Source organism: Arvicanthis niloticus, chromosome 2, assembly GCF_011762505.2.
Source record: "Arvicanthis niloticus isolate mArvNil1 chromosome 2, mArvNil1.pat.X, whole genome shotgun sequence".
Lineage (NCBI taxonomy): Eukaryota > Metazoa > Chordata > Mammalia > Rodentia > Muridae > Arvicanthis > Arvicanthis niloticus.
The window spans coordinates 28984606-29056694 of NC_047659.1; the positions used below are offsets into that span (position 1 = coordinate 28984606).

A 72089-nucleotide genomic window follows, 5' to 3' on the forward strand; every position below is an offset into this window, starting at 1 on the left:
CCCTTGCACAATGGCAGGCTTTGCCTGTGTTCCCTAGAGATTTGTTCTCTCTTCTGGCTACCAGCCTAAACTTTCCCAGCCCCACACTAGAAGATGATATACTATGTCCTGAATGTGTGAGATGGAATAAAAGATCATTAAATATTAATTATAATATAAAAGATTTTTTAAAGCACACATTTTTATGACACTCAAATATATTCTGAAATGTGCTACTTTAAATTATATCTGAGTAATACTTTGATCTGATAGGACTGAAATAAAGGCAAAATAAAAGCTATCTGTCTGTCCTCTAGTGGTAAAAGCAATAGGACATACATTTAGGGAGGTCTCTCCTTCCAACTCTACCAGCAAAAACACTGGAGGGTCCACAACTAGATCAACTTGAATCCTGATCACCACGGTCATGTGTCCCAACTCTCCGCAGTGTTCTCTGATGCCTCAAGTTGAACTTACTGTTTAGCTGACTTGCACGTAATGCTTTTTAAGAATGTATTGGTTCCGTAGTCCATTTGAAGTTTATTTCTATTGCAGGTGTATGAGTACTTTATCTGCATGTATATGTGCACACCCTGTGTGTGCAGTGCCTGAGAAGGACTAAAGAGGGCATTGACTTACCTGGAAGTATAATTGCAGATAGTTGTAAGCTACTGAATAGGTGCCGGACACAAAATCCTAGTCCCCTGCAAGAGCATCACGTGTGCCTCATTGCTGAGCCATCTCTCCAGCCCCATTTAGTAGGTTTTGTAAAGTGATTTGAGGCTTCGGGAAAACCAAGCTCTCTCATATTCTCCTATCCTCAAGTTCCCCCTGTTATGAAAATCTTATATCACTGTGGTCCATTTTTTCAAATAAATTTTCAAATTAATTCTGCTAATGAAGATTCAGAAGGAAGTGGGAAGTATGGCAGAAGAAAAAACATATTCTCAAATAATATCTAAATTGTCACCAAAAGAACATTGCTGAAAAGACAGACGTTAAAGGCACTGCCCTTTGGGCTCACACAGAAGTTAGAAATGTGTTATTGAGAATTGTGGATAAAAAAAGATCCTTTTATATAGTTTCAGAAAGCCTCAGTGGCCCATGCCCTATAGTTGTATGGAGAGAAAACGTAAGCAATAAACTTGGATACGAACTTGAGATTCCCAAGTGTTTCAGGTGTAACCTCTGTCTTGCTCCTTATAGAAAAATGCAAGAGAAAAGGGTGGACTGCCAAAATTGTTGAATGGAAGAGAAGCCAGCCAGTGATGATTCGGGGCTTCAACCTATTCTGATCTTTAAAAAAAACACACACACACACACACACAAAAATTAGGAGACTCTAATAATAAAGAAGCTAAGGATGTGAATAAATTTCTTTCGCTGATGCTTCAGAAAGATCAATGAGACAGAAAGAACGCTGGGTTACAGGAGGATTCTTTGAAGACATTACTCCTGTGACTCATGGGTCCCATCAACATCTCAGTGGAAGTTAGGAAGTGCTACAAAGAAGCCTTTTGGTCTAATGGAGTAAACCCTCACGACAAACATGGGAGGCTCACAGGGTTCACATGAAGCTGCAGAAACAGCCAGCTTGGAATCAGGGGACAGCTACCATTGTATCTGAAATGGTGCCCAGGGCCTATCTATTATAGGCTGATCTCTTGTGGCACTATTGGGAGGTGAGGGGGCTTTCAACAAATGGAGATAGTAACTGGTGGGAAGTCTTGGGTCACGGGAACCCCTCCCCTTGAAGAGGACTGTGGGGCATTGGTCTTCTCTCTTTTTGCTTCCTGGCCTCTACCAACTGAGCAGCTTGTTCCCACACAGACTCTCCACCACAATTGATGCCGTACCACAGATCTGAAAGCATCGGAACCAACCTGGAAGTTATGCCCAAGTGTCAACACTGCAGGCCAAAGTAAAACTTGTTTCGTTTTCATTTCTATCGGTTCATCCTCCTGGGCACTTGTTACAGACAACCAACACTGGGACCAAATGGAAGAAGTGGAGGGGAAGTGGGGTTAAGACTTCTAAAGTTCTCCAAGCAGGAAGCCGACTTACAAAAGTGTTCATCTGCAAACACAGGCTATTATTCATGAAGAATATTATGTAGAGAAAGGCTCAAGAACAGAGCATGGAACTACAGAACAAGGGGCACTTTTCCCAGGCTGGAAAATCCGAGGCTATCATCCCAGCAGGGTTTTGACCTTAGTGCAAGGCTGTGGTATCTTTACTCCTCCCAGGACTCCCTGAAATGCATCTTATCCTATCCTATGCCAGCCCTGCCACGGTGGAGGAGTAGCAGACAAAGCATTTCTTGAGATGCTTACGTTCCCTGACTGTAATGACTCTTGCCTCAGAATGGCCTGTGTTGGCCTCACCCGTGCCTGTTGAGATCTAAGACTTTGATATGATGACATTTTATATTTTGGGTTGAGACTTCCAGAGATAAGTTAGGGTGGGGTGGATATATCCTGCGTAAGGAAGGGAAATAAATCTTTGGTGGTCAGAAGTACACTGTGGTAGGTTGAATAATGGTTCAGGAAGAATCCAGGCCTAGTCTTGAAAGGCTGTAAATACGCTACCTTATAAGGCAAAATGACTTTGCAGGTTGTGAACATGCTGTGGCCTCTGTGATAGAGGACTTATCTGGATTATCTGAGGGCACCCAATGTAATCACAAGATTTATAGCATTAAAAGGAAACTTTCACAGCCCACCCCCCATGCACTCTCTAAGACATCCTGACTTGAAAGGTTTCTGTTAAGAAACGGTATAATAACCATTGATTTCGAAAAACGCAGCTTTTTTTTCCCCACTGAACTTACTTTAAAAGCATTAAAATGCAGCCAAGCGCTCTGAGCGCCTATGATTAATTAAAAGATTGCATCTGGATACAGAGCTTGTGTGAGAGAGAGTATGGGATTTCTCACACTGAGCCGCTTCTTCGGTACCTTCTCAACACCATCCTGCATGTAGAAGAAAACTAATTCCAAAGCTGGACATCTCTTTCCAGAGAGGCTGGAACCTGACGTTCAGGATCAGAAAGGAGTCAGCAGCAGTTTAGCCTGGAATTTCTGTCAAGATATCTCAGAGAAACAGAACAGCCATTCGCCATTTTCTCTCTCCTGACCAAACTGCCCTGGCCATCAAGGCAGGAAGACCTGGGGAACGGAGTGCAGGAGAAGGGGCATAGCACAGTTAAGGTTTTCTTTCTATCCTGAGCAGAGGTCTTGACAATAAACATCTGGAAGCTTGTCCACTATAAAGTGTTTGAGTTTCTCTTCCTCTTTTTCCTGAGGCCTCAGTGACATGATACTGTAAGAATCCCCCTTTTCATCTGTTTCCTTTCCACTGACAGCTCATAAAGGATGGGCTACACTGGGAATGAAAGCTTCCCAGTTATTAAAATACCAGGGGACTTTCAGCTCCACAGACCTTGGATGCCAGAGAGAATGTTTTTCCTAAGTTGTGGCAGCTTCAGTGCCTGGGGCTCCACCTGGATTCCCACATGGGCCCTTTAAGGCCTGAGCTAATAGCTTAATAAGTCTTAGGAGAAAGATCCAGTAACCAGGTGGAAAAATTAGATAAGAGGCTTCTCCTGCTTGTTGTCTTTTTGTTAATAATATTTTTTAAATGCTTGCTGTGCATGAGTTTTATACAAAGGGTCAATTTCCCTTTGTGTATCTGTTATACATATTCTTGCTTAAGCAAAACTTGCATTGACTCTGCTTTATAAATACTAACATGTTGTATTAAAAAAAAAACTTAAATGTATACCTGATACCCCCTTAAAAATAGGCATAGGATCAAGATCAGAACACAGGTCTGTTCAAGCCTAGACCCCACATTCCTTACTACCTTTTGTGTGTACGGTGCTTGGGATGGAACCCAGGCCTGTGTGCATGGTAGGCATGCACTGTACCACTGGCTAATACCCTTTACTAGCCTTTTACCCTTTTGGTGTCATTTGTTAATGCTTTCCTAGTTTCTTTCTATGTAAAAGGAAACGTTACGTTTTTAGTTACAATAATTCAATGCAATCATACATTATTATTGCATTTAGTGACGAAGTGTTCTTCACAATCCCTGTGAGCTCATGACCTTCCTGTGCAGCCAGAGCTCTGAAGGACTGGAGCTTATTTTTGTTGTTAGGCTATAGAGGGTGGCATGTTCTATCTACCCACCAGATGAGCAACCTCGTGCCTCCTAGAGAGATAGATAGTAGACTTCTCAATATCCCCTTAAGGCAGCCTGTGTGTGCCCCTTTCTCTCTCTTGGGAACTGAATCCAAAAGCCTAGATGTGTCACAGGATTTGAAAGCCAGAAGTAATTATTCTCCTATCGGATCTGTGGAAGCAGCAAGTATCCTAGGGTCCTCAAGGCTGCCATACCATATCTGCTCATCAGAAATGACTGAGCTAAGGAGCTAAGAAGACTGGAAGGGAAACTTCCAGTATTACTTCTGTTTCAAAACAGGCTTGGGAGGCCAGTTGAGAGGCAAACCTGGGAGCCTTTGCAGATTTTCATCAGACAATGTGGCTGTTGTTTACAAGGATGCAAGAGAAGACCAAGATGGTCTTATGAGATTTTTGACCCCAGATGACACACTAGATCCACCAGCAAACTCCCACCACCCCCTGCATGCCCTAACTCCCACTCTGTAATTCTTCTGTGGAAGAAAAGGAGATATCCCAGACTCTCTTGGGTTAAGTTTCTGATAGTGAAATACTAGGCAAGTCTGACATAAAAGATGTTTGTTTCCGACATCTAGAACAGAGGCTCATTGCTAGAAATTGAAAGTATTGAAGTCTGGAGGGGGAAAGTACTAATTTTTTTTTTTTGCACATCTGACTTCATAACCTAAGAAATACAGATCTGTATATGACAGCAAATTAAAGTATAAATTTATATTGAAAGAACGTAGTACATTTTCATCTTTGCTCTCTGGTGCCTGTGTGTGTTTGTCTGAGAAGTGGGTTCTTCCCTTCTGCCCTGTGGGTTCCAGGAATCAACCTCAGATTGTCAACTTGCCCCAGAAGCTGAACTGCCTCTCTAGGCCTCATCTTTACTTTTTATAGAATTTTTCAGAAACTCACAAAAGTACAACAGATGCTACAATGAACTTCTGTTCCAACAACTATCAAGATATTATCCATATTATGTCTTCTATTATCTACTACTCAGAGAGAGAGAGAGAGAGAGAGAGAGAGAGAGAGAGAGAGAGAGAGAGAGACTATCACTTTGTTGTAGATGCTAGGCAACTCTCCACAACCAAGCTACATCCCACCCTTGTTGTAGAATGTTTTATAATGAGTTTTGGCATCAAGTAATTTCATGCAAACATTTAATAGTTAAGGAATTTTTAGCATTGCCAAGATACCATTACCACACCTAATAAAACAAATAATAATTCTGTAATATAACTTTTATTCCTGATCAAATTTCCCTGGTTGTCTCACAAACATCACTTTTAAAATGATGTTTGCACTATGACTCAAGTAAGGTCCATAAGATTGTCTTAGGTAATAGGTCTCTCAAGTCCATTTTAATGTGCAGTCATAACTTTACTCTCTAAAGTCCGTGATTGTTACATTTCTGGTGCATGTGTAATTGTGCCTATGGACACAGGCTGATCCCTGAATTCACAGGTCAACAGGCTGCTGTAAAGGTGCTGTGCTCTGCAGGACAAAGAAGAATTCCTCACAAAGGGGTCTGGCGCCCTCTAGTGCTTTCACAGATTGTAACTGCTTCTGCATCCGAACCCAATTTTGAAACAAAAAACCAATTGTGATGGAACTAGTTCCCACTCACGCTGTTACTTATAAGACACTCCTTAGCAGTGAGTCTCTTTAATATTGAGAGATAACACTGAAATCCAAGTTCAGAGTCGGGAGCTAACAGTTTATCTATTGCTTTGAGTCTTCAGAATACTAAGGAGGATGTCACAGTCCCTCACTCAGAGTGACATCACCATTGTTTATGCTGGAGTGTCTGGCCACTGTTCCCTAGCGCTTCCATTGTGTTAACATCTCATGCTTCAAACTGCTGCTTCTTGGTGACATTCATAGCTACTTTCAAGTTGTCCTAGAGAAGGTAAAGAAGGTAATGAATGGTCCCTGGCTTTTGTCATGGCACACTAAAATGATGGAGGAGAGGCAATATAAAAGAATATCATAAATATGCATTATAAAAATTCTTAAAGCCAGGCCATATGACCAGAAGACAAAACAAAAGAATTATAAACTGTCCTAGAAATTATGTATTTTAAATGAGATGTTGAAATTAACATATTTTAGAGCAATAATTGATTATACAGAATGTCAAACTAATGTAAAAATAAAAGGAACATCAAACCAAGAAACATTAGTTTACCTTGGATAATTCCAAATCTTCGAATATATTGAAAGTGTGCAGTTTCTGCTACAACTACATGAAAGCATACTTTTCTATCTGTGTGTTTAAAAATAATCATTACTGTTATAGTTTACTTCTTGTGGCTGCAATAAACATTGACCAAAACCAATTCAGAGAGGAAAGGGGTTATTTGGCTTGTACTTCCACTGCCCATCAATGAAGGAAGTCAGGGCAGGAACTTAAGCAGGACTGGGAAGGCAGGAACTGAAGCAGAGGTCAAGAAGAAATGCTGCTTCCTGGCTTGCTGTCTTTGGCTTGCTCAACCTGAGTTTTTATACAACCCAGGACCGCCTTCTGAGAGATGACAGCACCCACGGTGGCTTGGGTCCTCCCTCATCAATCATTAATCTGGAAAAGTGCCCTACTGACATGCCTATGAGCCAATCTGATGGAGGATGTCCCTTAATTGAAATTCTCTCTTTCCAGGTTGTGCTACTTTGTTTCAAGTTAACATTTGCCAACCAGCACAATGCGGTGAGCTACTTTGAAATAACACATTTTGAGGGGGTTAGGTAAAATTGAGGAGGTATTACAGTGAACACCTATAATTCCAACACTTGAACGGCTAAGGCAAGAAACTCCTGAGTTTCAGGCCAGCTTGAGGTATATAGCAAAACTCTGTAAGAAAAGGAGGAGAGGAAACAGAAGGATGGGAAAAGAGAAGGAAGGAAGGAAAGAAGGAAGGAAGGAGAGAAGGAAGGGGAGGAGGAGGAGGAGGAGGAAGAGGAGGAGGAGAAAGGGGAGGAGGAGGAGGAAGGGAGGAGGAGGAGAAAGAGGAGGAGGAGGAGAAAGAGGAAGAGGAGGAGGAGAAAGGGGAGGAGGAGGAGGAGAAAGAGGAAGAGGAGGAGGAGAAAGACAAAGAGAAGGAGGAGGAGGAGGAAGAGGAGGAGGAGGAGAAAGGGGAGGAGGAGGAGGAGGAGGAGGAGGAGGAGGAGACAATGTAGTAAGAAGAGCAGCAAAGTATAAACACAGCTCCGTCCCTGGACACCAGATGAGCACACACAAGAGCCCAGTGGTAACAACTTTTCAAGACTTAATGAATATAGAAGAAAAAGTCAGATTCGCAACATTGTCACCTTTAAATTAATCATCAAAAGTTAAGTTTCAGGGCTGGAGGGATGGTTCAGAGGTTAGGATCATTGGCTGCTCTTCCAGAGGTCTTGAGTTCAATTCCCAACAACCACATGGTGGCTCTCAACCATCTATAATGAGATTTGGTTCCCTCTTCTGGGCTACAGGCATCTATGCAGGCGGAACACTGTGTACATAATAAATAAATAAATCTTAAAAAAAAAAAAAAAAGTTACAATTCATCACATTCGTTACAGTTTCAGTTCAATGTGACTTCAATCCCTAGGCCAGTGCAAACCTGCCTTGACTGCTGCCAGGCTGAGTCACTTACAGTTTCCATCAGCTCTGGTGACTGTTTCAGTCTTCACATTGCTCTCCCTCAGCTCAGATCTTCAGAAACAGTTTAGTGTGTGAGTGTATGTTTTTTTCAATCATGTATCAAGAGCATAAAAAAAGGGGTGGGGGGACATTCTTGCTACAGATCATTCCAAAGCCAGAATGAGAAACGACCTTCCTCTGTATCTGGCCCAAAAGAAAAACCAGAGGTTGCAGGCTGCCAGAAGTCTGCTGAAATGACTGAGAGTGGGCTGTACTGTTGAGCTGAAGATTACCTTATCGTCTTTTGTCCTCTACTCAGAAAGCAGTGGACACAGGACACAAGGCTCCCTCGCAGAGAGAGTGCAGAGCCCACTGGAGAACAGCAAGAGGCTCTGTGGGGTCCCTTTGAGAACTAGGAGAGTCTGGCCCTTACCAAGCCCTTACACAAGGATGGTTTCTGACACAGGCTCCCTGACATTATAAACCCATTGTTGGTGTTTATGCTCTATGAAGTCCCCAAGAACACTGAATTAGCAAGCACTGAACTACCTAATAAAAGGAAATATCTGGAACCTGTGATATCTCAGCTCTTATCTTTGGATTCAGTCAGCCCAGTTGACTATGCCTTGCTTTTCTGTCAATGTTGTTCCATCCAGCAGGACCATGAAGGCTCAGCTATACAGGGAGTATCGTTAAGACTTCTAGACCAGCAAGATGAGTCAGTAATAGAGTGCTTGCTGTACAAACCTAAGGACCAGAGTTAGCTTCCCAGAATCCAGCAAAAAAAAAGAGAGAGAGAGAGAGAGAACTGACTCCCTGATTCCTGAGATTTGTCGTGTGTGTGTGTGTGTGTGTGAGAGAGAGAGAGAGAGAGAGAGAGAGAGAGAGAGAGAGAGACACAGAGACAGAGACAGAGACAGAGACAGAGACACAGAGAGAGAGACAGAGACAGAGAGACAGAGAGAAATGGAGAGGGAGAGAGCAGAGAGCAGTAGGGGTGAAGAAGAAAGACAGAGAGACAGAATGAGAGAATAATAAATAAAAAATTTGAAGAGACTTTTTTCCATACCTTGCCTACAGCAATGAAAGAATGCACTGTCTATTATGCTGCTGCCCTAGGGATGGCTTCCTTCCTCTACAAGGAAGTGATGGCTTGACCCTTGACTCTCTCCTCATCCTTCAGGATCAAGCACTAGCTGTCTCTAGTACCTGACCTCTCTGATGTTTGAGTTTTAATCTGCAGCTCTCTTGGCAGAAAGAATAGTAGTGGAGACAGCCTCTCACAGCTTCTTGTATTAGCCGACTTTCATGACTGTAACAAAATACCCAAATGAAACCAAGTTATGAAGAGGTCAGCTCAGGAACTTTGGAAATGTCATGGGACACTTGCTGGATGGGAAAGACTAATTAACATTACTCCTCATAGGAGGAAGGGAGGGACTGATTAACATTCCTCAAGTCATAGGGGAGGGAACCCATCTGCAGGTGGGGAAGGCCCAGAGCACTCTAATAGTCACATTCCACAGGACAGACCAACCCTTGCCACCTACAAATGAGCGAGGTCCTTGCCACCTCATTCCCTAAAGACCAATCAGTTTAAAAGTCACACTGTTCTGCCAATAATATTGTGCCTAGTCATTGTTTCTCTAGTCTACACCTTAAACTGTATAAAAACTGACCAAATGGCTGCCCGGGGTTGCCACCTCTCCTTTGGTGCAAGACGACACCAATGCATTTTATCATTAAAATTCCTCTTGCTTTTTGCATCGATTCATGTCTCTTCGTGGTTCACTCAGGGGGTCTCCAGTAAGCTAAGGCTCACAAGAGTCTTACAGTTAGAGGAAGAAATGTTTGTTTTGGTTCGTGGTTTCATATGTGTCCATACAGTTGTTCAGTTCCCATCACCTTCAGCTCATAGCAAAGCAAGTCATCATGACAGAGAGCTTTAGGGACAAAATTATGTGATTCTAAAAGTTAAAGTCTGTTGGGTGGAAAAGGTTAAGGCTAGGAAAGAACTTTGTCACCATAGGTGTAGTGGTTTGAATATGCTTGGCCCAGGGAGTCACACTACTTGGAGGTGTGGCCTTGTTGGAGTAGGTGTTGCCTTGTTGGAAGAAGTGTGTCACTGTGGGCATGGCTTTAAGACCTTCATCCTAGCTCCCTGGAAGCCAGTCTTCTAGCAACCTTTAGATGAAGATGTAGAACTCTCAGCTCTTCCTGCACCATGCCTGTCTGGAAACTGCCATGCTCAAGCCTTGATGATAATGGACTGAACCTCTGAACCTGTAAGCCAGCCCCAATTAAATGTTGTTCTTATGAGAGTTGCCCTGGTCATGGTGTCTGTTTAGAGTAGTAAAACCCTAACTAAGACACTAGGTTTAACTAAGACATTGTTCATCTGTTTGTCTCCACTGGCCTGTCATTCTCATTAACTATGTCTGGTGTTCATCACTGATATTGTAGGTTCTACAAGTGAAGAAAGCAGAGTCGAAGTAGTTATATTCAACAGTATTCATCACAATACCTAGGGAGCTGGCCCCCAGGGGCAGGCATCTTTATGAGCAGAGACTTCAACTCTTGGCTACAACTGTCTTCATTTATCACTGACTCTATGTTTGTGAGTGATCTTATGTGCTAAGGCTTACCTGTAACCCCATTTGCTGATGCCCACAAAGTGGCAAACGATTTTACTTACCTAATGCCTTTCTAGTTTTATAAGATTGAAAGGAACTGTTTCTGATGTTGCATGCTTTAAAATCCCATCAATAGGAAGGCTGAGACAAGATCATGAGTTCTAGGCCAGTCTGAACTCCATATGGCAGGATCTTGTCTTCAAGTTATAGTTAGTTAACTGAAAAAAGGCAGTCTTCAGTTTTGTATCATAGAAGATTTTTGCTATTGTTTATCTTAGTTTGGTTTGGTTGGTTGGTTGGTTGGGGGGGGCGTGTTTTTGCTTGTTTTCTTTTGTTTGAGACAAGATGTCTTCGTTTGGGTTTTACTGCTGTAAACAGACATCATGACCAAGGCAATGCTTATAAAAGACAGCATTTAATTGGGGATGGCTTATAGTTTCAGAGGTTCAGTCCATTATCACCAAGTCAGGAGCACGACAATGTCCGGGCAGGCGTGGTGCTGAAGAAGCTGAGAGTTCTACATCTCGTTTCAAAGACAAACAGAAGACTGTCCTCAGGCAGCTAGGAGGAGGGTCTTATTGGCATCCCCACAGTGACACACTTTTTCCAACAAGTCTACACTTACTCCAAGGTCACACCTCCTAATAGTGCCACTGCCAAGCATATTCAAATCACTACACAGGGGTCTCACTGTGTATCCCTGGATGCCCTAGAGCTAACTATGTAGACCAAGCTATCATCAGACTAACAGATATCTGCCTGCCTCTCCCTCCTAAATACTGAGACTAAAGGGATGCATGACCATGCTCAGCAGGAAAGGCTTCCTTATAATAGTAAATGTCTTAGCCACTGGTCTATTGTGGTGAAGAGACACTATGACTAAAGCAACTCTTACAAAAGGAAACATTAAATTGGGAGGTTGCTTACAGTTTCAAGGTTTAGTCCATTATCACCATGGCTCTGAAACAGTAGCTGAAAGTAGATACATCCTCTTCCGAAGACCAAGTTAAAGTAAGACTGGGCCTGGCATGGGCTTTTGAAACCCTAAAGTCCACCCCCAGTGACACACTTCTTCCAACAAGGCCAACACCTACTCCAACAAAGTCATATGAAGCTATGGGAACCAGTCTTACTCAAACCACTTTAAGGTTAATCAAGATTGGGCTCTGTCATTTAAATAATTGAAAATTGTGCTCTGGTGTGCTAAAATAGGATGGATCAATTCAGAGTAGAAGAGGGTTTAGAGCAACTTCCTATTGACCAGATTCAGTTGAATGCTCCACTGGGCCCACTAAAAAACATAAGGTGCACAAGGCATCCATGAAAGCTGAGGATCTGTTTCTGCTGGTGCAAAGCATCCTCAGGGAAGAACAGTATGTACCTTCAGAGCTCTGTTCCTTCAAGGAATTAAGAGGTAGACTCGTCTGTTATCTTCACACTGGAGATAAAAGAAAATTTTATGGGTCCCATGAATTATAGATTCTTTTTCCCTAGCCTGAGTAGCTAAAGTTGCCCCTCTGGTTTGCCAACCAGAGGCCAGTTAATCCGTAAACAAAGAATGCAGAGTTACAGGACAATGGGCTACCGAGGCATCCCAGGAATGAAGATCCTGATAAGGAACTGCTCCCCGCCCCCATGGACCGGTTTGGCCAGATGTTCAAAAATTGGAAAACAACCAATCATATGCACCCGCGCGAAAGTTTCTCCTTTTCCCCACCCCGAGCTTATATAAACCCTAAACCCTGGAGCCACGAGGTCGATGCCCCTGTCTCCCACATTGAGACACGTGTCGGCCCGGAACGTTCCACCATTAAACTACCTCGTGTTCTTGCAGCAAGTTGGTCTTCCGTGTGTCCTTTGGGTGCGCGCCATCCTGTGACTCGAGTGGGGTCCCCTTTGGGGGCTTCCCGAGCCTTACAGAGACAAGACCATCCCTCTTTCTCCAGACACAGAAAACTGCAAGACAGAATTCTGATTCTCATCATCAAAATTCTGTTGTAATACAATGATCCATAATTCAGTTATGGCTCTTGGCAAAGTGAAATACACTATGGCAGTACAGTTGCTCAGAACTGGTGAGATGTTCTTTGGAACCTTTCTGAGGTGGGGCCTTGCTATAGGAAGTTCACCACTGGGGGAGGACTGTTGAGAGTTCATAGCCCTGCCCCACTTCCAGTTCACTCTCTGCTTCATGTTTACAGTTGAAGATGTTATGCCTCAGCTTCCTGCTCAGGCTCCCTGCTGCTGTGCCCTGGCCGTTATAGACTCTTCCTCTATAACCTTATGCCCAGATCAACTCTTTCCTCCTTAACTCACTTTTGGTCATGATACTTTATCACAGCAACATTAAATTAACTAATACAGAAAACAGAGCCACCCATACTCTGCTCTGTAGAGAGCCTTTTGGGGATGCTTGCTTCTAGACACTTGGTGGAAATTGGACATTGGGCCAGGACAGGGAAGTAAGTTCAGGAAGGAATATGATTTTTAAGCTAGAATAAGTAGGCTTCAGGCATGAATATGACTTTGGGCTAGGACAGGGAAGTAGGCTCAGATATCTTGGTAAGGTATCCTGATATGCCCTTAGAAACAGTGATCACAGGACTTTGTTTATTGCCTTGCTTGTTCCTTGACTATTTGTGTTTATTGTATTGCTTGTTCCTCAACCTAGAACTGACCTTATTACTTACATGTAATTAAAATGGTACAAAAGCAGATTGGGAAAAAATAAACCTGCCTCAGCCTCAGAACTGGCTGGGGTCATGCAACAATGTTATCTAATTGTCTTTTTTTTTCTTTTTAATCCTTGCTCCTTCCCTGGAGAACCTGTTAACTGACTGAGCTAGCTTGGTCACTGCTCATTAGTAACCAGCTGCCTCTTCCAATTGAACACCATAAAAGGAAGACCCAAACAATAACCCACCCTATGTACCCTTACTCACGTGACCCACTGCAGATAGATAGATAGATAGATAAATAGATAGATAGATAGATAGATAGATAGATAGATAGATAGATAGATAGACAGACAGACAGATTTGCTGGATAGGTGTGGTAGTTGAATAGGTTTGGCCCCATAGACTCATGTGTTTGAATGCTTGGCCCATAGAGAGTGGCACTATTAGGAGGCGTGGCCTTGTTGGAGAAGTGTGTCACTGTGGAGGCAGGAGTTGAGGTCTCCTAGTGTTTAAACTCTGCCCAATGTGGAATTAGAGTGTTCTTCTGGCAGGTTTTGGGAGACAGTCTCCTTCTGGCTGCCTTTAGAACAAGATGTAGAACCCTTGGCTTCTCCAGCATCATGAATGTCTACACCCTGCCATACCTCCCACCATGACGAAACCTCTGAAACAGTAAACCAGCTCCAATCAACTGTTGTCCTCTATAAGAGTTGCCTTGGTCACGTGTCTCTTCACAGCAATAAAACCCTAAGACAATAGGTGATAGATGGGCAGGTAGGTAGACAGAAAGACAGACAGATAGACATTTTAAACTTATTCTTTAAAGATTTCATACAATGTATTTCAATCATATTCAACTTCCCTATTTTCCTGCTTCAGCTCCTCCCAGGTCTCATGTATATCTCCTGCTCAACTTCATGTTCTTCACGAATGTTCTTCATGCATGTTCTTCAACTAGCACACTGAATCCAGTCAGGGCTACCTGCATATGCACAAGTGTGGGTTCAGACATTGAAACATGGCCAACCTCCCAAGGACCAGAGCCTGAAAGAAACTTATTCTCCCTCCTCAAGCAGCCATCAACCACAGACCACCTCAGTCAGGCGTGGGAACTCACATGATCTCTGCCCATCAGGAATGCAGACTGGCTTGAGTTTGTGCAAGCAAGCATGGATGCCATGAGTGCATGACTCAACCAGTCCTGCTGTCAGGCCTAGAACACGCTGCTTTGCCCCAGTCTTGCCCACCTCTGGATCTTACTGTCTTTCCACCCACTGCCTCTCCCACAGTGCTCCCTTGGCCCTGGCAGCAAGAGAGAAGGCTGCGTGAGCAAAAAAAAACCGAGAACTCTTTCTCCTCCTGTGCTTTTCTTTCTTAAATCTAAGCTGATAGTAGAAGATGCTCCCATATCAGGTAAAGCAGTCTGGGCAAGCTTTCAGGTCAGCCTCCCTACTCAGGTGGTTTTTAATTTGTGGCAAGTTCCCACTGAAACCATCACCACATCTTAAGCAAGGAGATGATGGATAAAGGTGCACACAGACCTCAAAGTAAGGAAGCTTTATTCAAAGGTGAAGGGTAATGCATAGAGGATAAGGAAAGGGGATGATCTGGAGAAGAACTCCAAATGCGTGGCAATTTGCAGAACACAGGAAGGAATATGTGGGATTTTCACTCTAAAACCCAGCTCTCAGGTGAAAGGCAGAAAGGTGGGTATTTTCGATAATTACCCATCAGAAGCAAGCTGTTCCTCCCCATTCTCACACACAGCCCTGAAAATACTTATTGTTCAAAACAGGTGTCTAAGAACCCTTTGAAAGATGCATATAATAAATTATGTGACTTCACGCCTGCCCCAGACAGCTATGCTTTAAGTTAGCGTCTTGGTACTAGCTGGATCTGTGCAATACTAACTACCCTAAAACCTGCCCTTCCCCTTTGCCAGAATGACTGGAAATAAGCTAACTGTGGGACACTCTTATCATACTACATGGGGGCAAGCAACCATGGACTGAAACTGGGAGCCACAGTGTATCTTTCCTTGTGAGTTTGCTCTGGTATTTTGTCACAGCAACAGGAAGCTAACACAGATAGTATTTGGAGGTGGGGCCTTGAGAGGGGGTGACTGAGTCATGAAGGAAGGCCCTCATGATGGAATTAGTATTCTAAGAGACAGGGAACTGACTATCTTGCTTTCGAAAAGGAATAGGGCCCTTATCACAGCCCAGCCGTGGCTGCACCCTGATCTGCCTCCCCAGCCTTTAAACTGTGAGAAATGTTTATTGTTTAAGTCACCTCTCAAAACCTGTTACAGCAGCTCAAACAAGTGGAAGCATTCTTTTCGCCAGACTTATCACGTCCTCGGGGGCACAAATGTGGTTCAGACTGATGTAGTCCCATTTGTCAAGTTTTGGATTTGTTGTCTGTGGTTTTGGTGACAGAGATGTACCAAGGAAATAAAGTATTTAAACATTTTTGGATTTAGATGGCAAAGAAAAATAAAGACCCAACAGATATTTCTTAGGCTTCTCTACCGATACAATAATCATGAGTATGTTAGTTTACTCTAAGAGGGACTGATATAGTTCTATTATTTATTAACCAAGATGAGCTCTACAGAGCTCCATTATGTAAAATTGACTTACTCTAAGGCTAAAGTCAAGGGAGTCATAGACCTGGAAACAAATCCTTTTTCTTTATCATTGTACTGCTAAAGTGCATTTGAGGGAGAAGATCATGGCTGCTCCAAACACAGATGATCCTTGGCTCAATAATGAGGCAGCTCACAATTTAATTTTTCTGTAAGTTTTACTTTATTATGGTGCAAAAGCAATAAAGAGTCAGTAGAAATCGTACTTCAGACCCTGAATCTTTTCCAGGCTAGTGCTGATCCATGGTGCGATGCTCTCTAACAGTGCCCAGCAGCAGCAATGAACAATGAGCTGTCAGTCAGCACAGCAACTAGGGCAAGCAGCCCTGTCTTCACCGTGGGCAGGTTGGCAAGTCTAGGATGTTCTGCAAATTACTTGGATCCAAAAGCATTTCTGATTCACAATGTTTTCAACTTCCAATGCTCATCTGGACACCACGTTACCATAAAGCAAGAAACAACCCACAAAAGCCATCGCACAGGCTTCTTCCAAGATTCCCCCACAATTCTAACAGAACCACAACTTCCCAAGTAAGCTTGGCCAACATTCTAACGCTATGTGAGGTGAATACAAACCCTGAGAGCTTAGCAACGGCATAATAGTCATGCAAACCTATGCAGGGGAAGACTTCTTTTCCTAATAATTTTGGATTTGCAGGGAAAATGAGATTTCTTCAACATTTAGTCAGTTCTATTTTTCAAGGTTTGATTTAGATATTATTTTTTATTCAATGCCAGTCCTGTTTGTTGTCTGCTGAGTAACATTGGACAAGTAGTTTCATGTCCCTAAATCTTCTCCTACACCCTGGGGAGGGTGCGGGGGCAGGGGCCATGACCATAACTGTGGCTGAGACTTCAAGTGACCTTTTGCCCTGCAGATTTCATGAGCTGTGTCTTAAATAGATATGTGTCAGAAGGGGGTCCTATAAGATCAATATGTGTGCTGTGAACGTTCATCAAAACTCTAGGATATCTGCAACACAGTTGTTCAAAAGACTGCCTAATGTTTCTTTTCTCTCTATCTCCCATTCCTTCCAAAACCAGAAGCTCTTTTCTGAGCTCAAGGTGGAACTCCTGGACACACTCTTCAATGAACTCTTTCACATGTCTGACGCTGCCGGGACAAGACCCATCCGGGGCATCTTGTAGACGAATAGCAGTGACGTCACCATCCACCATCTCCTGACACAGGACATGGTATTTGCTCAGTGTTAGCTCATAAAACTCACACTTGTGTTTCAGGTAAAGAAAAATATCTGTATCAAGTACAAGTGTTTCTGGGTTGCTGGCAGGCTCACGTATAGAGGTCCCCAGTGTCGGCAGGCGGCCGGCAGGCTCCGGTACACAGGTACCGCGTATTGGCACAGAGTTCTCCCTTTTCTGCAGGACCCTTCTAGGGTTCTGTCCGTTCTGGTTTCTCCTTTCACCAGCATAGTTCCTGTTGTTTTCTAAAGGGGAAATGGCTTTTGATAGCAAAGCCTGTTTGAGCTTCATGATGGCCAGATATGAACCTTGCACGGAGATTTTCCCACTGGGTCCCAATGGGCTAAAGTTTAAAGTTGGGATTTTCTTTTTTAGGTCTACTACTAGATTTTCTAGCACAATTTGAGTCCGAAAAACAGACAAATCAAGAATGGCCATCACATAGTTGAAGACCTACAACAAGAAAGAGAAAAAAGTCAAGACAACACTGCCTAGGGGGAGAGAGAACCGACACATTGTCTCCTGCTACTTTTCCCAGAGGCTCAATGCTCACTCAAAGGCAAAGCCTAGGCTTCTGGCTTTTCTCTCTAAATCACCCTTCAGAAAGCCTACTCTGCTCCACACAGATCCACAGCCCACACCACACACCCCAGAAATGAAAGTAAAACAATATTTCGAGACAAAATGCTGTTTTGAAATGAAGTGCTTTTCAGAATCCATCAATATATATAAACTGTTGGCGTAAGCCAGACTCCAGACACCTCCCTGCAGTCAGGCTTGCCCTACCTCTCCCAGCTTAAATTTCAATAGTTGGCTACACCAGAAGCCTGGATTCCCTAAAGAATCTATGTGGGAACTGACAGGTTAGTTTTTAACTTTCATTCTTATACCCACTTTCCTCGCTCCTCCAAAGTTCCTTTTTAAATATTCATCTTAATTATTTCCCAGTATAAAGCCTTAAACCCTACTGTCATCCATGACAGCAAAAAACATTCATGGTCACTTTAAAGGCATCACAGGACACATACAATACTGAAATACAAAAACAACATTTCTAGAGGCTGCTTTTGCCTTTGGGAACTGAGAAGTTTCTACTTTCATTCCTAAAAGCCATGGGACAAGAACACTCTGTATATCCTTGTGTGTGAAAGACTTCCCAAAAGAAATGAGGTCCAGGCTTCAAAACACACCCCAGGGCCCACACTCACCTTTTCACTGAAGTGAGAGACTGTAAGCAAAGGTTCTGAGCCTAGAGGGTGTTTCTTTTTTCTGATGACATCCTGTGCAACTAGGGAAACATTAGGAAACATTAGCATCAAAAGTGTTTATGGCATGACACACCAATAGCTACCTTAATTTACAGAGATGTTCAGTTCTATTGTTTGCATAGTAAGATTTCTTTGCTACATTTTTCTCCTACACCTAACATTCAAATAATTCATTTCCTTTGTGCTTTAACACATTAAAGTTCACCATAAATGTGTTAATAGGATATTAATTCTACTTTTTTGGCCTTCTTCAATTTTATTCGTTATCTTTATTTAATTAACTTAATTCTACTTTTAAATACACACAACCCATACATGGGTAAAAAAGCGATAACTTAATGTCAATCTTCCATGCCATCCATCAGAGAAATACTGCCTTCCACAAATTCCACACTGCTGAAGTTTTTCTCCTAACTCTGCTCACTCTCCTGCCCTTCTCTCGACACTAACAAATCCACACCGCAGGCCTCTTTGCTCACTATAACCACCCATGGCTAATCTCAGCCTCTACGGCTTTAGACATCACTGCACGTATCACTTCCAAACCTCTGCTCCTACTTCGTTGTCCTAATAGCTGTCACATCAAGGAATGCTCCCTTCTGGGTCAGTGTTCCCCTGAGCATCCTCCTCAAACATGTGTGCTTAGTACTCACTGGCTGTGCTCCAGTCTCGGTTCAGCAGCAGCCACAGATAGATCCTATTCTCCGCACTGCAACATTGTTTCAAAACAACAACTCCAATCCTCAATCCCTTATTTAGAACCTCCAATAGCTCCCACCTCACCACAAACAAGCCAGAAACCTCTCCTGGACAGCAGGCTGCTCAGTACACAGGGGTCCTGGCTCACAAGCTAACCCCACCTATTACTTTGCCCACACTCATTCCACTCCTGCCTTCTTATTTCTGCACTCAACATACTTCCCCTTCCCTCCTCACCACACTCCCCACCTTAACAATTTTTACCAGTCCTTCATTTATACTAGAATGTTCTTCCCCTTTATCCTCATGAATCTCACTCTATCCCCTTACCGCCCCCCACCCCCCACCCCTTTTGCTTCATTCTGGTCTCTGCTCAGTTGTTACATAAACAGAGTATTTCAGATCTGGGAACACACCTAGTTGATACAGCACGTCTTGCATGGATGAAACCTTGGGTATTATCCCCAAAGTGCCTAGTATACATGAAAGCTTGGATAGTACCAACCATCACTTTTATCTCTGTATTATTCTTTATACTTTTTCATAACACACAACACACACACACACACACACACACACACACACACATTGTTTCCCAACCGTAAAGGAAGTAAAGCTGGAGGCTCTCAGTTCAAGGCCAGCCTAGGCATCTTGGGTAACATGATAAAATTCTATTTCACAAAGTAAATAAGAACGAGAGCTAGAGAGATGATGGAGCAGGTAAGAGCACTTACTGCTCTTCTAGAGGACCTGAGTCTCATTCTCTACACCCACATCCAGTGATTCACAATCTTCTGTGTGTAACTCCAGTGCCAGGGATCCAACTGCCTCTTCTGGGTTTCTCAAGTACCTCTATACACATGACATTCAGACACTCATGTGTGCGCACACACATACACACACCATAAAATAAAAATAATAGAGATAACTTTTTTCAAATAAAATGTTAAAAGAGCAAAAGAAACTTCCCGACCCAATCTACCTAAAATGGTACCACCCATCACTTTTATCTCTTTATTATTCTTTATACTTTTTCATAACAATTATATGTTAACATATAAACAAATGTAAACATATACATATAAAGCACAAACATATATCTGTTGCCCTAATAAAAGACCAACCTCATTGATGTACACTTCATGAAAACCAAAAGACTGCCTATTCTACTCATGGTTGTGTTCTCAACATCTAGAATAGTATTTAGCAATATTCAGCATATAAAATATTACCTTACACCACCACTTCCAAATTTTTAAAGATATGGCAAGCCCTTGCCACAAACCTGAACATGGCCTTTCCTCCCCCATGAACCCCCTCAAACCAAACAGAACATGAGCCTTTTTTTTTTCTAAGACACCTGCATGGAACTTTCACTCATGATGGTGTAGAGCACGGAGAATGTTCTCTGGCATCTATTCCTCTAGCGTCTAAGCCTAAAAATGACTGTCCCTCCTCCAGGCTGGAGTAGTAAGGACAATCTGCAGCCAACAGAGGCGGAAGACAGAATGGCTCAGTCCTTTTTCAGGTGCGGCACACAGTTCTCAGTTCAATGTTGTAACAAAGCAGATTCGTTATTAGAATTTCCACTTGATGAGTTGGAGAGATGGCTCAGTGGTTTAGAGCACTGACTGCTCTTCCAAATGTCCAAAGTTAAATTCCCAGCTACCACATGGTAGCTCACAACTATTTGTAATGAGATCCAAATGCCCTCTTCTGGTGTTTCTAATGACAATTGCAGTATACTCATATACATAAAATAAATCTTTAAAAAAAGATTTTTTCCACTTGATATTTTGAGGGATTAGAAGCAGAGAGTATAATTATATTGTTGTTCCCACCTGAAACTTCCCAAAGTAGTTGTCTTATATAGGAGATTATATGTAATTTAACTTTATTTTACACATGTTCTATATCTACCTCCCAGGAAGCAAAATACTTTTTAAAGTCTTCAATTTTTTTCACTCACTGACACATTTTCATGAGCTATTTTCATGTATTTTTGCAAATATAAGACTGGCCACTTTTCAGAATGGAGTAATTTTTAATACTACTTCAATTGCTGTCAATCCCATCAATCATTTTCACAATATGAAATTTTAATGTCACTAAGAAAGTACTTCTCAGATGATAAAATCTTGGCTAAAAAATACCTTTCGTTTCCTTGAAGATGATGTACGCAACTCCTTTGCATCTTGATGGATATATCACCTCTTCCACATGTCTACCCTCATCTCGGAAGTAGCGATTCACTAACTGGTCCTTTGAAAGGCCAGCTGGAAGTCCAGAAACCACAACTGTTCTCTCAGAAACGGTGGGACCTTTGACCTTCAATGCTGATGACTGCAGAAAAACAGTTGGATACTGTTGAAATATGAATCTACTGAAAGGTACCATCACATCAGTAAGATGCAAGACCTCCTTCCACAAAGATGACCAGCAGGAGAGTTTGTTTGCCTCATTCCATCTACCAACATAGACCTCGGTCAAATTTGAGAGTCCTGTGCACAGTGATCCCTTTATTTTTCTAAGAGATAGAAAATGGTATTAAGTATTTGATTTTAGGAAGGTCCAAAATAAGAGTGTCATAGAAAAAAAGAAAATGAAAATTTAAAAAAAAGAAGAAGAAGAAGAAGAAGAAAGGAAGGAAGGAAGGAAAAGAAAGAAAGAAAGACTGATTGGTTTTGTCTGCTTTTTGAGATGGGGTCTTTCTATGTAGCCTTAGCTGACTTTGAACTTGCTATTTAGACCTAGATGACTTCAAACTCAAGAGATCCTCCTGTCTCTGTCTCCCAAGTGCTAGGATTAAAGGTGTGTGTGCAACCACACCCAGGGAAAGGTACCATTCTTTTTTTTTTTTTTTAACAGTTTAAAGTGGCTTTGGATACAGCTCAGTGACAGAGCACTTGAGTCATGTGTGCAATGTCCTGGGCTTATTAAAATAACTACAAAAACAGCAACGTCTGAAAGAGGCTAAACATTTCCTGGATTATAGACAGCCAAGTATGTAAGCCAGTGAGAAAGGCATCCCTCTTATGGTCAGAATCAATGGGAAGTCTTGCAATAATGTAGTGGCTACGTAGACCACACCCCACTTTTCAGCAGGGGTCTGAGGTAACAGCGAGTCACAGAGGGACATACATGCTCCTGCAGAAGCTGCTGCCGTGTGGAGTAGACAGCAAAAATCCTTCATTTAAATCCACCTTTTAAATCCACTTCTACTTAACACCTTCATTTATCTCCCACCTCAGTGAATCCATCAGCTTCAGCCTCACCCAAGATGTGTGCGGCTTAGTCAGGACCAATTGCAGCAAAGTTCAGACATGATCTATCTTAACTAGCTGAGGAAGGACAACGCCTCCGGAGCTGGACTGATGGTTAACAAACCACAAAGGACCTGTGGACTCTCAGTGCAAGGACTATATTTCAAATAATATCCATCTGGGGGAGAAGTCTACTTCTAGCTTCCCAGAAGGACAGCAAATGACTGGTCTATGTACACACACTGTTCACCCTGACAGCCTTAAAAATGAAAGTAAAAGAATAAAATTAGTTCACTGGGACAGACTTTAATCATTTTCAGAGAGGCAAAACATATACACAGATGTATGTAAGGACAAGACGGAAGAAACAAACGCAGAGTAAGGAAAGGGGGATTGTGGGGTAAAGGTGACAGTCTACACTGCAGACCCTCGGGCGTGAAGAAAAGGGACATGCACAACAGGTCATGGATGGCCGCCAGTCAATAATCACTCCAGCTTGCTCCAAACACAGTCCAGCCCCAACTTAGACTCACACAGGGGCTTGAGCACACAAACCCCATAGTGGCAGACACTGGTACAGACCTCAGTGAAAACCGAGGATCCTTTTCCTTAAGAAAGAAACCTAAATTAACTCTCTAGAGACTCTAGTTAGCCTGGGCACTGCCGCCTCTTTCCTGGCATTTGAAGGGACCCTAGCCTAAAGATCATGAGCGAGGTAAATCTTAAGTAAAAGAGAACAGAGAAAACTGAAAAGATACTTTTGAGCATCTCTAGAAACATCTCCCTCTATGTGGCAAAGAAAAATTACGCATGACATGAGACGGAAAGGGGGAGAGCATCTTTAGCAAGCAATTAGACCCTGCTGGAACCGTATTTGCTCCTTAGGATGCACCACTGGTGAGTTTTAACTTTTAGACTAAACTTGCTAAGTCTTTACAATGCCAAAAACTCAAAAATGGCTACAAAAGAAAATGAAAATATCCAACACTGTCCATGTAAGAACAAAGCCAGTGTTAACAGAAATTAAAGGGGAAAACGACGTGGTTACATTACAGAGAATTATGTAATATTATACACAGGTTAAGTACGTTGTAGAAGATACAAAAAAACAGCCTAAGGAAAATTTTTTAAGTGAGATAACAGTACAGCTTCCAAAGCTGAAAATGGAAGAAAGCAGTCTCTCCTCCTCACTTACCATAGCGGAATTCAGAAAACAGCCAAGGCAGGGGTGATGGCCCAGAAGATGCACGATCTCAGAATCTCTGCCTTTCACCAGGTCGCTGTATCAAGATGAGATGGTATGCAGGTCCCTATCTAATAAAATTGTGTTTTTAAGTTTACAATGTATGTGTAACATTATTTTTTAAAGATTTATTTATTTATTTTATGTATATGAGTACACTGTCGCTCTCTCTTAGACATGCCGAAAGTGGGCATTGGATCCCACAACAGATGGTTGTGAACCACCATGTGGTTGCTGGGAACTGAACTCAGGACCTCTGGAAAAGCAGTCAGCGCTCTTAACCACTGAGCCATCTCTCTATTGGCCCCTGTATAACATTCTTAATACATACATCCTATCACTTAAGACATTAATAAAAACTGTATTCATCGAACTTACCTTCCACATCTGACAACACATTGGGCACTAGAATTGGTGAGCAGAAAGAAAACTGCCACCCTGAAATTCTGCTCTCTTCGAAACAAGTACTGTAGGGGGCTGGAAAAAAAGGCTCAGCAGTTAAGACTACTTGCTACTTTTACAAAGGACCTGGGTTCAATTCCCAACACCAACATGATGGTTCACTACTGCCTGTAACTCCAGTTCAAGGGGCTCTGACATCCTCTTCTGGCCTTTGAGAACACCAGGCATGGATGTGGTATGTGGTATACATACATACACGCAAGCAAAACACACACATAAAATAACGATAAAATAAATTTAACGAATAATAATGTACTGTGTCGTATCTCTGCCATGGAGCGTTCGATGGGCTTTACAATTCATATGGTAGGGACTTCTAGCTCGTGGATGAGAAGGACACTTAAGTCATTTCAAAGGAGCTCGGTTTGCATAAAAGCAACCAAGCTTTATTGCTCCACAGAAAGAAACAGAACACCTCATTTAGAACACGTGTCACCCACAATAAAATACTATAAAACTACAGTAAATGCCATCCGGGATGAAGAAGCAAGATTAATTCTGGCTAAAGTATAAAAGTCTCCATGAAGGAGAGGCCTTGAAGGCTGGAGTAGACTTGGAGTGGATACAACCAAATATCAAGTAAAAGACATTTTCAGGCTGGGCAGTGGTGGTGCACACCTTAGATCCCAGCACTGGGAAGCAGAAGAAGGCGGGTCTCTGTGAGTGTGAGACCAGGGTGGCCTATAAAGCAAGTTCCAGGACAGCCAGGGATACACAAAGAAATACTGTCTTGGACAACCAACCCAAAGGAAGCAGAGGGGAAGGGGGTTGGGGGAGGGAGAAGTTGTTTTCAGCATACAAATTTGGGGCAGGGAGGTGGGAGTGCACATGGTTCATGTTGATAGAATACAAGACAAAGGAAGACTTCTTGAAGATAAAATCTTCAAAAATATAAAAAGTAAAAACTTACTGCATATATAACAAAGAAGACGCGCTAAGAGAAGTAAAGGACCTGTTTTCTAGATGGCATAGTGAAAACACGCCAGCTGAAAACATGCCAGACCGAAGTGTTCCTCAGTCTAGTCCCCAGACGCTTAATGTAATTTTCTCTTACAAGAAGGACTTTTCAGATTTCCAGGCTGGGTGGCTTCCTGGCTTTTATCTCTGTGGCACAGTGTCCTGACAGCCCACACCAGCCTCGGTGGTAAGTGGCTAGTGAACTACTGTCCTTCCAACCATTCATCAATATCAAAGACAAAAATCCATTTGAGCTCAGGAAATCTCCACAACTCATCAGCACTAATGTGTTTCTTAATTCAAGTGTCTACACACACTTCGGAATCAAAGAGGCTCCCTATAGACCTTGTTTTGCAAGACCTCACTGCATGCTATGACCTCGTGAGCTACTTCGATGCCCTGTGCCGTCTTCTTAACTCACTTATGTCTGAGGCCATATGGCTGCATGTCTTCTCCAGAGACCCGTTATGAGCAGAGAATTGCCAGACACCTGTATACACCGTAAAGAAGAAAAACCGAGTGTCCTGAAGAAAAGCAATCCACTCAAAGACTGTGAAATAAGGGAATTTCAGCAGAGGTATGGTGTCATTTTACAGTTTTCATGCTCTGCTATAAGAGGCTCTGGGCCTTTATGTGAGAGAGAGAGAGAGAGAGAGAGAGAGAGAGAGAGAGAGAGAGAGAGAGAGAGAGAGAGAGAGAGAAAAACAGGGGCTTACCTTTTAAGTGTGGCACTAAGAAGAAATATTTTATTTGCTATTTTAGTTTCTATTTGTTTTCTCAATCACTTGTTTATTTTCACGAACTATACCTTGACTCTCACCAAATAAAACACACACACACTCATCAGGTGAAACATATACAGAAACTCACATATGCACAGTAACTGCTCCAAAACACAGTCATCATCTGGGTATCTAGATAAAAACCCGGAGCCCTGGTCAAAGGCCTAGCGCCGAAGGAGAGAGGGTCAGCAATCCAGTGCCCTCAGTCGGTACCCTTCTTACTAGCTTCTTCCAGTAGTTAGCTATGGCCTCCATTTCTGGGTCACTGTCCTCGCCCCCCACTCCTAACCCCAGTGCCGCCCAAACCACCTTCCAGAGAAAGCCGCGAGTCCCTACTTGTTCAGCAGGCGGTTGCGAAAGGCGCCCGTGTCCCCACGCGTGGGAGGCAGACCTGCCGCGCCCACGACCGGCCACTTCGGGGCTCGCGATCCCGCGGGACACGTGCTCCGGGACGCTTTGCTCTCCTCCCTGCACTGCAACCCGGGTTAAAGGGACTTGCCAGTAGGAGATGCTCGGGCAGCGGGAAGCCTAAAGCTGGCGGTGAGCAGGTTCTGCTTTCGCTTTCCAGTTCCCCTCACCCTGGAGACTCAGCTTGGATGGGCGGAGCCCGGCTGGGTCAGTCTCTGGGCGCCTTTGTGGTTCCAGCGCAAGATGCCCCAAGGGCATCTGGGCTTCTCTTGGGACTTGGGATGATTCCTGGACCGCGTCCCGGTCTGTCCAGCGCTTTCTCAAGCCCGATCTCCCACACCACCTTCGGGCCAGCGGGGTCAGCCCAGGCTCATCACCTGAAGCAGAGCACAAAGCACAGGGGGAAGGTACCTTCCTGCCCAAAGAACTCAACCAACTGGTCAGGTGGCGCTGGAGCCTGGCACACAAGAAATCTAGCCCAGTGAAATCAAAGAAATGTGAAAGCAAAGGCAGAGCATAAACTCCTCCCGTATAAAGAAATAGAAACTAAACTCGTGAGATACCAATTTTCCAGCCGGTTTGTCCAAATTAGCAGATACCACAAGCCGGTTTAGGTGCAAACATTTCTAAGAATTTGGGCATCTCTCAGGGACTCAGAACACAGCTCCTCACATTCGTACTTTAGTATGCCCTATACTTGAAAGCCAAATCCCTCTGACCCCTTCCTGACTCTCTGCTGCACCTTTGTTGACCCTAAGCCAGTCAACGAAATCAGGATTCCTCTTCCCCAAAGTGAGTCATATAAAATAGACACATCTGGTCCCAAACAAGCTATGAAACCTACTCCCTTCTATTTGAGGGAAGACTCATTCCCGCAGGAAAGAATGCTGCACGGAACAAAGATGAGTCCAGACAGGCTGGGATGGCGAATACTGACTGTCGACTTGATACATTTGGAAAGAGGACCTTCAGTTGAGGAACTACCTCTATACTGTAGGATGTTTGTGGCATTTTTCTATCCTTTTTTTTTTTTTTTTTTTTTTTTTTTTTTTTTTTTTTTTTTGGTTTTTCGAGATAGAGTTTCAGACCCTATCACCTTGTTTACGCTCCACATTTATATCTTGATACGGCGTGGTGCCTTCATTTCCTTTCCTTTTGCTGTGATCAAATACCTGGACATAATCAGGTTAATGGAGAAAGGGTTTCTCCTGGCTCACAATTTCGTCTACAGGAAGTCAGCATGGCAGGAACTTGAAACTACCGATGGCACCACACCCCACAGACAGGAGCAGAAAGCAGTGGACTAACGTATGCTTACTTTGCTTGATTTTTCCTGTCTGATGCAATCCAAGATCCCTTGCCCAGAGAACGGCACCACCTATATATAATATAACCACAGGGACCCAGTAGCTTAGACAAACCCTCATTGAAACTTCTTTTCTAGGTGATTCTAGCTACATTGTGTCAAACTGACAAAACTGAACTTAATACATGATCATAAAGACCCTTTCTAACGTTTTAAAATATTGAAACAATGTTTGACATTTTCATAAACTGCATTTATGTTGGCAAAAAAGAATGACAAGGTTCCATTGTAAGAAGTTTCCCCCCTCCCTAACATACTTGGGAAAGGCAAAGGGGGAATTTTTCTTCTTTTTTTTTCAAGTCTGATCATTTATCTATTTATTACCCTTAAAGAGTTCTTTTTGACTGGACCTGGCATTTAAGTAGAAGCTCTCAGCCTTCTTCGTTCTCAGCCAAAAGTTTAGCATAGTCTGCAGCATCCTCTTTATTTTTGGTGCCCTATTTCTTCAGAGCTTCATGAGCTTTTTATGGTGGGTCACATGGCATAACAAGATGCCAACTCTTTGGGGCTTTGGTCTTGGGCTTCTCGCCTTCTCTGTTAAAGGACATCCTGCCAACATACTACTGGACATCATTGTCTTTAGAGAGACTGGAAAGTTTTCAGATTCTGCGAGCTCTTTGGGACCTCAACTGCTGAGACACAGTGGTGTCTCTCAGCACAGTAGTGCCCCTCTTTCCTTTTTCTACAATAACCACTTTGAGAACATCATTCACAATGCATCCCCGAAGAGATTTGTGCTTCCTTTCTTTGGTCTCTACAAGAATGCCCCTTTCTCAACAACAAAAGAGGCTCTGCTGTGGTCTAGACACCCTGCTTCATAGAAAAACCTTGGCTACCATTCTCACCACTGATTCAGACCTCGTAACCCTCGCATCCTTCATCTAGAATTTCATCAGAAATGTCTGCGACTATTGGCTTCTCATAGAAAGTACAAAGTTTGCATTCACTGTTCGCTGTAGTGCACTTCTGACAGCTAGTGGCTGGGAAGGGGACACTCAGCTTGATCTTGACACACAGCCCACAGCCCAGGAGGCAGCACAGAAAGGGGTGGGGACAAAGCAAAGGGAAAATTTCAATCACCACGTCTTTAGTAAATTTTAGACATATTCTCTCTCTTTCGTGTGTGTGTGTGTGTGTGTGTGTGTGTGTGTGTGTGTATGGCCAGTAAGATGTCTGTGAGTAAACATGCTTGCTGCCAAGCCTGACAACCTGAGTTTGACCCACGGGCCCCACATGGTAAAAGGAGATAACAGAGTCCACGAGTTATCTTCAGACCTCCATATGTGCTATGTGGTGCTTGGACACACACACAGGCACCTACAGATTCAATGTTGTTCTTCATACAATCTCCTAAAGCACTATATATAGAAATTGAAAAACAAGCATAACAGGTGTGGTAGCACCTACCTGTGATCCTAGCATTCTTGAGGCTGAGGTTCAATGATGAATTTAAGGACAGTCTGGGCTACATAGAAAGACCCAGTCTTGCAGAAAGAAGAAGAAAAAAAAAGATGGAGGAGGCAGAAAAGCTAGGAGAAGAGAAGGAGAAAGAGGAGGGAGAGGAGGAGGCAAGAAGAGGAGAAGGAGGAAGAAGAAAGAAAGGAAAAGAGGGAGGGAGGAAAAGAAGGAAGCAGCTGAGCTTGCCTGTTCCTTAGTTCTTCCAAATTTCCAAAGGAGCACATAAACAGCTTCTTGCAGGCTGACCACATCACTTCAATTCCCCAGGCCTCCAGGCTTATCCCAGATGCTTGAGGGTGAAACAAAACATTTTTAGCATTAGAAGAGGCTAGAAACCTCTTCTATATAAAAACACAAGCTTGCAAGGAATCTTCCCAAACTTTCTGTACAGCATAGCGACCAAGTGGAATGGATTCAATGTTTTTCAGTCTCCTGAGGAGTGGCTTGTGACAAATTATACAGAGCCCATAAGACCCAGAAGTATAGCATCCTACTGCACAGATGACATCATAGCCTCTCAAGAAGTTGGAGATGGCACAAACTCTGTTCTGGTATTTGCTGAAGCACTTCCAGAAGAGCTGAATAACTTCTTAGGTCTAGCTGATCAGTTTCAGAGATGATAGAAGGTTATGAAATAACACACACACACACACACACACACACACACACACACACACACACACAAAGCCTATACGAATCCTTCTGATTGAATGATGGGGTCCTGTAAATCTCTCAGGATGTTGATGACTTCTTATCCCAATAATGAGTGCACACCGTGTGAACAACAGTTTTGGTCACACTTACTGCTCATCCATCTGCATCTATTTTCCCTGATTCCAGTAACTTCAATGATGAAAACATCAGAGTTGTAAACTTCTAGGATTTGTTTTTAAGAAGGAAACTGAAAGTACTCTTGTCCTTTTGATAACAGAGATGAGGGAATGGTGCTGGGAAAGCCTGTTGGAGAGCTGCTGGATGTCATTAAAAAGAGAAGAGACTCTCATGGGTGCCCAAAGCAAAGCTACTGTTAGAAGTAGTGAAAATGTCATTATAACAGGTGACAAAGTGGCAAACACAGCTCTTCATTCTGCAAGCAAAAACAATACTGTGTTGGTAAGGCTCAGCTCAAAATGGGATCTCAGAAGACAATAAGAGAGTTGGAGTACAGCTCTCCCCAGATGGATTCCTCTTACTCTGGGAGAAACAGAACATTTCTTTAAGGTATGGAGGTGACAGCATTTGCCTCCATTAAGTTAGAGATGCTTGGGTGGTTTCATGAAAGCACCCATGAAAAAGAAGGTGGTACCATTTCTACTATACTGTGTTGAGGTTCTGTAGGTGGTCTGATAGTTGATACAGGAAGAGCAAGAGATAATGGTTTTAATGCATTGAAGTTCTCACAAGGGATAAACATCTTGCTTTGGGGTGGTGGGGAGTGCAAGATCAGAAATTGAACTAGCCAAACACATCACACCATATGGAGATCCAAGATCTAGACTTGAACAGTACACTAGAGAGAAACTTGTTGTAGCATTTTGTCTTAGTTAGGGTTTTAACTGCTGTGAACAGACACCATGACCGAGGCAAGTCTTATAAAGGACATTTAGTTGGGGCTGGCTTTCAGGTTCAGAGGTGCAGTCCATTATTATCAAGATGGGAGCATGGTAGCATCTAGGCAGACATGGTGCAGGAGGAACTGAAAGTTCTACATCTTCATCTGAAGGCTGCTAGCAGAATACTGGCTCCCAGGCAGCTAGGACAAGGGTATTAAAGCCCACACCTACAAGGTCACACCTACTCCAACAAGATCACACCTCCCAGCATATACAAACCATCATACATTTGAAGCTATTACATGGGCACTGTCAGAAAATTCTAGAGTTAAGACCAATGATGTAATCTCTAATGTCTGTGTAGTAAACCAAGAAGGAAATAAAACTGCTGGATTAGATCTTAAGGTGGAAATTCTGCTGTAAAAAGCCATGTTGGAAACTGGTGCTCTAGATCTTACTTGGAAGAATACTGAGCAATTAAATTGGCTACTAATATTCCAGTTGCTGTACTTAGAGTGGACTGGGTCAATCATCATGGCTAAACCATCTCAGGGGTACAAGCCTCCAAAAAGAAAATACACTGGGATGAAGATTAACATGACTGAATGGCTACTTTTATGTAGATGAAGGTTTTATAGTCTCCTTATATTAATAAATGCTTTGATTTTTGCATTCTCTGCTGGATGATTTTTTTAAAATTCCTTTTTTTTATTTGAAAGTTTTACGGAACCTCAGGGCACTTCAAAATAGTCAAAACAATCTTTCAAAAGAACAGATCTGGAGGACTCACACATCTCGATTTTAAGTTTTACCTCAAATCTACAGTGACTGAAATGAGGTGGAAATGTTATAAAGACAAACCCGGACAGAAATAAACTCCCATTTACATGGGTCTGGCGGTCTGTGTCTGAAAGGCCCCCAAAGACCACACAACATGGTGAAGGTTTGATCTGTGGTGCTGTTGCAAAGTGAGGCCTCATCAGAGGTAGGTCGGTGAGGGCATGTCCTGTAAGGGACACTGAGACCCTGGCCTCTTCTACCTCTGCTTCCTGGCCACCAGGAATATAGCAGCTTTACTGTACTTCACTCTCAGAAAACTTCCGTGGCACAGGCCCAAAGCAGCAAAGCAAAGAAAACACAGACTGAAGTCTCTGAAACTGAACTCAGCTTTGGTTTTCCCTGACAGAAAGCTGACTCCTATGGTGATATAATGGTGAAGTGTTACCCCAGGCTAAGGGATGAGCAGGTGACTGGTAAGTCACCTTTTCTGGATATGTGAGGGAATGTTTCCAGGAGAATGCGTAGCATGGTCTAATCTACTGTGATTCCAGAAGAACAAAACAGAAGAAAGGCAAAGCTGCCACAGACACCGTTGAAGACTAGAGATCTTACCACACAGCCCACTCTGACTTTGAGCTCAGAACACTCTTGCTTCTTCCTCGGGTTCCCAAGGGCTGGAATCACTGTATGTAGCACAACACTTGGCCAAATTCAACTTCTTTTATTAATTATCTTTTCTTTTTCTGTTTTGTTAGAAAAAGTAACATCTGCTTCCCACCATTACAAACTCAGACTAGAGCCATATCATCAGCTTCTCTGTGCCTGTGGCTTGCAGATCATGGGGCTTCTCTCCAAGAGCCAAAGCCTCATTAAAAAAAACAAAACAAAAAAACAAAAAAAAAAACAAAAACAAAAAAAAAAAAAAAAAAAACTATCAACGGGCATCACAAGCTGTTGTTTCTCCGATAAACTATGTGGTCAAGTAATTATCAGGAAGAGTACCAAGACCATTCAACCGGCTTTAAGACACAAGATATCCACCTAAAAAGGAATGAAGAAGGGTCTGAGGGTGTGGCTTAGTGTAGGCACTACCTAAGCCAGCAATCTCTCCCAAAGGAAGGTAGATCTTTGCCTAAAAGCATATATGAAAATCAACAGTTAACCCAAGCCAGCAGAAATACCTGCATGTAAGTTGGCAACATATAGAGAAGACTTCATGACATTGGATTTGGCTAGGGCTTGGGAAGCAGTGACATCACAAGTACTGGGGGAAAAATACATGGATTAAACTAAATTATAACAATTTTATAAAGAAAACATGCTATCAATGGACTTGCAAAACCAACCGTAGAGTGAGTGAGCGTTAAAGGTATGTACCATCATGCCTGGCTTGAATTTAATCTTATTTCCAGGTTATGAACTATGTCAGAATAAAACCTGTGCAAAGATTCCTTGGCAAAAAGAGTTTTACTTTCTCTACTGGGGAGCTGTAATTTTATCACTAAGGTTTCTGTATGTTCTCCAACTAAAGAAGCTGCAAGAAGGCAGGTGCTGAGTTCTGACTTAAGACCTTCCACAGCACCCTGGGGGGATACATTCCAAAAATTTCAATCTCTTATGTTGATTCTTCCTAATGAAAATGTAAAAGAAGCCAGGCATGTACACCTGGCTTCAACCTGTATGTTGAATACACCTGTATTCCTACAAGTCCATGGGTTGAGTCAGGAGATCAGGAGGTCAAGGACAGCCTGAGCTACCCACTGAGACCCTGATTCAAAAGAAAAAAGAGAAAAAAAACAAAAGGAATGGAGGAAGGAGGAGAGGGAGAGGAAGGGAGAGGGGAGAGAGAGAGAGGGAAGAGAGAGAGAAAGAGAGAGAGAGACAAAAAGACACACAGAGACAGAGAGACACACAGAGAAAGACAGAGACAGAGATAGACAGAGACAGACAGAAAGACAGAGGGGGGAGGAGGAGGAGGGGAGGGGAAGAGGAAGAGGAAGGAGGAGGAGGAGGAGGAGGAGGAGGAGGAGGAGGAGGAGGAGGAGGAGGAGAAGGAGAAGGAGAAGAAGAAGAAGAAGAAGAAGAAGAAGAAGAAGAAGAAGAAGAAGAAGAAGAAGAAGAAGAAGAAGAAGAAGAAGAAAGAAGAAGAAGAGACAGGAAAGATGTAAAAGAAAGGAAATGCTGGCCTTTACAGGTTGTGTTTAGGGAGTCAGTAGGTGCTTGGAACTCTGAGTAAAGCAGAAAACAGCCACCTGGCTCTGAGAACCTGGGGTTTGTGGAGTTTTGAAAGGCTATACAAAGTGGGACAGCCCCTTGAATCTGGTTAAGTCCTACTAAATCCACAGACTGATAAATTGGACTGGAGTTCTTTGGCAAGGGACCAAAATGGAATTGGCTCATATGATTATGACAGAGGCAGACAGCAGGGGCAGGGGACATCCAAAAGGCTGAGTGTTGTATAAAAGTCAAAGAGTCCAGCCACAGAGATTAGGAAAAACAAACTCCCCCACATGGGCCACTCATGCATCTGTAAACACACAGTAGAGCTCAAAACGAAGAAGAATTTTAAGACTCGGGAACAGATTTTACATCAAAGAATAAGAAGACACTGACAAATTAATTTTTTTAAGGAAAACAATATTTTGTAAATGTTGGCAGTGATTTGAGCTCAAAGCTATAAGTTTCATATGGTGTCTCTGGTCTCTTCTTCAAAATAGGCTGCGAAGGGCTGATCTAGAGAACACTTGACCACCTCCACTTCTCCCCCTCCGTTATTCTTCCGTTGGAAGTGGATGTTGAGTAAGTCCTCCCCAGTCTCCTCATCTACAGCAATGCCTTCTAAGCCGGTCAGAAGCACTGTCTTCTTGGACACAGCTGAAAACACCTAAGGAAGAAAAAAAATAAGCTTCTGAAAGAAAGAGCTGAATTATTATGGTAACTGAAGAGACATGTTCAATCAAGAGAATGCCAGAAAGGAGACTTGAGTTTGAGAAAGCTGACTCTGAGGCACTGTGAAAATAAAGGGAAGAGAGCATCTCAAAGGACAGAAAAGAACAGTCAGTCCACGGGCAGCCAGAGGCGTGATTGGTTGGCAATACCAAGGACCAGATGAATGCTGGAGGATTTAAAAATACAGACTAAGATATGGGTTGTCAGCAGGTGGGGTGACACATGCCTGTCATCGCAGAGCACTGGAAGCTGAGGCAGTAGGATGGTGAGTTTGAGGTTAAGTTATATGGCAACCCTGACTCAAAAGAATGTGGGTGACAGGAAAATGGTAGAGTGGTTACAAAAAAGTGCTTCCATGAAGTCCAAGACTCCCCCCCCAAAAAAAATGGGGTGGGCAGGGGGGATTGTGTGTTATAGTTTTCAGAAAGTCGGTAGACAAAGTAGGTAGGTAGCATTGCCATCCAATATCTGAGGAGGAATAGGAAATGGGAGTGGGTTTAAAGTAAAAGGACGTTGAGTGACATTAAGCAGAATATTGTCTGAAGTCCAGTGATTGACAGGCACACAAGAAAAATATTGCTAGTTAAGTCACTGTTTATAAAATAAGGATTGATCATACCATCTGACTGATTTCAGGGGTTCTGAGGGTGTGGTGTCTTTGTTGTTTTCATACTGGGATAGAGGCTAGGGGCTTGCACATTCTAGGAAGATCTTCTACTTCTGAGCTATAGACCAACCCTCTGTCCCATGCCATTTTTCTACTTCTTATTTTGAGACAGGATCTTAAGGTTGCCCAGGTCATCTTTGAATTCATTAATTTAGCTCAAGTTGGCACTGAACTTGAGACCCTCCTGCCTCAGCCTCCTGAAGGCTGGGATTCGGGGAATGTACCACCAGGCCTGGCATCAGTTTTTAAAATAAGGTACAGCTTTGCACTAGTATATTGTTTATAAATACAAACTGGTTCTGAACCAACCAAGCAAAACCGAAGTGAAGAAACTGCTTTGATAGCCCTCAGTGAGAAGATGCATATGACAACACTGTTCATTCTATGGTCTGTGTGGATGAGATGCGGTACTAGGCTAACAAGCTGCAGGAAGGGAGCCCACTCTACCTGGTACTTTTCCAAACGCCGTTCTATAAATGGAGAAACCGTAACGCTATAGCACTTCTGATTCATGTAGAAAGGATAGGTTTTCTTTTTCAAAATCTTGTCAGCAACTGAAAAGTAAACAAAAAGAAAGTTATTTTGCTTTAATATCACAAACATGTTTAATCACAGTTAAAACTTCCCTCCAAAGGAATACTATCAAAATAACCACTGAAGTGAGCAGTTCATTTCTGAGAAACTCTATACTCTATATTGAAGACTTTTCAGTAATAATTTTGAAAAATACAAGACTATACAATAAGGAAGCTGAGCTTTCTATCGAACAGCCAAATATAAAAGAGACAAATGTTGCACAAATCTATTTTATGAAGTACTCAGAACAAGAAAATTCGTAGGGACAAAATACGAGAGGGATACCAAGGACTGAAAGAGGAAGTGGGAAGGGGGTGGAGTTTTCACTTAAGATGATAAAACGATCTGAGGATGGGTAATGGTGTTATTATCTGCACAATATTGTATATGCTTTTACTTAATGCCACTAAACTGTACACATTTTTTTCAATTAGCTTTGTGTGCACCTGTATGTGCATGTGTGGATGCATGCCATGGTGTACAAGAAGTCAGAGAACAACAAGGAGGAATTGGTTCTCTCTGTCTACCCTGTGGTTTCCAGAGGTTGATCAAGTAAGTGTTCACAGGCCTGACAGCAGACACTCACCAGCTGAGCCATCTCGAGACCCCTAAACAGTACAATTCAAGTGTTTCAAATGCTAAGGGGAGATGGGAGCAGAGGAGGGAGGAGGGAAGGAAGAGTCTCCGGCAAATGGGTCTGCCTCAGCCCCAACTACACTGGTTGTAACCTGTTGCAGCTTGGGCTCTCCTGAGAAATGCAACTGGTTACAGCATCTACCTGGTTATAGTAAGGCCATAAGACACTACTTATGAAGTGACCAGAATATCTACCTTCATAAAATTTTATACTCTTCCAGAATTACCTAAAACTATAACATTGGCTGGACACCACCTCGAGGAAGGACTCCCCAGAGAGCACCCAAGCTAACTGGGTGTCAAATTATATTGTGATTTATAGCTGAGTTTCTCCTGGTTGTTTCTAAATAGAAGAAATGGAGCAACTAACATCAGTCAGATAAATTAAACTCACAAATTTGGAAAATTTAAATCTTGATCCTTGACTATAAAATTCCACTAAGTGACTCTTCATCTCAAAGGCAATATATTAAGGCTGCCCTGAAGACATCCTCACTTCAGACTTTTTCACTATGACACACCCATGGAGAATTCATAAGCATTACCCAAAGATGCCAGTCAACAACATAGACCCTGTATAAGTCTGAGCTAGACCCTCTACATATACCTTAAGACTGTGTAACTTGATGCTCTTGTGGGACTCCCAACAATGGGGGTGGGGCTGTCTCTGATTCTTTTGTCTGCTCTTGGGATCCTTTTCACTGTCTAATGGATTGCCAAGTCCAGCTGTGCCCAGTCTAATTGTATCTTCTTGAGCCATGTTGTTCAGAGGATATCCCTGGGTGGCCTGCTCTTTTTTTTTTTTTTTTTTTTTTTTTTTTTCTTTTCTTTTCTTTTCTTTTTGGAAGGGAGCCAGAGGAGGAGTTGACCATGGGGAAGGGGAGGTGTGGGAGAGACTGGGAAAAGTGAAGGGAAGGGAAACTGTGGTCAGGATGTAATGAATGAAGAATAAAAGACATTTAATAATAATTTTAAAAAGACATTAATTTACCAGGAAAAAAAACCTAATCAGTCCATATTTTAATGGCATAGCAGGATTTCTATTACTTATAAATTTAGGAAAGGCTATAAAACTATGCTAACAAGAAGAGCAGAGGTGTGCACCATGTATCAGCCAAAATCGCTCTATTGCACACCCACTGTGTGATTTTAGGGGCGTTACTCATCTTCTCTAGACCTCTGCCTCCTGTCAGTGACATGAATGTATCACTTATGTCAGAGTTATGAGAAGGAATGGTGATGATGAAAGGGGGTGGGGGTATACACATCCATCCAGTGTCCTGCCTGACATGTGATCTCATGTTTGTAATTGTAACATACTCAGGAGCATTTAGGAAATTGCTTTTTTTTTTTTTATAAGAATGAGAAAACGGGCCGGGCAGTGGTGGCGCACGCCTTTAATCCCAGCACTCGGGAGGCAGAGGCAGGCGGATTTCTGAGTTCGAGGCTAGCCTGGTCTACAGAGTGAGTTCCAGGACAGCGAGGACTACACAGAGAAACCCTGTCTCGAAAAACCAAAAAAAAAAAAAAAAAAAAAGAAGGAAGGAAGGAAGGAAGGAAGGAAGGAAGGAAGGAAGAAAGAAAGAAAGAAAGAAAGAAAGAAAGAAAGAAAGAAAGAGAAAACGCCAACTGGGCCGGCAAGATGGCTCAACAGATAAAGGTCCTCAGGATCCTCATGGTAGCAGATAAGAAGCAATAGTGCAAGCTCTCCTCTGACCTCCACACTAGCGACATGGCAGGCCCACAAGCAACCACACACATACACATGCACATTAAGTAAATAAACAAATCCAAGAAAATAATTTTTTTAAAAGAGTGTTCAAAACCAGAACCCACCCCCAACTGTCAGGTTAGTGCATTTCAAATATACAAACAGCAGGAATACTGCAATGGGCCGGCGAGGTGTCTGTGTACCTCCAGCTTCCACAAACGTGATGACAGCTCTTCTGGACTTCCTGTCATAGTCCACACTTTCAACTTCACCGCCGCCATTCTTGGACTTACAGAAGCTCAGCTCCAGCTTGTCCCTTGTCTGCTCCTCAGAGAGCTCATCAGGAATTCCCATAACATTGATCTTCATTTTAGAAATGTCCACATGAACCTGGAGAAGCATTTCATAGTCACAAGTATCGATAAGAAAAATGCCTGTGTCCAACAGAGTGGCCAGGGCTTTAATGATGGTCTCACCTGGAATCTGACTCCTGCATTTAGTGGGACTGGATGTGCAGAGACCTTCACCGAGGTGCCTTCCATCTGCACAACATGCTTCCCCATCGATATCACGTTCTGTGCGACTGAAACAGAATTTTACAAGTGTTCATTCATGATATACTGAGAAAACTGCTTGCTTTTTATTCAAGGGCAAGTTATTGTCTTTTACATTTTCTTCAATTTTGTTTTATTACGTGTGTGTGTGTGTGTGTGTGTGTGTGTGTGTGTGTGTGTGTGTGTGTGTTCTTCTGAGGAAGCATTTGTGTAAAGGTCAGAGAACAACTTGTGGGAGTTGGTTCTCTTCCTCTAGGATGTAAGTCCTAGGGATGGAAGTCAGGTCTTCAGGCTTGGCAGCAAATACTTTGACCTGCTGAGCCATCTTGCTAGCCCCGTATTCTTCAGTTTTAAAGGATCAAATCTTAATAATTTTCCCCCTTTGGGATTTCCACTTTATACTAGCTTATCGCCGAAATAGAAAAAGGTCATTGTCACAATGTATAAGCAAAAATGGCAACATGGAAAATTTCAATTTCTAAATTTATCTTAAAGGATGAATCTACCTTTTTTTTCCCCTTTTACAACATAAGCCTAATAGCTCTGCAGATTCTTTATCCTTTTGGTCCAGCCATACATGCCTCCTTTCCAGAGCACTACCAGGGAATTCCTCTAATACAATAAATTCTTAGTCCGAATGTCCTCCCTGTTCTGTAAGCTATAAATTCTTTTGCGAGCCAGCATCATTTGATAACCAGTTTTCTCTTACTTTATTCTATGCCATGCTCATACATTGCTAGCAACAAAGAAAATTATCTTTTTTAGTCTCTGTCTTTCAAAAAAAAAAAAAAAAAGAATATATTACTTTGCTTTTTTTTTTTCCACACTCTTTAAAACACTGAGAGTCCCATGGTCCCCATCACAGAGCAGTCTCACTTCTCCACACAGACCAGAGAGGCTCTGTAATATTAACTACACCAAAGCCAATGAAAGTTCTATGAACAATGCCATACTCAATTAAACGTATGTTGGTAGGTGTTTCTCCTTAATTTCGTGCTATAACTTTATATAAACACTCCAGCTGTTGATATGTGAAGTCTCTTATTCTAATTTATCATGAAGATAAGAGATGCTTACTCCCTCTATTATAAATGCCGTGTGTGATTATGACACTAGGGAGCACACCATGGGCCAAGGAAGAAGCAAGGCGGAAGGGAAGGACCTTGTTGGGTGGGAATTCAGGCTCCCTGGACCACAATATGAGTCTAGAGTTTAGATGTTTTGTTTTGTTTTGCTAATGGCAACAGATGACAACAGAAACCCTCACTGAAGTAATACTCAGATGATCCTCTCCTTATCCCCAAACCCCTAACATCTGGTGATCTGACTCAACAGAGTGGAACCTTGGGATCCCAACTTTAGTGACTATGGTTGTCAAAGCAACTCCTGTTTACTTCCGTTCCCCTGGAGCTGCTTCTGGCATGGGGACTTCGGAACCACATCCAGGGAGCAAGCAGCCTCAAGGCTGCTCCTGAAGCGACTCCAAATTCCAGCAAGCCCAGGTGACTACCATGCAGTGACTGCCATTGCTCCCATGTCATCCCTTATCTCTGCCAGTAATATCCAGTGACTGCCCATGTCCAGCAAAGCTTCCCTTCAGTTGTGGATTCCAGGGGGAACAAAATTACCCTATGGGTGGAGGCCTCATCTGTCTGTCTTGACTTATATGCTTCCTTTAACATTTATTTTCAGGTCAGTGTGATGGGCCAGATGCCAGAAGACACAGGTTAAAATCACAGATTCTAAAAATCTATACCTTAAAGGCCTCCAAGGAGCCCGTGAGCCCATATCGGAGCTTGGCAGTACCAGACCATCGGTAGCCTGCCCTCAGGAGTGTCGGTCCTGTAGGAAGTGCTCAGGCCCTTAGGTACCCTCTCAGCTCTGGAGTTCAGCAACAACATGAGAATGTCTGTTGGTTGTATGCACTGTGTGCACATTTCTCATTTCATACACAAAGAGCTCATGAAGTCAGGGTATCACAAAGCCTGTCATCAAAATCCAAGGCTTATAAAGTGAGAGGACGAAGCTGGCACTCCAAGCCAAATCATGCTCAAGAAGGGAGCCAAGCTCTGCTCATCCTGTTCCGAACTTAGCCAACATCAGCATCCATCCACATCTCTCATTGCTGGCTAATTACTGGTTAGCCAGTTTACTAAGTCACTTAGACATCCTTAGAATCTATTTTCTTGCCTATCAAATACACACAAGTATCTTTGCTGTCCTGTGTACAAGTATGAAATGAGACGTCTCAAAAAAGACCAGGAGAAGTACAGTCTACTACTTTTACACTTCTAAAATTTTATTTACTCATTTTTTTTTTAATTTGAGACAGGGTCTCACTATGCAGCGCTGGCTGGCCTGAAACTATGTAGGCCAGGCCAGCCTCAAACTCACAGAGATAGGTCTGTTCCTGCCTCCTGAGTGCTATGATTAACACTGTGCACCACTACGCCTGCCAAGTTCGACTTCTTTATAGCATTATTCTAACATTCTAATATGCTTATTATCATTTAGACATATGGACTAGAAAGAGGCTGACATTGGATATCCTAATTCCTATATTTTATTTCCAGAGTCATTGCTTTTTGATTGTGTGATAAACATGTGTCCTTTATTATCATTGCACATAAGACATTGTCAGTACTCCACATTACTATATATATAATACTATATATTGCATATATATATATATATATATATTACATCATTATATATCATAGGTAATATACCCACATCTAGTACACCTAATTCTTGGTATATTGAGACTATCATCTGCCACAGAACGCCACTATGAGGATAAGAAGAAACAGTAAGCACAGAGATTGTAAAGTGATAGCCAAACACCTAGGGAAATCTTTGAAGATCTGGATGCATACAAAAGTGACATGGTCATGTTTTTAAGATCAGCCATACCTTCTTCCTTCTCAAAGGTGATAAGCGCTTGTCCTTTCTGTAACTCATAGAGAATTTGTGAGCTCACTTGAAACGAACAGGAGCTTTCTGAGAAATGGCCGCCGTCCTCGGGACTCTCCACTGAGGTGAATTTAAGCTTTCTTTCTGGTATATTCTCTTTCATCTAATTAAAACAGATGTGTTTGATTAAAACCAAACCAAGAAATAACTTAGGCCTTCCAATGACAGTATAATCTAGTCATCCAATGATTCGATCTCCACAGACGTTAGAGCTTCATGGGATATTATTGGCTGTGATCTTACTTAACATCTAATTGCTTCTTCCCGTGTAACCTCTCAGTAAGGTAATCGAATACTGATCCTTTAACGCCATTTTATAAATGAAACCATAAGCATATAATCCTCTCCCTTTCCCTAACCAATGTTTAAGCCGATCAATACCATACAATGTCCAATTCCAAAGTGCCCACTGCTTATGGAAATAAGTACCTTTTACATAACTGTGCCAGTAACACACAATCTCAGAAGCCAGTTGCTAAAAGCTGTGTTTGGTTTCATGGTGAGGAAGCACAGGAAGTGGGGTAAGCTTCCGGCTGTGCACACTGTGGGGCTCCTTGTATTCGTTCAGCTCCATACACGTGGCACACAATGGCATGTACTGCCAGTCTCTTTCCCTCTCTCATTTCCCTCCTCTCTAGCTATGACATCGTTTCTTTAACCCAGCAAGTCTCCTTCCCCTCACACCTATGGTGACCCCTGAGTCTTGAGCATGGGCGGGAAGTCATTTACTGGAGCAAGGCAATTTATCAGGGGATACACCACTGAGGGAAATGGCGCCCCACCCCCACCAAAGACTGTCAGTACACTCTCAGGGTCCCTTTTCCCAGTGGTGGTGAACTGCTAACTGCTCGATCTTGGGCAGATAACCACATCTCCATCGAGTTCATGATGGCCATGTCACATCCGGAAGACATCATTTTACTGCTTATATCCCTGCCCTCTTGGCTCTTACAATTTTTCCCACTCTCTTGAGCAACACTCCTTGAGTCTGCATTGGGAAATGTAGGTGTTCCATTTAGGGCCAAGGACTCTATTACTAAGGGTGATTTTTTTTTTAATGGAAAACACAGATAATTTCACTTTTTTGAAAGATTCCTGATATATCATATATGATATATATGATATGAAAATTGCCAAAGTTAAATTCTAACTTTCCCCAAATTTTCAAAGAACTTTTTTAGTTTGTTTTTAGTGGGGTTTTTTTGGGGGCGGGGTGGGGTGGGGGAAGGGGGCAGGAATTATGTAGCCCAGGCTATCCCTGAACTCAGGATTCTACCTCAGCCTCCCCAATGCTAAGATTGCTGATATGGGCGCGTCATCATATCTAATCTACCTATCAGCTCTTAACCATTTTCATAATTTAAGTTTATGCAACAATGAAGCAAATTTGTCAATAAGAATCGTAACCCACAAAATAAAAGTGAGTGGTTATACTTACCTGTTGAAAATTATTGGTATCAACAGATGTCTAAGTATGCATAAATGTACCAGTGAGTTATATATGTACACATATCCATTCACCATGGTTATTTTACACACTGAAATAAAATGTGTTCTAAGAAAGAGCTGCGTGATATCAATGTCAAGCAGTAATAGTCAATGAGTCTTCAGATGATTTTTAGTCTTTTTTTTTTTTCCCCAGAAGACGCGGGAGCAGGAGCGCGGGACTCGAACGCGCGCACCAAGAGACACAACGCGCCCTCTGCGGGCGGGCGCCTTAAGGGCTGAGCCACCGGCAGTTTGCTCAGATGATTTTTAAAACTTACTATACCTTTACAAGGAATCAGCAGAGTTCTAGTTACAGTAGCCTAACTTCCAAACAATCATCCAAGCTTGCAGAGAGGCAGGCCAATGATGTAGAAACACATAGTATTCAAACCTTCTGACACCAGAGTTAGACAAAGACAAAAATATATCCCACTTTGCGTCCTCTAGGCTGGTAAGGTTTTTTGGTCCACTAGGCTGGTAGGGTTCCCAGGGCCTTTTGATCCGGCCAGAGCCAGATGAGAAACCAAATACTAACAGTCTTGTGCCTGGTCACCCATCTCATAAACACAGGACATCTTATCTCCCAGAAACAAAAATAGTGACAGTTTCAATGCTGTAACAACCTGGTTTCTCAGGAAGAAATAGGGATAAAAGCTTAATAAACAATTCAAACATAGGAAAATTTAGAAGAGACTTTAAATGACAAAGATTAATATATCCCCAACTTGTTTGCTCTGAGACAAGACATTGTATAGCCCTGGCTGGCCTAGAGCTTGCTATGGAGACCAGGCTAGTCTCCCACAGGGATCCCTGTGACTCACTCTCCTGAGTGCCAGGATTAAAGGTGTGAGTCCCTATGTCCATATTATGTCAAACTCCTTAAACTATAAAATTCATTTAAATTACTTGAACACCTTAGATGAAGGCAGTAAGTACAACCTGTGAGATGACTAAACGTTTATTCCAAAAGTAATCTACAATAAGCAAGGCTCCAGTTTTTATTTTTATCTTTTATTAATTTTGTTGAATTTTGTTAAGTTTTATCATGGTGTCCATACGTAGTAAGAAAAAAACATGTATCACAAGCATAGTGCATGAGGAAATCATATGAAGCTAATACCCAGACAACAGAGAGAACCACTAAAATCCTCCTGGTTTCCTACGAGTCTCACCTGCCTCCAGAGTGAACCTCTATCTTGCTCAGAACATGCTTTATTTAAATGGGAGCATATAGAGCCCTGCTCTGCCTGTTGTGTATCCATGTCATCTTTGTCAATTCATCTCCCAGAAACAACATTGTATACAATCGCTATATACAATCGTTTGTTCTCATTATGGCATAGAATTATATACAATCTGTTTACTCATTATAGCATAGGATTCACTTGTATAGCTACACAGTAATTTATTACTTCATTCCACTATGGAAGAACACTTGGGTTGTTCTCCCTTGGAGGCAATTACATACAGTGAGCGGCCCAAGCCAGACATGATGCTGCACCCCTTTTATGCCAGTACACAGGAAGCAGAGGCAGGTAGCTCTCTGTGAGCTTGAGGCCAGCATGGTCTACATAATGAGTTCAAGACCAGCCAGAGCTGGTCTCAAAAACAAAAACAAAAAAACCCTGGAGGTGAGAGGGTACAATGCTTTGCAGTTAATCCTGTATAACTAAATCATTTTTTTCATGTACATGTCCATTAAACAGATATATAAAATAATCACAGTACTTGGAATTCTCTGGCGTCCGATTGTAATTCAGCTTCAAGTTTTTTGATCTCCTTGTCTAGCTCGCTGTTTTCCCTCATGATTTCATGAAGTAATCCCTAAAAAATAGCAAATAATTGGAAAAAATTAAAGACCTTTAATTAAGTTCCTTTTTCTAAATTAATTAAATGCCAATCCCCCTACCCTAAGCCCGGGCAGCCTCTCAGAATGAATTTGCCCACATTAATTGTGCATTTGCTCACCATCTTATTCCACAGCCCAATTAGTCTTCTATTCCTACTAAGATATTTAAGCTCTATTATATGAACAAAGAAACTGATATCTTCCTCATAGACCCAGAAATCTTTGTAATTAAGCCAAGGAATGAGACCCAGACATTCTGGACTTAGTTAAATACTCCTAAATTATCTGAAGCTATAATATGACCTAACGGTACTCTAATCAGAACAGACTATACTGAGGCAGTTTTTTGTTTGTTTGTTTGCTTTGTTTTATTTTGTCATCTGTGTTAAACTTTTGTGGTTGAAGTGGTTAATTTTTATTTTTTGTTTGTTTGTTTGTTTGTTTCTCTTATCAGCAATGATTCCAGTAGTAGCCAGTTGTTTTAAAAAAACAAAAATTCCAGCCTTCGAATTTTTACCAATGAAGACTCAGGATCCAGATGCTGAGGTGAGCTAGGTCAGGGAGGCAGAGAAAGCACCCAGCTGACCTTCCTACTCTACCAGTGTCTCAGAAGATAAAAGCCCCTCCTCCTTTCTCTTTACTTATATTTACTCCCTGTCAGCTGGTTACTTGCTCTGCCTCTTGACCTAGGGTTGACTTTAGCTCTTGGGTTAAAGGCATGTGCTAGGGCTGACCACACCACAACAAGGTTTTTCCAGTTCACAATCTTGGGGATCACAATGTGATCAAATATCCTCAACAGTAGCCAGCTGCTTTGACAAGCCAAATATATGCTTTGCTAACAGCTCTGAGCACATGGGCCTCTGTTTCCACTTGGGTATCATTGGATATTGTTCACACTTCACTTCCTGGTATAAACTCAGAAAAGGAGATGAGAAAACACTTTATTTTTGTTAAGAAATGAAACAGGAACACAACTTTCAGTGTGAAGCTTTTACAATAAAGCAAATATAAGGGGTTGTTTGTTTGTTTTTGTTTTGTTTTGTTGGTTTTTTCAAGATAGGGTTTCTCTGTGTAGCCCTGGCTGTCCTGGAAGTCACTCTGTAGACCAGGCTGGCCTCGAACTCAGAAAGCCACCTGCCTCTGCCTCCCAAGTGCTGGGATTAAAGGCATGCACCACCACTGCCCGGCTGTAAGGGTCTTTTAAAAAGTCAAACAGCCTTTATGATGCCAAAGACATAAAGCGCACCTCACTTAAAAATGAATAGAGTGTTAAAGAATATGAGACTTTAAAAAGTGGACTAAATATACTTTGCAACATGATATGCCCATAAGCCTATGGGAGTCAGGGAATGGAATGTAGTAGTGTGAATCAGAAATGTCTTTCGTGGGCTCAGGTATGTGAACACTGGTTCCAGTTGGCTACACTGTTAGAGAAGGTTGTACCGCCTTGCTGGAGGAAGCCATCATTGAGGGAGAGCTTTGAGAGCCCCCGGCCTCGCTCCATGTCCTTTTCTCTCTCTCTCTCTCTCTCTCTCTCTCTCTCTCTCTCTCTCTCTCTCTCTCTCTCTCTCTCTCTGTTCTGTGTGAGAGTGAAGATGCTTCCTGACTGACTACTTTCTGTCATGGCTACCCCCTCCACACACACCATGGACTCTTCTTTTGGACCTTTAAGGCAAAATAAACTATCTCCCTTAAAAAAACAACAACAACAACAACAATAACAAAAAACCAAATGGGCGTGAGCCGTCTGCCTGTGTCTTCTACTTATCCTTTTTACCGTGCTTTGTTCGACTCTCATAACGTCCATCTCTGGTGAGCACTCGTCACAAGCTTGCTTTATGTTGTCTTTATCAGCATCCATTACTCTGTAATAAAAAAATAGAGGGCTTTTAAAACAGTATACTACACAAATTCACGAAAAGAGAAGTAACAGTTTTTATCCTTCTATGGAAGAAACTTGTCTTCTTTGCTTTGTAAGTTTTTCCTATCTTCAAAGTCTTGACTGCCATGTGACTTACAGCCAAATGTCATCTGTAATTTGAAGAACTTCACATCTCTAGTTGTATAGGAGGGAGCTCAGTAAAGGCACGGCTGACACAGCTAATACATCAGCTGTAATGTATTTATTTTATGTATATGAGTACACTGTACCCCTCTGCAGACACACCAGAAGAGGGTATTGGATCCTATTACAGATGTTTGTGAGCTACCATGTGGTTACTGGGAATCGAACTCAGGACCTCTGGAAGAACAGTCAGTGCTCTTAACCACCGAGCCATGTCTCCAGCCCTGTAATGTCGTTTTTAACCCAGTTTCTATAGCAGTTATTAAATTCTCTGCTAGATTTCATGCTATGTTAGAATACAGCGACACATAGTAATATATCAATATTTTGAGACTGAAGACACAGCTTAGAAAAGAGATGCTTTTGACCATCATGACAACTTGAGTTCCATCTCTGGAACCCTCAAGGTGGAAAAGAAAACTAACTTATATACATTGTCCTCTGGCCTTTGCATGCATGCTGTAGTGCCTGCACACATATGAGTGTGCACACACATGCACACATCAACACACACTAATAATAAGATGACCTAATAAAAATAAATTAACAGTTTACTCAAATATTCTGGCATCCATTTTTCAGTATACTTGAAGCTGCATGCAATATACTTTTCAAAGATTTTAAGTGCCCAAATTCTCAGTATTCGTGTAAGAGAAACAGAAAAAAATCTATGTTTTGAACTAAAATGGAAAAAAAATAGTAAAAAAAAAAATCGCCATGCCTTAGTTTACCCAATGTGAATATAGGACTATCAGAAAAACAAGGGATCATGGACCATCCAGTGCTTTCTAACTCTGTTCTCCAATAAAAAGAGCCAAGAAGCAATGGCCGACTCTAAATGTGGCACAGGAAATACACAAGATATGCCTGAAATAGTTTGAGATGATGGACAATTTAAAGGCACCTTTAGAAATATGACAGAAAAAAAAAAAAGACCATAGTGAATGAGCTTGCAGTGCTCGAAAAGCCATGCTGATCAGGAGCCTGATCAAGCAAGGATCATACGTGGAGGATGCAGACAGGGATTTCCACAATAGACTACCAACTCATTCCACAAAGCCAGCATCACTCTGAAACCAAAACTGAATAGGGACACACAGGAAATAAGGAAGTCTCTAGACCAACAACTCGAGTGAGCACACAAGCAAAAATTCTCAACAAAGGACTTGCAAGCCAAAGTCAAGAACATTAAGATCACATACCATGCATGACAAGTTGGTTTCCTTACTTCAACACACACAAGCCAATGGATGTGATACCGCATGTACATAGGCTTACAGTCAGAAACCACAGGGTCATCCAAATCAATATTGACAACATTTCAACAAAGTTCACCCTTTCAGCATAAAGGCCTGAAGAATCCAGGAATAAAAGAAACATGTGTCCCCTCATAAAGGTTAAATGCAATAAGCCTACAGCCGATGTTATATTAAATGGAAAAGAACTGGATACATTTTCTCAAAATATCTGGAGCAAAACAAGGATGCCCACCCTCTCCATTCCTCTTTAGTAAGGTGCTGGAACATGAGACAGACAAAAAGGATACAAATATGAAAGGAAAAAGCCAAAGTATCCTGAGCTGCACATGACATGATTCTTTATTAAAAACATCCAAAAGACTCCACCAGAAAACTCTCCCATCTGATACAGCAGTTCTCAATCTCTTTGGGGGTTACATATCATATATTTATACTACAATTCATAACCATAGCAAAAGTACAGTTACAAAATAGCAACAAAATAATTTCATGGTTGGGGGTCACCACAACATGAGGAACTGTATCAGAGTTGCAGAACTCGAAGATGGAGAACCACTGATCTGATGAGTAATTTTAGCAAGGCAGCAGGATATAAACCATGAGCAGCTTGCCAAGCATGATGGTACAAACCTTTAACCCCAACACACAAGAAAGAAGTAAGAAGGATCTCTGTGGGTTGGAGGCCAGCCCACTATGTGCGGTGGGTTCTAAGTAGACCAGGGCTACACAGTTAAGACCATATCTTAAAAAGTAAATATTTTTAAATGTCAGCTTTTCTGTACAAACTAGCAAAGAAGAAAGAGAATACAGAAAGAGAGAGAGAGAGAGAGAGGGAGGGAGGGAGGGAGGGAGGGAGGGAAGGAAGGAAGGAAGGAAGGAAGGAAGGAAGGAAGGAAGGAAGGAAGGAAGGAAGAAAGGATTCACAGCAGTTTAAAAATACCTAGGAATAAATCTATTAGCAAAGATAAATAAGACATTTAAATACAAAACACACCTCATGCTCATAGATTGGCAGAGTTAATATTGTGAAACTGATTATGCTACAATTCGATTCAATGCAAATGTTCACCAAAATCCCACTGACAATCGTTGATGAAAACAAAACAAATGTCCTAACATCCACACAAGCATCGAAGGCCCCAAGTAGCCAATGAATGAAAGGACAATACAGGAGGCAGCACAGTCCCTGATCTCAAACTCTATTAGAGAAAACGACAAAAGCAGCAAGGCGTTGGCACAAAAACAGTTATGTGCACCAATGCCATAGAATAGAGAACTCAGAAGTAAGCCTGCACAGCCACAGTCAACTAATCTTTGACAAGGTGTCAAAACATTTGTTTCAAAAGAGAAAACGAAAGAAAGAAAAAGACAGAGAGAGCTTCTTCCACAAATGATGCTTGGAAACCCGGATGGCCTAGTGAGTGACATCAAGTCCTTAAGTCTCACGCCCATACAGTGATCAACTAGAAATAGATCAAAGGCCTTAATTTAAGGTTTGAGACAACGAAAGGAAAACATGCAAAATGATTTATGATGCAATGCTGGAGTCAGGACGATAAGGAGTTCAAGGCTAGCCTCAGCTGCAAACATACCAAATTCAAGGTAAGTCTGGCTGTATGAGATTTCTCAAAAGAAAAATTTTAATGATAAACAAGAGAGAAAGAGAGAAAGAGAGAGAGAGAGAGAGAGAGAGAGAGAGAGAGAGAGAAAGAGAGAGAGAGAGAAAGAGACTCTATAAAGGATTCTAGTAGCACAAGAAATATTCCCAAGAATTAACAAATAGAATTGCATATGCATGAAATTCAGAAGTTTCTGCACACCAAAGGAAACAATCACTAGTGTGAAGAGACAGCCTAACAAGCAGAAAAGGATCGCTGGCAACATAGTCTTCGTCTTAGTCAGGGGAATCATATCTAGAATACCCAAGGAACTGCAAAAATTAAATACTAAAGCCCCAAATTATCCAGCCAATCAATGGGCTGATGAATAGAACATGCTGCTTTCAAAAGAAGAAATACAAGTGGCCAAAAACTTATTGAAAAGGTGTTTAACACCCTTAAAGGTCAGAAAAGGGCTAATTATAAGTGTTCTAGATTGCTTCTCACCCCAGTCACCATGGCTACCATCAAAGATGCTGACAATGACATGGGGAAAGATGACCTGTGGATGGGACTGAAAACTGTGCTGTCACTTTGGAAATCCTGCTGTGAGTGACTGTCCTCCTAGTCAAGCAACTGCAGTCTTGGGCTTTCAGCTGTGTCACAAACAAAAGCTTGTCCCAGCTGGACTTGCCAGCTTCCTACAGCCCTGGGGATGTGGAGGGCTGTCCCAAAACCTCACCTGAGTGTCCAGCCACTCCCTACCACCTGTTGTAGGTATCTCTACCTTAAATGCTGTAACCTCAAAGAGACAGTAGAATAAATGAGAGGAGTTAGCTCCTTTGAGACTATGGGGAAGCCCTCAACCCTGCTGGGTCAAAGCTTTTCGGGTGTGGCCTGCAGGGGAAGAGTATTCATAACCTCTCACCTATGCTCTGTGAGGAACGCATTGGTTTTCCAGTGTGAACTTGAGCAGAGTGATGCTAGATTTGTTGCTTGGACCTTAGGGAAAATAGCAGTTGTTTTTGTCTCTGCTGGGAAGGAATTTTAGCAACAAATCAGTATGGATGTTCCTCAGTGAGTGAGTGAATGAATGAATGAATGAATACTACCATATGACTCAGAAATGCCTCTCCAGGGTACATATACAAACCCAAAAGATCTGAGACAGCATACCTGTATACCCATAGTCTGCTACATGATTACAGTAGCCAAGGTATGGGTCCAAACAAGACATCCATCAAAAATGAATGGATAAAGAAAATGTAGTATAGATGCAATGGAATTGCATTAAGATATAAATACAAATAAAATTATGGCGTTTACAGGAAAATGGATAGAACTAGTGATCAGTATATTAAATAAAATAAACCAAAAAGATAAATGCTACCTGTGTCCTCTCATGTGCAAGATGTGTGAGTGTGTGTATGTGTGTGAAGAAGACTATAAATGATTTCATGGGAGAAGGGCAGGGAAGAGTAATGGAATATGTGTGATGTGAAAGATAAAGGCTAGGAAGAAAGGAACATCAACAGGTGGGAGGGGAGGGGTGAGAGCAGAGAAAGAGGGGGATAAGAGGAAACCATAATGACATATATGTAAAAAAAAAAAATGCCATGATGGAATCATTACTTTATATGTTAACTTTAAATTGTTATTTTTAATTTTTAATTTTAATTTTTAATTTAATTTTTAATTTTTAATACAAATCAAACAAAAGATATGGGGTAGGGAGGGAGGGAGGGAGGAAGAAAGAGAGAGAGGGAGGAAAGAGAGAGTGAGAGTGAGAGTGAGAGCGAGAGCCATCAGCGGGCTGGAGAGGTGGCTCAGAGGGTAAGAGCATTTGCTGCTCTTCCGGAGAACCCAAGTTCATTTCCCAGCATCTACACAGTGAGGGCATCCCACACCCGCTTCTGACCTCTTCTGTATATATGTTATGTTATATATACACGTGTGTGTGTGTGTGTGTGTGTGTGTGTGTGTGTGTACACTGTTATATATATTATACACATGTCAAGGTTCAGCCTCAGCATGAGGAGGGTCCTGAGAAAGGCAGGAATGGGAGTGGCACTAATTCAATAATGACTCAGAGTCAGGAGTGGATGCAGCTGTCAGCTCAAGTGCTCTCTCTTTGCCCAAGGATTCTCAGCATTCCTCCTTCCTCTCCTTTCTTCCTTCTCATTCTTTAGCCTTCTCTCCTCTCCTGCTTTAGACTTTCCCTTCTCCACCTTTTACTTTCTCTCTTCTTCTCCTCACTCTTTTTCCTTCTCTCTTCCCATTCTTTAGCTTCCTCCTTTCTTCAAACCAGAGAGCCTGAATTCGGTCTTTTATTTGCTAAAGTTACATCTTCAAGACTTTGAACATGGTTAGCACGTTAATTCTAGAAATCCTTAAACTTACATGAATTCTATGAATCTTGGCTCATTAATTCTAATCCCTGCTTCCTTAAAACAGAAACTAAACACACAGCAAAAGCACGTTTCCTTACAGGTTTAGAACAGCCTGTTCTTCATGGGTCTCTGGGCACAGCTCTTATGGTTTCCTGGTACAGCAGGCAGCAGTCTTTAGTAACTACTTCATGTAAGAACAAAAAGGTAACAGACTAGGATTAAAATTTCTTACAAAGTTTTTAAAATTTATGCCAGTAAAGCAGTTAGCAATATTTCCAATATCTCTCGAGACACTATCATCTCCAATTCTTCAAGTAGCCAGGAGAATAAAGGACTAATTTTGTTATATGCTTATACGTCATCTTTTAATTCTCTAATCTTCATTTCCTCATTCTAGCAATTCCATAGCCTCGCATAGCCTCCTTCTGATACCATTTGTTTCTAGACTGAATACAAGCCTTTCTCCTATAAAATAAACCCATCTATCATTTGCTTGGGTTGTTTGTTTGTTTGTTTGTTTTTTATAGATTCCTTCTTTTCCTATCCATAGTTTTTCTTCTGGAAACCACTTTATCCTTGAGGTCCCTAAGTTCACCCCCAGCTAATTAATGCAACAGTCATTAGACTGGAGCAAAATGTATCTCCTCATGATTCCAAATTCAAGGCCAAGTCTGGCAATGAACTATTTATACAAAGGCCCAAGTAGGCTTTTATGGCCTCTGTGGTTATGTTGTCTAGATCCTTTCCCATGGCCTTAAAGGCCAAGCAGAAGGCCTGCTCTTCATCCTCCAGAGCCTCAGGACCACTTCCATTCCTCATTCCTGGGAACCACATCTGTTTCATTTATTATGACATGATTAGCTCTGAGTAACGGGGGGAAGTGCATTGCCCAGAAAGAGAGATTAAAAGTAAAATAGAAGAGACAGTAGATCAGTTTCAGGCCAACAGCAGTCATCAGCACACATGGGGACTGTGGGGATCAATGGCCTGGAGATGCTCCAGAGGCAGAAACTGTGTCACCCCTCACCTTACACAGCCATGTTGGACCCAGGGTGTGTGTGTGTGTGTGTGTGTGTATGTATGTGTATACACATACATACACACATACACATATATACATACACATACACACAAATATATATGTATACATATACGTATATATATGTACATAAACATACATGTACATATATGTATATGTATCTATATACATGAATATGTGTATTATGATAACATATATAAAATATGTTATGAAAGTAGAAGGGAGTAAATATGAAAAGAATGCAGTAACACACATGTGAAAATGTCATAGAGCAAACCGTTTCTTTGTATGTATGTATGTATGTATGTATGTATGTATGTATTTTGTTTTTCAAGACAGGGTTTCTCTGTGTAGCCCTGGCTGTCCTAGAACTCACTCTGTAGACCAGGCTGGCCTCGAACTCAGAAATCCGCCTACCTCTGCTTCCCAAGTGCTGGGATTAAAGGTGTGCGCCACCACTGCCTGGCTCTTAAAATAAATTTTAAACAAAAGTAATTTCACAGTGGAGAAATCCAGCACAAGTGACCAAGATGAAATGATCAAAATAAATACTAGGCAAAATCAAATCCTGTGGCTACTGATGGGCTGGACTAGGCTGATGAGACCTGCAGAGTCTGAACAAAAGCAGGAAGAGGCAGAGACAAACTCAGAGTTGGATACTGTCTATGCTACAATTTGACTGTTTGACTTTTTATTTGAGTGAATTTATTTTTCAAGGAAGATGGAGAAATTTCCAGATTAAAGGAAACTACAGAAACATAATTATATTCACTCAATGATGCTCATATTGGGACAAATGGTAAAATCATTAGAAGTTAGTGAATATCACAAATTAATTTCTTGATTTTTCAGACTGTCCTATAGTCAAAAGGAACTTCCACCCTTTTAGTAAGAAATATCCACTCAAGTACTACAGAGTGATAGCTTCAAATTTTACTCCCAAATAATCCAGAGAGAAAGACCATTTTATATGACATGCAACTTTTCTTTAAGTTTAAGATAGTTCCAGATACACTCTTTAAAATTCCATAGACATATACATGCATCCGAGATCTGACAGTCTAACCACAACGTAACCCTCCGTCTTATGTAATCAGATCCTTAACTCGCACAGATCTCTTCACAGGTCCTTCACTGCCTCAACCTCCACCAAACGGAATCCTTTGGTTCTTCAAGGGTCATGGCAAACCTCCATTAGGTTCCTAAACCTTCTCTGACCTCCCCAGAGGACACTAGTTCTTCTTTATTGCTTACAGGGCACTTTAATTATGTGTCATTTTCTTTGAGTAATCAACAAAAATCTAAAAGCTGGGCCTACAGGCAGGCACTCCTGTTTGCATTTATGGCAGGAACCTATGCAACCAAGAACTCTTCTGTGTTATACTGTGTATTTTATATTGGATTTTTTTCTGCCCAAGAAAATATATTCATATATATAATATATATATGAATTCTCTTATTACATTTCTTAAGAAACTACAGCATTGTTTCTAAATATTGTTATTAAAACACCAATATTCTTTTTTTAAACATTTTTTAGATTTGTTTCTTTCTTAAATTCATTTATTTATTTTCTATATTTGAATACACTGTCTTCAGACATACCAGAAGAGAGCATGGAGTCCCATTACAGATAATTGTGAGCCACCAAGTGGTTCCTGGGAACTGAACTCAGGACGTCTGGAAGAGCAGCCAGTGTTCTTAACTGCTGAGCCATCTCTCCAGCCCAAAACACCAATATTCTTAAAAGCTCTTGCTGTAAGTGGTCTATCGCACAGCGCCCCCAGAATATCTTCATCATATTTCTCATCTGAATATCTTCCCTTTCAAGCAATCTTACAGTAAGCAGAAAAATGACCCCTTCAAAGGCATCCATGTTCTAGTCCCAAGAACTTGTGAAAATGTTAGATTACACTGCAGAGAAGATTTAAGGCTGCAAACTGAATTCAGGATGCTGATTGTAAAATACAGAGGTAGGAGCTGGAGAGATGGGTCCAGGGTAAAGTGATTGCTGGGTAAGCACTGGTACTTACCCATCCTGGGAAAGGTGTGATGATGTCCTAAAACCCGCTGTCAGTCTAGCCAAGGTTCAGGTCCATTGAGAGACCCTGACTCAGAAATTAAGGCAGAGCAAAAGAGAAGAAATACCCAGACTTCCACCTCTGGCCTCCATAGGTGCATGCTCAGGTATGTACACATATGTGTGCACACATACACACACACACAAACACACACACAAAATATGGAGCTCATCCTGTATTGTGTGTGAAAACTTAACATAAACCAGAAGGTCCTCTAGAGTAAAAAGGAAGGGATGATACCAGAGTTAGACTGAGATAGGAGGCAGAAACATGATCAGAGAAGTTAGACTGAGATAGGAGGCAGAAACATGATCAGAGAAGCAATGCTGGTCCGACTTTGGAAATGAGAGACTGAATGCTGAGCCAAGCAAAGAGGGCTGATCCAGAGGTAGAAGGGATTCATCTCAAGAGCTCCCAGAACAGAAGACAGCTCAGCAAGCCCCTTTACCCAGGGAGACCTGCAGACGCCTAACACACAGACACACACAGGCACACATCTAATTTTAAAATGGTACTAAAAGTAAATATTTTTAAATTGAAAAGTGTGTGCATACATGCACCTGTGTGTATAAGCCACCAAGGCCATGTAATTTATTATGGCAGTAAACTTAAAAAAAAAACAAAACTATCTCATTTTCCTAAGGATATCATGGTGGAGGGAAACACAGAGTTCCTGGCAGCCTAAAGAAAGAAAGAAAATATAATGTATCCAATGTCTTACAGACCAGAAACAGGTCAAAAGATGGATTCAATTTTAACAATTAAAGGATCTTAATTGTATTTTTTTTACAACCAGGGGACACTTGATTGAATAAGATAGAGGAAGTGGTCTGTCTGAGTGTAGTGGCACAGGTCTGTAGCTGGAGCATCAAGAAGAGTTCAAAGCCAGCACAATGTAAATAGAAAGCAGTCGCCTCAAATGTTTTCATTGCTGTGCAGAAGTTTGCTTTATAGGCAGAGAAGAAAGTTTAAAACAGCAGAAACTGAACTGATGGATTCAAAGTTAAGTTCTTTGCCGTTACAGGGCCAGGGAGACCGGAACAGAATAACTGATCAGTGAATGACCAAGAGCTCTTTGTGGGGATTAAAGGAGAGGTGATTTCACTGTCTGGCCCAGTGGAACCTGGTGATTTCCCACACTCCTGGCTGGACAGGACACAGGAAAAGTTTCCTTCAGAGGCACACAGGTTAGCTTGGGTGCCTCTGGAACAGGAGTCCTCTTAGTCCAAACCAGTGGCCTCCTAGAACTTTTATTGGATATTCTCCCTTCAACATCTTCTTCCAAAGAAAAAAAAAAAAAAAATCTTACATATTCTGAAAAAGTGAGGCATGACTATAGAACTCAGCACATGCCAAGGAAATATCAGTAACAGTCTTCCTGAGAAATCCATTTTACTAAGAATACTCTGGAATCAGTCCCAATGACTATAAGTTTCCTTTTCCCGGGATGGGAAGCAACCCAAGGTCGAAGCGCCTGGAGCTAGAGAGTTTTCAGGCAGCGCACTGGGGACCCTGAGACCCGGGGCTGGGAGCCGCCGCCCTCCGCACGCGGGGTGGAGGATCCCTGAGCGCGGGTAGCGGGACCGGAGGGGCGGATGGGATAAGCACTCACCTGCTCCGCCGCGCAGCTCCCGGAAGCCGGCGTCTAAGAACCGAATCCCACACAAACCTGGCCTCTGCGACGACGAGCAGCGCTCAGTCACAGGCCTTACTTTCACTTTCGTTTATTTTAAAAACAGGATGCTTCTGCTCCATGCCCTGCGGACTTCGTCCCGGGCGCCATTGCTGCTCTTTCTATATTGGCAGTAATTCCAAGAGCTGCTTTGAAAAGCTTATTTGTGGGCATTGCGCGGAACGCACTGTTGAAAAAACTGGATGGAAACCAGAGCTCTCTATGCAAATCCTCTCTTCATAATTTTCTAGACGGTTATTAAGTTTGACACCAGCACAAGATAGACCAGGAAGCTGGGAAAGCGACTTCCTGGGTTGGATTTTATGGCCCTTTAAAGTTTTCTTCTAAACCTTGTTTTTGATGTGAAGATTTTGTAAACAAACACATTGCTACATGTGAGCTTTTCCTTGGCCAGAAAAAATAGCTGGCTCCTGTCAAGAACGGTAGTGTCCCCTGCCCCTACACCAAGAACAGCTAGGCGGCACATGAGCACAGAGCTATGGAAGGCATAGTAACCCATAGCTCTCTCTGTCTAAAATGACGCATTGGCAGAAGCAAAACTCTTTCCATCAAGAACAGTGATGGGACCGCCCGGTTGGTGGTGTCACAGGCCCTTAATTCGAGCACACAGGAGGCAGAGGCGGGAGGATCTCTGTGAGTTTGAGGCTAGAGTTCCAGGAGGTCGGTGAATGCATGTGATAGGACCCTGTTTACAGTAACACCAGGGCCACATAGTGAGACCTTGTCTAAAAAAAAAAGTAAATGTTTCTTTTGTGTTGTCAGCCCAATTAGAAAAAAACAATTGGTCTGCAGTGGCTAATGCACGGGGGGGTGGGGGGGTGGGGGGGTATGAGATACCCAGGGGTGAGCTCCCCCTTCTCAGAGAAGGGGAGACTGGAGGAGATGCGAGAGTGGGACGGGGAGGAGAGGGAGAGTTGATGTTGGGATGTAAAGTGAATAAATAAACTATTTATTTAAAAAAAGAAAGAACAAATGGCCTGGGTATTACTTAGGTTTTCTTCTGAATTTGAGTGGATGCATAAATATGTCAATTAAAACTCATAAGAGGTCATTGGTTTGGACTGAGATCCAGAGCAAAAGGGAAATCACTTATGCTGAAATCTAAGGCTGCCAAAAAGAAAAGCTATTCTTCCAAGAAATCAGATGAGAGATTACAGCCAAATCCCTAAGCAAACCAGTTTTACATGGCAGAATAGCAGCTTTAACCTTTACAACACAAGAACTTATGGCCTTTGGGGTGCTAGAGAGATTGCTTAGTGACTAAAGGCACTTGATTCTCTTATAGAGAAACTGGGTTCTATTCCCAACCCCACCAACCTGCTGTCACTCTGGATGGAGAAAATGAAGGCCCTCTGTGGCCTCTGTGGACAGATACATGCAGGCAAAACACAAACACATTAAGTAAAAATAAATCTAAAAATGTGGGGTTTTTTAACAGCATATTTCTTTTTGTGGGGGGGGGGAGTTACATTCTTCAGAAACCTTGTTTTTGTTTTGTTTTGTTGTTGTTTGGTTTTTTTTGTTTTGTTTTGTTTTTTTTTCTCTATAAAATGAGTAGCTGCCCAACTTGTCAGAGTCTGGTTCTAGAATCACAAAAAAATCAACTTGGTTTGTCAACTAAATTTGTTGTCATTTTTGTCTTTTGACAACCGTGAGTTATTAGTTCAGTATAATTTTTCTTCTTGTCTTATTTTTGTTTTGGAAGAATATGCTGGGAGACATAAGAATGACTACAAAAATCTAATCTAATACAGACTTAAGGAGAAGCTAAGGGGTGGGTGGAGAGGAAGCTTTGAGACACTAGCATCTTTTCCTATTGTAGGTGTTTGGGGGGAAGTGAGGTACCACCGGAGCTTCTAGGTGATCCCCTCCCATCTTTCCCTCTCATCAAAAAGTGGGATTGCAAGCAATACAGACATTAGTGGGCCACTGCATCTGGCTTTTTTATCTGGACTCTGGGATAGATCTAAGTCATCAAGCTTAACAGACAAACATTTTTGCCTCCTGTGGTGATTTGAATATGTTTGGCCCATGGGAAGTGATGCTATTAGGAGGTGTGGCCTTGTTGGAGGAAGTGTGTCACTGTGTAAGTAGGCTTTGAGGGCTCCTATGCTCAAGCTCTGCCCAGTGAAGAAGAGTCAGTCTCTTTCTGGCTGCCTTTGGATCAAAATGTAGAGATCTCAAATCCTCCTTCTCCAGCATCATGTCTGCGTGGAAGCTGCCATGCTTCCTGCCATGATGATAATGAACTGAGCCTCTGAAACTGTAAGCCAGACCCAACTAAATGTTCTCCCTTATAAGAATTGCCTTGGTCATGGTGTCTCTTTACTTAAATGAAACTCTAAGACACATAACTAGTTTATAAACTATGTCTTTATATATAATTAGCAATGCTACATGTTTGATTTGCTTTTAGAGAGTCAGAGTGTCCACTAGCCTATTGAGAGTCTCAGGAGTACTGCTGGGGAAATTAAGCACACATTATAATTTTAAACTTTAGCCTGGGCATGGTGGTACACACCTTTAATCCTAAGAATCAGAAGCCAGCAGATCTCTGTGAGTTTGAGGACACCCTTGTCTAGTTAGCAAATTCTTGGCCAGCCAGGGTTGCAGTAATTAATACAAGGATACAGTGAATAACTATAATAATAATTTTATTTTACTCAACCCGGAATTTGGCAAACTACTGTAGTCAATCATTTCTTTTCAAGAAACTAAAATTTTAGTTAACTATCTGTTTGTGTTTTTTATATTTGTTTACAGTGTTAGAGATCAAACCTGTCTTTACATGTACCAAACCAATTCTCTGCCACTGAGCTACAACCCTAGCCCCAAAACCTTGGGGAATTTCTGATGGAGCATTTGAGTACTCCTTATCACATTCCACCAAATAATATATATAAATTAGCTGCCAGTGTCTGCCAGGTACTCATGAATGCAACATCTGTAGCTTAGGTATCACAGGAAAATTTCACAAACATAGATGGATATTCTGTAACCTCTTTGTCTCCCTCACCAAATAGAATGAACTCTCCCCACACAGTCCATAACTACAGAGAAGTGGGGAGCATGGGTATCCTCCACAAAGTGTAATGTGTGCTATACAGAGTTGAGAGAGCAGGAAGAGTAGAAGACAAGGCAGAGAGGAGGTCAGGGCAGTTTGTTTCCCTTACAAAGTGGTAAAGACCATATTGGTTCTTAGAAGTAGAGTTGGTGGACTGAGACAAAAAAGTCAAGAGAAAAATCCCAAAAGCATATGCAATGGACTGAGTGTATAACCTAAGATTCATATGTTAAAGTTCTTACCCCTCCCCCCAAGTTGGTGTTATTAAGGTTGTGATCTTTGGCAGAGGATTAAGTCAAAGAAATGGTTCTGAATAAGATTAGCACCCTTATAAAACAGGCCCCAAAGACTCTTGTTGGCCCCTTTCACCATTTAAAGCAACATCTGTGAGCCAGAGAAAGCATTACTTACCTTCACTGCCTAACCCTGGATCTTGTGGCACTTTGATCTTCAACTTTCAGCCTCCAAATTGATGAAGAATCCATTTCTATTGTTCATGAGGTCCACCGATGAGTGGTGTTCTGTTAGACCAAATGGATTAAAGAACGTGGAACATTTTAGAAAGCAACAGAATTCCAAGGAAGTGAAAATCATGAAATGGTAACTTGATCCCCATCATTTAATGACCTTCCTTTCAGAAAAGACCCAGCATAGCCAAGAATATGGGCTTTTGGCAGGTCACATGGTGATCCAATTTGTAGCTCATGCTTGGGAATTGTGGGCACTTAAGCTCAGCCCTGTGCAGAACCCTGAGGGATACAAAGTAAACTTTGTATCAAGAGGTTATTCATTTCAATGTATAAATGGTACAAAAATGCTTTACTCTATCAGAGGGGCAGAACAACAGAGATAAATATAGGTTTAAGTATCAATTTTAATGGCCAAAGTTTCCCTGGCTCAATGTTGTCATCTGTAAAATGGAGCTCAGGAAGCTGTATGTCAAAGGACTGCTGCCTTATTTATGGAATGGGATCACTCACTAGAGTGTGGGCAACCTACCATGGGCCACCTCCTTAAAGAAAACTGACTCTTCCTCCTCCAGAAGTCATTAACATCATACTACCTTTCTTATTCTCCCTCCCTCCCTCCCTCCTTTTAGACAGAGTCTCACTGTGTAGACTTGGCTGGTCTAGACCTCCACAAGATGAAGGCTGGCCTGGAACTCACAGACCAGACAGCCATCTGCCTCTGCCTTCCAGATGCAGAGATTAAAGATGTACACCTCCACACATGGCCTTTTTCTTACTTTTTTTTTTAATGTGTATGGGTGTTTTGCCAACATTCAAACATGAGTACCAAGTGCATGCCTGGTGCCTGTGGTAGCCAAAAGAGGCACCACTGGAACTGAACTTAGAGATGGTTGTGAGAAGACATGTGAGTGCTGGGAATTTAACCCAGGTCCTCTGGAAGAACAAGTACTCTTAACTACACAGCCATCCTCCTTGTTTTCTTTTGTTTTGTTTGTGTGTGTGTGTGTGTGTGTATGTGTGTTTGGTTTGGGTTTTTGTTTGTTTTGGTTTTGTTTTGGTTTTGTTTTTGAGAAGAAATGTTATATAATTCAGGATATCCTGAAACTCACATTATAGTCAAGGCTGACCTTGAACTCCTGATCCTCCAACTTCCACCTCCCAAGTGCTGAGATTACTGGCATTCATCATCATACCTGGCTTCTTATTCTCCTTTCTCTCAATGTTTTCAGTATATTTCTGTTGTTTGGTCTCTCTTACCTAGAAGAATACTAACAAGACAGTGTGAATTTTTGCTTCATTTGCATTAGCTACAGTTACTGGAACTATGACTGCATCTTGTACAAGAAACTTTAATTCACCTGATGTAATTGTCTTTTTTGAAGTTTACTGCCTCTGTCTGCTAACCTAGGCCTAGTCCTGGAAGCATCTAGCTTCTATACAATCTTATCTAGGCCTAGGATGGGTGTCAGCCTTTGAGACTTACTGCTGAATAAGTTCACCCTTTCTAGTTCTTTCTGAACTCTGGCTGACTGGTTCAACTCAGCTGTTCTGGCTCCTCAAAACTCCTCTCCAAGCTGACTGATTCAATCTGGCTTCTCTCAGCTTTTGGCTGAATTGTTCTGCTTGCCCTCAAACTAACTTTTGACAATTTGTTCTAATTTTCTGGCTCCTTCTCATTCTCTGGCTCATTTTGTTTTTACCTGTGTCTAGCTTGTTCTTTTTCTACAACCTATCTCTGTACAACTGTCCCAGTAAAACTGCTCTCTCTTTCTCTTGTCACCTCTCTTCTCTGTGTTCTTTTGAGAGTTGGGCATATCCTATTCTGTTAAATCTTTCTCTGGTTCATCACTTTGTCTGCCACTCAATTAGATATCACTTTCAAACATGGGTGCTTCCTTCTACAAACTAAGTTTACCTTCATTGTTTGGAATTAAAGGTGTGTGCTAAGGGCTATATTCCAGCCAGAGGGTTTAAAGGTATATGCTAAGGCTGAGCCACACCACAACTAGACCCAGGTTTTTTCAGTAAACAGCACAATCTTGGGGGTCACAGTGTGATCAAATATCCTGAGGCAGCATCTACTACCCTAGTGCCTGCTGCATAGGGATTTATTCCTTTCTACCAGTTGGATACCACAGCATCAGTTGACTGATCTGAGCCTAATGTTACAGTCCAAAGTGAGGTTCAACTCAGCTGTTCTGGCTCCTCAAAACTCCTCTCCAAGCTGACTGATTCAATCTGGCTTCTCTCAGCTTTTGGCTGAATTGTTCTGCTTGCCCTCAAACTAACTTTTGACAATTTGTTCTAATTTTCTGGCTCCTTCTCATTCTCTGGCTCATTTTGTTTTTACCTGTGTCTAGCTTGTTCTTTTTCTACAACCTATCTCTGTACAACTGTCCCAGTAAAACTGCTCTCTCTTTCTCTTGTCACCTCTCTTCTCTGTGTTCTTTTGAGAGTTGGGCATATCCTATTCTGTTAAATCTTTCTCTGGTTCATCACTTTGTCTGCCACTCAATTAGATATCACTTTCAAACATGGGTGCTTCCTTCTACAAACTAAGTTTACCTTCATTGTTTGGAATTAAAGGTGTGTGCTAAGGGCTATATTCCAGCCAGAGGGTTTAAAGGTATATGCTAAGGCTGAGCCACACCACAACTAGACCCAGGTTTTTTCAGTAAACAGCACAATCTTGGGGGTCACAGTGTGATCAAATATCCTGAGGCAGCATCTACTACCCTAGTGCCTGCTGCATAGGGATTTATTCCTTTCTACCAGTTGGATACCACAGCATCAGTTGACTGATCTGAGCCTAATGTTACAGTCCAAAGTGAGGTTATGTAGACTTCTGTGAGTAAATTTATGCAAGTAAATATAAAATAGCAACCACCATAAAATAAATCAAATATAATGAAATAAATAAGTCCTAGTGAAATAATAATAATAAAACTTAAAGAATAACAGGTTTATCCTACTAAATCTTTCCTGGGTCATAGATATATACCCATACTCAGTCAGAAAATTCTGTGCTGTTAAAGTATATGAAGGTTGAAATGTTGTCATTGACTGTAAAGGAGAAAAACTGAGGCTCACAAACTTGAGACTCAACAACAGTTAATATCCAATCTCATGTGATATCAGGTACTGTGGTGGTTTAAATATGCTTGGTCCAAGAATTAGCAGTATTAGGAGATGCGTCCTTGTTGGAGTAGGTGTGGCCTTGTTGAAGGAAGTGTGTCACTGTAGGGGTGGGCTTAAAGACCCTCCTCCTAACCACATGGGAGCTAGTCTTCTAGTGGCCTTCAGATGAAGACATAGAATTCACAGCTCCTCCTGCACCATGCCTGCCTGAATGCTTCTATGCTCCAGCCTTGATAATAATGGACTGAACCTCTGAACCTGTAAGCCATCCCCAATTAAATGTTGTCCTTATAAGAGCTGCCTTGGTCATGGTGTCTGTTCACAGCAATAAGGCCCTAACAAAGACTGGTACTAAGCCTCATGTAATTGACTTTAACACTAAAATTCAGCTCAGCTTGTCACATGCCCTGGGTTTGACGCACACATACAATCCTAGAACTTGAATAGTAGAAGCAGAAGGATTCAAAGTTAGAGGTCATCGTCTACTGCATAGCAAGTCCAAGCCAGCCTGGGCTAAGTGACACACTGTCTCCAAGAAACAGTGGAAAAATACAAAGTATTAGGTTCTTCTTTTTTAACTACAAAAATCATAAATGGAAAATAATCAAGTAGAGTGTTCAAATTAGAAGGACTTGTTCTGCTGGACAATCTTCAGTTGTGTCTTTTTTTTTTTTTTTTTTTAAGATTTTTGTCTTTTTTTTTTTTTCCTAAGGGGCTATATTTTAGAAATTGACAAGAGACCATATTTGGATTAGTGTTAGAAAAATTGTTCCTAATTATTTCCCTGAGTATCATTTTCCTGTCTTGAATAGAACTTGCAAGAGATATCAATGATTTCAACAAAGAAAGTCATTAAACAATTCAGACTGTTAAAAACAAAACGGATGAAATAGCTCAACTTTTTAAATCTAAGTTGAATTTGTTTTCCAGTTAGTGTCAGTAAACTTTATTTACATGTAAAGATATAGTTTTTAGTAACTCATATTTTAGTAGACTTAACTCATTCGTTTCCCTTCAAGTATGTGTCGTGAAAAAAAAAATCATATTTGTTTGCAAGAAGACTTCTGTAGACCAGCTCTTCTCAGACTTCAGCATCTAGACAACCAGGCAGACCTGCTAAGATGTCTTTTTAGATACTGTAGGCTTGAGCTGAAGAGTCTTCAGGTCTAAGGTTCCCAGACTGTGTAAATGCTGCTGGAGTTTGTCTTCCCTCAGCTTAACCAGGCTGTGTCTCGCTGAAGCAAAGAATCAGAGGAAATGGCCTTTCCACTGAAAGAATCTGTTTGAAGCCTGCCTCGATTTGGCCAGAAACCCCAGGGCTTTCTTCCTGTTGGCCAGCCTGGTTGGTGGTGGATCCATCAGTGAGAAGGGCGCTATTTCTGGGCGCCTATGATGCCCTTTTCCTGAGGAAAGAACAGCATCGGCCCTGGTTTCCTGTGGCCTCGCCTTCAGAGAGCATTGGCTCCTTGCCTGCATTTCGAGTGACACTGTGGCTACCCTGAGCCAGAAAGGAAGGAATAAACCAAGGGGGTGAATGGTTCACAATGGCAGAATAGTGGAAAGAGGAAGTAGGAAGAAGCCAGGGGGGAAAAGAACAAGACTAATGTATCTTGAAACTTAAAAGGAATATTCTTTTCTCTTTAATTAATTATTCATTTCCATTGATTCTGAGCAGCTTGCCTAGTGTGCAGTGTAACAAAATAAAATGACCTCACACACAGGGCTCATTTTAATAACATGATATTTTCACGGGGCAGTTGGATGATGTTTGATATAAAAAACCAGTGTTAATTTATCCCCCTCAGGGCTTAAACTCCTCCAGGGAAATTATAAATAAAAACAAACTTCATCCCCTAAGAAAATAAAACACAGAAGTATCCTTTCAGATTTTATCTTTCTTACTGAGTTTGTAAACTGAAAAAGAAACAATATTGCCTTTGGGGACATTTGACCCCCAGTTTTTTTCAATCTTCTGAAGTCTAAGAGCTTGAATTCTGGTGCCAGTACTTAAGAGTTTTCTCAAGCTGGTAAGCAAACACACCCAGGAAGTTGACTTGTGACAGAACTGTGTCACCTTAAAATGCCAGAACCCGGTGAGTCTTTGCTTCGGCCTGGCTGGCTTTGTGACTTTGGACACATGCAGTGGAATAGGCACCTACTAAGTGCTCAACAAACCTTGCACCGCTCCTTCTATTTCCTCGCACCTTTCTGAAAGTCAGTTTTTCAGAGTCCTCAACCAGGACGGCGTTAATCTTACACTACTTTGAGAAAATGCCTGAGAAAGTCAACTTCAAGAGGGATGTAAGCCTGCCTCGAGGTTCCTGCGGCTTCAGTTCATGGTTGCCTGGTCACATTACTTTCTGGACTGCTGCAAGGCAGAACTTCCAGGTGGAAAGAGAGAGCATGCAGTAAAGGTGACCACTTCCTCAAAGCCAATCCTCACAGAGAAAGAAGGGTCCTGGGTCCCAACGTCTTCTTCAAAGTACACCCCCAGTGACTTAACTTCCTAACACGAGGCTTCATTTCCTACAGGTTCTTTATCCTCCCTATGTAACTACTGGCTGGCAACCTGGGTTTTCAGTGGCACTTCTAAACTAAAGCAAAATAATAATAATAATATCATTATTATTATAAATGATGATGTTCATGTAACAATTAGGGTATTTGTGAAGATTTTTTTTATTTATTTTTGTGTGTTTGTGTATGTGTGTGCATGTATGCGTGCGTGTGTGTGTGTGTGTGTGTGTGTGTGTGTGTGTGTAAATGTGGACGTGTACCACTGGTGTGGAAGTCAGAGAAGGACTATTAGGAATGAAGTCTTTCTTTCAACTGAGGGTTCTGGGAACTGAATGTGGTTACCCAGTTTTGCAAGGCAAGTTATTTTAGCCACTTGCCGGCTAAAATATCTTGCTGGCTCTGTTTTGTAAGGATTAAGTGAGCTAACATAGGAGCTGAAGTCACTTAGCTGAGCAGCTGTTGACTGACGTGTGCAGAGAGCTGAATCTGGGTCCCAGTAAGGCATAGAACACTAACAGCCCTTTAAACAGTACAGAATCAGACCCTAGCGTTACTTTGTTTTTCCAGGTTTAAGCTAGGATTGGAAGCACTGAATGGGTGAATGTTGTACAAGAGAAAATAACTAGATGACTTAATGAAGTTGGGGACTTGAGTCACCTCCCCATGGCGCACTGCACAGGCCTCCTGGTGTGCACTGTAGTTGTGCAATGTGGCTAGGCACACTACTGGGCTGCCAAGACCTAACTTGGTTAGCTGCTGGTCTTAAAATTGAATAAATCACATTCAAAAGTCCTCTCTCTCTCTCTCTCTCTCTCTCTCTCTCTCTCTCTCTGTATTGGAAATTGGAGTCGATTTTTTTTCAGTCTTATTGACACATCCTGCCACCTTGAAGTCACCCAGCACAGCAGTTCTATCTCCCTGTTCTCCACAGAGCCTCTGTACGCACGACCACTGACCAATTCTGCCCTCCTCCCAGAAGCAATGTGACCTGACAGCCCAGTGCTCTTAAGAAGCAACTGAGAAATGTCATTTGGTGCAATTTTATTCCCGATGTCATAGGCAGTGGCCTTCCTACCCCAAACCCTTACACTAAAGTCCGTGGCCAGTTGTTCCATTGCCACAGAGCTTTTCGTGGTGGCTAATTTACGTCAGCACCCGTTTTCCTTTCATCTTGCTCACCCTGGAGCATGATTCTTCTAACATTGCTGCTTTCATTGTGTCACTCCACATGTTGACCACTTACGGATGACAGTCAACATATAAAGTCCAAACATGGAATGTGCTCTTTCCCAGTCCCAAGTACCTCTGTCATCACAAGTGGCTGCCTACACATGCCTTTTTGGTTGTATCACCCACCGCTTCCTTTCTGTGAACCCAACTGAGTTAGATAAGCTACTGTCTCAGTCAGGGCTTGTATTCCCACACAAAACATGACCAAAAAGCAAGTTGGGGAGGAAAGGCTTTATTCAGCTTACACTTCCACACTGCTGTTTGCTGCTGTAATTCTCCAACCCAAATAAGACCGGTCAAAGAAACCACAACTCAATAATTATGAATGTAAGCTGTATGCCTAGATTGAGCAGATTCACCACTTCGCTAGTCTATTCCCCAGCTATGAGACCCTTATAACTTGCGGGTTTTCCAAGTCATGCGTTTATCCTTTCAACTCCTGCTCCTCCATGGTCTTCCTCCTCAGTTGTCTTCCTCTGTTGTCCTCTTTCTCTCTCTCTCCCTCTCTCTTCCCACCAACCTTTATTTCTCCACCTCCCCTTCTCTGCCCAATCACTGGCTCTAACCTTTATTTTTACAAATTAAGGTGGGCAGAAGGTTCACAAGAAGTCACCTATGTACTGACTCACTCCTCCTCTGCAGCCCCTCCTGGGAAAGTGGAATTAGCATCAAAGTACACAGGACAGGAACTTGGAGGCAGCAGCTGATGCAGAGGCCCTGGAGGGATGCTGCTTACTGGATTGCTTCCCCTGGCTTCCTCAGCTTGCTTTCTTATAGAACCCAAGACTACTAGCCCAGGGATGGCACCTCCCACAATGGTCCCTCCCACCCTTGACCACTAATTGAGAACATGCCTGACAGCTGGATCTCATGGAGGCATTTCTTCAAGGGAGGCTCCTTTCTCTGTGATAACTCCACCCTGTGTCAAGTTGACACACAAAACCAGCCAACATAACACAGACATGTACTGGAAGTAGGGTTTTCCTGTGGCATGTTTCCTGACCATGTTTTGGGGAGGACTGTGAATGGACTTTGGAACTTTGGGCTAGAAGAGCCATTGGGATGCTAAGAGCTCTGTGGGATGTTCTGTAGGAGCTTGGAAGATAATGTTGAGAACGGTGCAGAAAATGGAGGCCTGGCTTGTGAAATTTCATAAAAAAGATTAAAGACTTTTATCAGGGCTGTTGCTATTTTGATTGTGAAGATTCTGTATTTTGGGTTAGCTGAGGCTGATGACTCGTCTGTGATTAAGATTAAGCTGTGATTTAGAACTACTAAAGAGAAACCTTTGCGTCACTGGGATAACTGATGCTGGTTAGCTGGAGCTAAGAAATTAGCAGTGAATCAAGAAGAGACCAGCATCACTGAGGTGAAACCTGGGAGGTGTTTCCTGAGAGCACAGAGCTGTGTTCCAAAGGCAGCCACAGTTGTACCTCTGTGTTTGAAGTCAGTCTTGGCAATATATAAGAGTCACCTAGGTGGTACTGGTTTTGAAACATGAAGGTGTAGAGGCTGATGCTTGGCACTGTGAGAGTCCAGGAGAGGCCATTGGTGAAGGTGCAGCTTCAGAGGCAGTTCAAGGCCGTGGACGAAGGGGTCATACAGAGAAGTTGAGGCTTAGCACCATGAAAAGAGCCTGTGAGAGGCTATTTGTGAAAGTGCAGTCCAGTTGCAGCAGAAGAGAGCAGTGTTTTGGAGATGCCAGTACCATGAGATGACCACCAAGAACAGAAGCAGCGGTGGAGTACAGGTAGCTGGAGCCTAGAAGACAAGGTGTGTGCTACAGAAGGGAGAGCTGGGCAAGTGACCCAAGCCCCCGAAGGACCTCAGAAGATCATGAGCAGATCCCAGACATTGGACAGTTAGAGTTTGATTTTGATTTTGATTGTGACTGTGCCTTGATATTTTTTCCTCTTGATGTAAGAAAAAAGATTAGCGGAGCCCACAGTTAAGAGACTTTGAATTGTAAAAGACTTTGAATTTCAAAAGAGGTTGGATATTTTAAAGGGATTGAAATTTTAATGTGTAAGAATTTGTAAAGATTGTGAGACTTTTAAAGTTATTTAGATCTTGGAGATGAATAATAAAGTAAGGGTTGAGGCTTACTAGTGATGTGTTTGTGTGTCAAGTTGACAAGGGGTCAGTTGTACTAGCTGGGTTTGTGTGTCAACTTGACACAGGGTGGAGTTATCACAGAGAAAGGAGCCTCCCTTGAAGAAATGCCTCCATGAGATCCAGCTGTCAGGCATTTTCCCAATTAGTGATCAAGGGTGGGAGGGACCATTGTGGGTGGTGCCATCCCTGGGCTGGTGGTCTTGGGTTCTATAAGAAAGCAAGCTGAGGAAGCCAGGGGAAGCAATCCAGTAAGCAACACCCCTCCAGGGCCTCTGCAACAACTCCTGTCTCCAAGTTCCTTCCCTGTGTGAATTCCTGTCCTGAGTTCCTTTGTTGATGAACAGCAATGTGGAAGTGTAAACTGAATAAACCCTTTCCTCCCCAACTTGCTTATAGGTCATGATGTTTTGTGCAGGAATACGAACTCTAAGATAGCTACCCAGCTCCAGAACAAACAAGGCCCCTTGTTCCTCCCATCTTGTTTGAGGCCCTCCCACTGCCCTTCCTATACCTCAGCAAATGCTCAATCGAGCTTGCTTGCTTTCTTTCTTTTTTTAATATTTTCTTTTTTAAAAAAAGATTTATTTATTTTATTTATATGAGTACACTGTAGTTGTCTTCAGACACACCAGAAGAGGGTGTCCGATCCCATTACAGATGGTAGTGAGCCACCATGTGGTTGCTGGGAATTGAACTCAGGACCTCTGGAAGAGCAGTCAGTGCTCTTTACTACTGAGCCATCTCTCCAGCCCTCAATCGAGCTTTCAACAAACACCCATCACATTCTTATTTACAATGGCGATGCCCCAGCATCATGGCAGACCATCTGAGTGGTGCTATCTGGCCAGGTATGGTGGCTCATACCTGTAATCCCTGATATAAGCAGGAAGAAGCAGGAGAAGCCCTCTTATGATATATAGTGAGTTCAAGGCCTACCCAAACAATGGCTTCAGTCAGCAAGCTAGAGAATGGCCTGCCTGGAAGAACACATTCTGGAGACTGGGCATATGCCCATGTCAAACAATACACCTTCATGGAGGACTTTACTCACTCTCTAAGCATTTTGTCTTTCTTGGTTTTGAAGCAGGATAGTGGTGGTAAGATCTCATTTTGTAATCCAGTCCGACCTGAAATTCACCATGTAGCCCATGTAGCCTATGCTCACCTCAAACTTCCGATCCTTCTGCTTCAGCCTCCTAATGCTGGGGTTAGAGGAGTGAGCTGCTATATCCAGCTTTTATCCTTTATCTTTTAACAAACTGAGTGAATAATTGGAAAGTGCAGGTATCCCAGTGACGTCATCCCGAATCACTGAGAGGCGGCACTGGTCACATCGGACATTGCTGAGGCAAAACATCAGATCCTAGCACCTTCTGGAGGAAAGGGCTTGTTGTGACTTGTTATAGTTCAAGGATAGGGTCCATTTATCATGAAGGGGAGTAAGGGTGGCGAAGCATGGCAGCAGGAGCTAGTGGTGGCTGGCCACTGTGTGCCAACATCAGGAAGCACAGAGAGATGACAGCAGCAGGCATTCTGCTCACTTTCTCCTTTTTATTCAACCCAGGACCACAGACCATGGGGTGGTGCTGTTCATTTTCAGGGTGAGTTTTCCATGCTGAATGGAACCTGACATGGCCTCACAGGCATAACCCAGCCATGTGCTGCCATGGTATCTCTAAATGTTGTCAGGTTGAAAGTGAAGATCACCTACCACAGAAGGCAAAACTGTGATATTCTTGAGTCTCTGATGTGAGCTACGCATTCTCTTCCTAGAAACAGCCACAAATCCACAAAACTGCCTGAAATGACAGACGTCTTCCTTATCTCTATGGCAACCACAGACATTTGGAACCTAAGCTAAGAACCCTATCTTGAGTAGTGTTTTATGGCATGAAAACTCTTACTGGAAGCTGACTTTAATGTTAGCATGGCTGCAGTAAAGGAGACACTGTAGGAGATCTTGTTCTTGTTCACCTGTTAGAGCATGGCATCTGGGTAAGTTGCCTCCTTACCTTGGAGACAGAAAAGAGGCAGAATCCAGGCCATGGCTATGGCCACTGTCTCTCCTAAAATGTCGTGCTGCTATCTGAGGACTCTGCTTGAGTAACTCTTACCTGCTCTACTCACAGATGCCAAATGACAAATACCAGTAATGACCGGGAGCCAGACCGTCTTCGCCTGGTTGATTTAACTCATAGGTACCACACACCAAAGTGCAAAGTGAGTAATGGCTAAGAGGGATGGTTAATTAAACTGCAACAACAATTTGGTCTCAGACAGGACGAGTTTCACTGGAGAAGACACCCTTACTCTGTAAACTAAGGTTGTAGACATGATATGGTAAAACAGTGAGGTCATCACCACCGAAGTTTGTGGCATCGACTCACACTGAGTTACTCAGATGAGTCAAAGAAATGGGATTTCCATTCCCCAGAGGCGCTCAAAAAGCTTCTTTGTAATTGACTCTGAACTGGAAGAAAGAAGAGAACTTATTTACAGGGAAATTTCTCTTCCATGGTGCAAACATGAAAGAATAGAAAAAAAAAAAAAAAAAAAACCAACAACACACTTTCTCAGATTTCATTCTGGTTGGCTCCACTACTTGAGAAGATGGTTTATATGTTTTTAATCTTTGGATTGGCTTCCTTGGTTTGGAACTTCTTGGAGCCTGCCACCATGATGAAAATGTTATTGAGGAGAACTCGAGAAGAAAACAAGAAAAAATTAGCTCAGTGTGTGTTTATGAAGATTGCAGCCCATTTATACTTTTTTTGGGTATAAATCAAAAGTATTATTATGGGGAGGCACACAAAAAACGTCACTGTTTTCCAGAAAAT

General features: G+C 42.2%; 2 protein-coding genes across 5 annotated transcripts; both read right to left on the reverse strand.

The window, feature by feature from the left end:
* Positions 1–15884: 15884 nt before the first annotated feature.
* Rbm43 (RNA binding motif protein 43) lies at positions 15885–26470 on the reverse strand. 4 transcript variants are annotated; one of them, XM_076928736.1, is made up of 5 exons: positions 26122–26470; positions 23374–23492; positions 21069–21258; positions 18157–18236; positions 15885–17401 (listed from the first exon to the last, which is right to left on the reverse strand). In XM_076928736.1, exons 2-5 carry the CDS (start codon positions 23374–23376, stop codon positions 16601–16603), a joined length of 1074 nt encoding a protein of 357 aa, XP_076784851.1. In that variant the 5' UTR covers positions 23377–23492; positions 26122–26470; the 3' UTR covers positions 15885–16600. The 4 variants fall into 4 exon arrangements, with proteins under 4 accessions (XP_076784851.1, XP_076784850.1, XP_034349758.1 ...); XM_076928735.1 differs by having other exon boundaries at positions 23374–23488; positions 25959–26470; XM_034493867.2 differs by having other exon boundaries at positions 25959–26470.
* A 7264-nt stretch (positions 26471–33734) lies between these two features.
* Nmi (N-myc and STAT interactor) lies at positions 33735–56780 on the reverse strand. The gene is made up of 8 exons (XM_034495364.2): positions 56638–56780; positions 46371–46458; positions 44470–44565; positions 41194–41356; positions 38203–38309; positions 37930–38116; positions 35251–35357; positions 33735–34071 (listed from the first exon to the last, which is right to left on the reverse strand). Exons 2-8 carry the CDS (start codon positions 46452–46454, stop codon positions 33871–33873), a joined length of 945 nt encoding a protein of 314 aa, XP_034351255.1. The 5' UTR covers positions 46455–46458; positions 56638–56780; the 3' UTR covers positions 33735–33870.
* Positions 56781–72089: the final 15309 nt, after the last annotated feature.

Bases quoted from the DNA above. Each gene is read 5' to 3' on its own strand.
- Nmi (XM_034495364.2), bottom strand. From the start codon at position 46,454: ATGGATGCTGATAAAGACAACATAAAGCAAGCTTGTGACGAGTGCTCA. The intron at 41,357-44,469 runs GTACTGTGATTA...TGTTTTAATTAG, and splicing joins CGGACGCCAGAGAATTCCAA to ATGAAAGAGAATATACCAGA. The intron at 34,072-35,250 runs GTAGAGTGGGCT...TTTCTTCCTTAG, and splicing joins GGCGTTTGGAAAAGTACCAG to GTGTTTTCAGCTGTGTCCAA.
- Rbm43 (XM_076928736.1), bottom strand. The intron at 18,237-21,068 runs GTATTTTTTAGC...ATGTTTCCCTAG, and splicing joins CATCTTCAAGGAAACGAAAG to TTGCACAGGATGTCATCAGA. The intron at 17,402-18,156 runs GTGAGTGTGGGC...TTCTTGTTGTAG, and splicing joins TCTCTCACTTCAGTGAAAAG to GTCTTCAACTATGTGATGGC.